Source organism: Cryptomeria japonica, chromosome 5 (assembly GCF_030272615.1).
Source record: "Cryptomeria japonica chromosome 5, Sugi_1.0, whole genome shotgun sequence".
Lineage (NCBI taxonomy): Eukaryota > Viridiplantae > Streptophyta > Pinopsida > Cupressales > Cupressaceae > Cryptomeria > Cryptomeria japonica.
Genome location: NC_081409.1, coordinates 232,553,283 through 232,625,371, shown reverse-complemented (window position 1 = coordinate 232,625,371; position 72,089 = coordinate 232,553,283). Strand labels below are relative to the sequence as shown.

The following is a 72,089-nucleotide window of genomic DNA, read 5'->3' as shown; positions in this document are numbered from 1 at the left end:
TGGAAAATAATTTAGATCGAAGAAAATCAATTAATTTATTTATAGATAAACAGAAGAGGAATTTACCTTTCCATTAATATGTTTTGATTTTGTTCAGGGTAAAGAATTTGTCAAAGATGAGTGAGAAAATGAGCAATAATGTGCTTAAAGGGGTGATAACAGCAAGTGGAGCTGTTACAGGCCCTGTAATCACGTCCAAGGCAGGCCGAAAGTTCTTTGCCATGCTGCCAGGAGAAGTTCTGCTTGCTTCATTGGATGCTATCAGTATGTTTTCTTCATTTCCTATCGCTGTACAGTGTAAGGTGTAACAGCTAGTAAACATATCCTTGTCCTGATAAGGACTAATATCATTTTGTGAATGGCAGACAAACTTATGGAAGCTCTTGAAGTAGCAGGGAAGGATGCTTTGTCAGCCACTTCTGAGGTGACCTCTGAAATTATTGCACACAGGTGAGAACAGAAAAAAATAATAATTTAAGAATAATAATATCAATCATTTTTTTTCTAGAATTCTTCATTCAAATAATGGATAATGTGATTTGAAATATTGATGCCAAAAAATTGTCTATAATCTAATTAAAAAACAAAAACAGCATTGAACAAAACTATAGATTATAGAAATCTAATATCATTAATTAAAAAATGAATGCTTCTGAATATGTTAAGGCAGTCCAAACTGTTGTGATGAAAATGTTTTTGGTAACATAACATTTCTTGGGCCTAAACTGAGGCAACTAGAGCCACAAATGGATGATGATAAAAAAAAAATTGTAACAACATTTCTTGGGCCTTAACTGAGGCAACTAGAGCCACAAATGGATGATGATAAAAAAAAAATTGTAACAACATTTCTTGGGCCTTAACTGAGGCAACAAGAGCCACAAATGGACGTAAGTGATAAAAAAACTGGGGCAATGCCCATTACAATGGGAAAGGTCTATCATGGAAGAAAAAACGTCTCTGTTACTTTTGAATCTTACTTTGTTGTTAGAAAATGTAATGCAGGTTTGGAGAAGATGCAGGGGAGGTGACACAAGAAGCCTTTGAAGTTGCAGGGCATGCCCTTGGGACTGCAATGAACGTAATCAAGATTAGAAAGGCCATCAATCCTGCAACAAATGGCAATGTATCAGCCTCTGTTATAAGGAATTCATTCAAAGAACTCAACAGGGCAATCAAATGAAAAATATTGAAATGGGTCTGAGAATTCAAATCTGCAAAGAACAATGGAAGATGATTTGTAGTTCTAAACACTGAGTTGTTTCATAATTATCTCATATTCAATCACATTTTAGAAGCATTTTGCCATTTAATATAAAACTCGATCTAGTGTTAGATTCTTTTATTTTTTTTATTTTTATTTTTTTGTTTTGCTTACTGTGAATATATGAAGATAGATTCAAGAATAGGTATAGAATTTTACATGGTATTTTTCTTTAAATATTATTATATTATTTGTATTTATCTATTATTGATGTGTTGGAGTCTTGCACTCAATCAGACTGATTTCTGATAGACTCATTAAGAATCTTTCAGCTTCATGGACAGACCAAAAGCTTTCTCATTTTGAAATCATTTACTTTTTATTTATTTTTCGCTTTCTAAACTCTATAAAATGCTGTCATCTTAACAACTATTTTTTCTATATTTATCATCTTCTTAAAAACTGTCTCCGAAATACTGCAACTATCGGCTGGTAAGGTCACAGCTAAATCTTAGTCTTTGCAGATGTTCGTAAGGTCACAATTTCGTTCTTGTCTTGTTAAAAATTTGAATATAAGACCTATAGTTTCATTTAATTATGTTGAAAGATAGAATAAGCATTTGGTTTTGTGGAAAAAGATTTAATCTTTTTCTTTAAGATACTTTTTAGAATTGATCTATATTTTATGGGGTAAAAAGATTAAATTTGATTCATAGATTTTAATTCAGCAGTGAATATGTTTAATGGAGTCTTTGTTTCCGTAATTTTTTTAATTTTTTTTTTCATCTATCTCTTATTTTTTGGGATGATAAATCTTTGGCTACTATTGACAATGCTTATAAGTGTTGTCTCATTGACAAGGCTGACCCAAAAGACAACTTTTCATGTGCTCAAACCTAAGTAGATTTGGAAAAAGGTATTCCTAACATCTTGAGTTAAATCTAGATGGTTGATTATATATGCTAGAACTTGACTATAATCATTTCCCTTTCAAATATAACAAATGTCATGAATATGATCACTTTTCTAAAGATTGCAAAAATGAGTAAAATTTAATTCATGCATCCCAAAACTCTTAACACACTTTCATTACAGTCAAAGCAAACAAACATGTTCAACAAAAATAATGATCAACAAAATCAAGCTACCAATTTAGGTAAAGTTTTTTTTTCAAATAGGTGTAAAATATGGGAGAAAATTCTTAAATTCCTTTGGAAGAGGATTTGCACAATCATTTTGAAGTTGATTGAGAAAGATGTGTAGGAAGAAAGAATAACAAATCCCTTGAAAGGGGAACCTAGAGTTATTTTGAGAGCAAAGAACAACGAGATAGAACAACAAATAATAAATTATGAAAGGAGGGTGTGTTTAATCATATGAGTTCTACTACTATAAGCAATAAATATAGTTTTCAACCACTCCTCCTCTCAATTTGGTGTTATTTGGCTAACTCTTTTCTAAAAATTTATAGACTAAGGATGTAGATAGTGCCTTTAGGATTCCTCTTATAAGAATCAGTTTCTTAAGAATACTAAGGTTGGTGAAAGGAAAATCACTTGTTCTTTAAAAATACTCTAATTCTTTGACTTTTGTTTGGCTCTTGTCTTGCGTTATTGGCTTGTTTCATTTTGTATGGTCTCCTTGGTTTAACCAACCCATTAGCTTTGAGGTGTGACCCTTTCTGCATACCCATTTTTGTGATTGGTATATAATATTTATTTGAAGTAAAATATATATTTTTATTAGAATAAATTAAGCTAAAATATATCGAAAGAGTTAAATAATTATAACTTAATAATGATTAAAGACATCAAATACCTATAGTCCACAATAATGGGTATGAGTGTTTCTAAATCACATAGTGTGATCCAAAATTTTAATGATAAAAATTATTCTACGATTGAAGCTAGAAGCACTATACCTATTAGTAAAGATTATAAATTATTATAATTAAGAAATCTGTATATCTATGTTATTTCTCATTTAGTTTTATCTTTCTCTTGAGAGAAAATCAAATGGCATAATCTTGTGCAAAGTTTGGCTCATCCTCCTATGCTTTATTTATCCCTATACACACACATTCCCACATAACCCCTACCTTGTCTTTGTACACACATGATACATTCACCTAAGCCTTATGTTCATTACACTTATATGTACACGTATTACCTATCTAAACCTAATCCTTTTCCCATTTTGGATTTTTTTTCTCTCACATGGTCAATATCATAGTTATAGACTCAATCCTTACCCTTTTAAAATTAAAATTCAATTTTTGACTAACAAGCCCCCTTTGTTTTCCCACAATGAGTTGACTAACTAAATATTTTGTGAAATTTAACTATATATGATAGTATTTAAAATTATTTAATGTATTTCTTTTTTATCATCATATCTCCTCCAAGCATTCCAAGATATATCATTAACATTGAGAGAGTGAAACATTTCAATTGGTACAATAAAAGGAATGACCATTTGCATGATCATCCTAGGAGCATATGCATGATTGAAGAATATTATCTTCAATATTTTACACACATTTAAATGTGGGTTGAACTAAGAGAATGTGTCTACTAGTGACACAACATCAATCATTCCAAGGAATTTTAAGTATACTGTCAATCTTCAAATATAAAAAGAAAATAACTAGAGACAAACTAGAAAAATAGGAAGCAAAGATGTGCAAATTACTAAATCATTTTTGGAGGTGTGAGACATTTATGTTACCATAAAATCAACTTGGATATATAAACTCAACCCTCCATAATGCAAACAAAATATTATTATAGGTCTAAGGCAAGTTACATGTTGTCATGATCTATCCTTGACTGTGAGTCATCACAAATTTTATCTTCACATAGATTATTTATCTTTAATGATAGGAATTTAATCATCATTAATTATTCCATTTTCTTTTCATATTTAACATGTATTATTTCATAATGCACTAGTTTTACTTGCACTAACTTTTAAGCATTCATTTGTTTAGCCTAAATTAAGCTTCGGGAAAGTTTAGTTTCTTACACATTTTTGGTTAACTTAACCTATCTTATACAAGCTAGTTTTCTTCTAAGGTTTCTTATTATATTAGAATTTTTCAAATCCATTTTTTATTTTACATATTTCGTTTATATTTAGTCTTCATTTTGCATCTTCCTTTTATGGTTTGTTGCGTTGTACATCTCTTACCTTCAACCAATCCTACCCACTACTGCATTTGCTTTAGGGTTTATATGTATTTAAGATTTAATTTAGGAGTAATCTTCTCATCTATAATAAGTTGTATCTCATTCTATTTCATTTACTTATTCTTGTTAGGATTTTACACCTTTATTATGTATAGTCTTATGAACCCTACATCCTTGGATGGACCCTTGTTTTTACATCATGAATTTTGATGGTACTATATGCTTGTTAATGAGGATTGTTGAACATCTACTTTAATATAAATAATAATAATCTAGGATAGTGTCCACGACTATTTTTAATAGAAAAAGGTAATTTGATTAATAGATAAATTTCTACTGAAAAATAACAAAAATTAAATTACTTCTTAAAAAATATACATTATTGATATCAAATCAAAACCAAATATAGAATTAATATTAAATAACTCCAATTTAAAACTTATGAAACAAATGACTAAAAAAATAAAATAATCATAAAAATATTAGAAAACAAATATAAATAATGCAATTATCACATAATTAATTGCAATAGATATTAACTACTCATAAATCAACAATTTGAAAGTGAAATTATTTCAAAATTAATAATTATTAAACTAAATCCAATTGAAATATTTCCTCCCCAAGTTGAATGGGCCCTTACTCTTCCCTAGGGGTGGGACAAAGAACTACAAAAGTGTTCGTATATACTATCTTCCCCCTATTGCTTTCTGAAAATTCCTAACTAACCTCCTTCCAATTAATTAATACCCAAGGAGCAAGAATGTGTGCCTATTCCCATGGTCTAAGAGTGATGAAATTTGTTTTGCTTATATTCATAATAAAATAACACATGATACTAGTTCCTCATGCCTATTCTTAAGGTGGTGACTTTCATTTCATTCTTATGGTTCCAACAAAACAACTTTTCCCAACCATCCAAGAGACAAGTGTGGAAGAGTGTTAAATTGACAAGTTTGATTATGTTAAATATTTGTTTTTATATGTCTTGATTATGTTTTTATTTGTTTTTATATGCCAACTCACATTCTCTTTCTTTTTCTTATAATTTTATTATTTTCCATTGTTTTGTACTAAAGAGTTATGAAAGTTCTATCATGTTACATAAGTAGCCAAAATCAAGACTTTCTATCCTTGTTTTTAACTTTTGAAAATTTTAAACTTTTTGAGCTCCTTAAATTAATGTGTCATTGAGTTGTTTTCCTAAAAATTGTGTGAATATTCCAAGTTATATGTGAGTATTATTTTTCTTCATTGGGTTGATCAAGTTGAAAATATTAATATCCATATCAATTAGTTCTTAAGTTTTTAAATTACCTAATCATTAATCATTGGTTAGAGGCGCGAGTGATATAGAGTCAAGTTCAATCACGTAAATGCATCACAAGAATGTCTAAATTAAGATGTAACTCCTTGTCAACTTGTACCTAATTTGTGCAAAGGGGATTAATTTTTTTTATCAAATCGTCAATGAAAAAATACAAGTTTCACATGCACTTTCATAGGTTCATAATTTCAAGTTTTCTCTTCCATAGTTGCAAGATGCCCCAAAAAATTAATCAACAAATATTCAAAGTTTTGATCTATGGTCACAAATTCTCAAATAATGCATGCTCTTCTAAGAAATCTTGACAATCATAACTCACAAATTTGCATTTAGAGATTTCTCAGTTAGCAAAGATATGGATTTGTAATATAAATTTACATTTTCTATGAATCTTGAGTAGTTTAGATCAGCATCATTAGAAAAGAATCAAGTTCTAAATGCATTAATGGAATTAAAAACAGAATGGAACGTCAATAGGCAGATTTATGAGCTTGATTTACACATTCATTTACAAGTTATAAATGTGTTTAATTATTTCATAAACTTGCCAAAATTGAAAGAAGAGATGCAAGGTATGTTCATAGGTTTGAAATTTTTTATTTGTAATTTAAAAGGATTTTGGGTTTGATTTAGAAGTTTTATTAATTTTGTTATTCTTAATGTATAAATGATCATTATAAGAATTTTTATTTGAAATTATTTACAAATACATCTATAGGTTCTATTTATAAATATTAAAGATATGTAGTGGTAGAATTACAAAGTCTAAAATAGAAATAAATTGGTGACAAAAAAATTGGATTTAATTGGTGTTGTATACGAGGGGAAAATCAACATGTCAATTAGACTAAATAAGGCAACCACAAAACCTTAAATCTAATAGCAAAGCCCAATCACAATGCAATGAAGGAATACAAAAGAAAATCAACAAAACACAATAACAATGAAACAAACAAACTTAATGTTGACTCTCATGCACTTGGCCTCCATTGTTCTCCTTTTCCTTGTGTGGGTGATGGCTCTCAAAGTCACACTTTACAAAAACATGTAAGATAGATGCACAAGAATTACAAAGATAGTGGTTGTTAATAATGGAGATTGATCCTAAATTTATAGATTTTTTTAAATTCGATTCGATAGTTGAGATTGATTTGAGAACAAGATTGATCAATGATTGAGATTTCATGAGGCAAGGTGATTGCAGATAATCACTCAATGTAACTATATTTGATTGAGGAAATGACTCATTTGATTGACCGGTTAAGAGATTTGATCAAGAGTGGAACTGAATAGATTGACTAGTTAGAAAAAGGTGATTTTGAAAAGAGGGAAAGTGACTAACTAGTTAGAAAAAGTGATTGTTGACTCACTAGTTAGAACTTGAGTGTCAGTGTTAGTTAGGAATTTCCACATGTGGTGTGGGAAATTTGAAATGAAATGTCATTTGAAGGGAATTTGGGTTTTTGAAAACATGAAATTGAATTTAGAATGAGAGGGAAATGAAATTGATTTGAATTTGGAGGGAAATGAAATTTATTCAAAATGAAGGTTAAATTACATTAAATAAATTTAGAAAATTTATTTAATTAAGAGGACATTAGTAGTTAATTAAATAATTTAAAGAAATTATTTAATTATGAGAATACATAAATTGAATTTAATTAAACAATAAAGATCATTTAATTAAAGTGAATAATCAAAATTAATTAAATAATAAGATTATTTAATTAATATTAGAAGTAAATAATTAATTGATTAATTGATTATGAATTAGAGAAAATTTAAACCATAGGCTATGAAATTGAAGAATAATGATAATGTAGAATAGTAAAGATAAAATAATTTAAAAAATTAAAATTATTTAATTATCAAGGATAATAATTAGTAAAATTGACGTATGTAGGCGCAAGACAATTTTAGGTCTCTACATTTTTCCTCTCTTTGAGACAATATGTTTTCAGACATTGTTTTAAAAAAAATGATAAAAGTTTCCCTAGTACGTCAAGGAATGGAGATAAGATGCCCCCTCGAGAGATTGTTTGTGCATTAAAGGCATGAATGATCTCTAAAAAGAAGAATTGTTAGTTGATAGCATGTATGGGTTTGATTGGATAGAAGAGATGGTTGGAGTGATTCCAAGATTGATTGATTAATAATCAAATTGATTCAAGATTAATGGATTGATTGATAAAGATCAAGTTTGGTTTCAAGAAGGACACATCATGTGTAAGAAAAAAGATAGATGATCATTTGGTTTTAGGAAAGACACATCTTGTATAAGACCAAAGATATATCAAAATGTCTAGTTTCAAGAAGGATGCATCCCATATAAGACAAATTATAGATGAAAGTTGGATGAATGATGAAATATTATGAAAGTGAAGAATGATTAGTAAGAAAAGTATGCAGAAAAATGTGAATGCAAAACTAAAGAGATTGAAAGATAACACTAATAATCAAACATACATATTTCAACCATACTCAAGATTAGGACACTAAGAAGGAAGAAAACTAGATAAACAAAATAAAAAACTATTAAAGTACAAACTCTAGATTTATCCTTTGATTTGATAGTCCCCTAATTTGATGTGTGTTTGTTATATGATTGATGCTCGATTTCGCTCCATGATAATGAATGTAAGATGAGAATAAGCTCAAAATGAGATGCAAGATGGATGTGAGATGCTTAATGGATGTGCAAAATTGTGAGTAAATAATTCTGCATTATGAGGGTATGAAAATAAAAGTGGATGATTTGGGAAGGAAAATGGGGGGATTAAATAGGCTTGAATGAGAAATTGAGAGGCGTGAGAATGAGACATATGTCCTTGAGAAGGGCAAGTGTCATGGATGAGAATGACATGTGTCCTTGAGAAAGACATGTGTCATTAGAAGGAATGGCATGTGTCCCTGACGACACATGCCTATTTGGGAATGAGACACCCAAATAGGAAGGTTCTATTCCAAAAATGGGGACATTTCCATGTTTATGGACATTTGGGATATTTTCCCAAATTTTAGGAAATTTAGGATATTTTGGAAATGTGCACACATATGGTGAGGGTTAAGATATAAGGTTGACCAAACCCCTTAATTAACTAGGTGGGTTAGGTTAGAGGGAAGATTAGATGTGGGCTTAATGTTAGGAGACATGTGGAGAAAAATAGAATTGATTAATTAAATTAGTTAATTATATGAGAGGATTTAGGAGGAAAAAGTTAACATGAATTAAATAATCAAATTGCATATTTGATGTATTTAATAAAAGAAATGGTTAATCCAATTAATTAAATAATTTATAATTATTAATTAATTCATTCATAATTATTAAGTAATTAATTCATAATTATTAAGTAATTAATTCATAATTATTAAGTAATTAAGGGGGAATATAGCATAATCAATCAAATTAATCAGCTAGATGGAAGAAATAAATTGTTCGATCCATAATATATATTTTATATAAAAATATTAAGTAAAAATTATGTATACATACTAAAACGGTTCATGAAAATCCATAGGGGATGAACCCCACAAGTGTGACCACAGAAGTATACCTACTAGACGAATACATAAAAAGAATCTTAAACATCCTGACTTTTCATATCTACTATTCTAAACTACCATGTTCCAGTGAAACTAAACAAAAATGGAACAGGAAAGCTACAAACTCCTACATGACATCCATGCTCCTACGAAAAGCCTTGCCTCAAGCACCTCCATCACCAGCCACCTGCTTGCCCCAGTCTTGTTTCTTCTTTGTCGATCATGCCATATCTCTCGCCTCCTCAATTGAGAAAATGTAGACCAGAAGGTCCTTCCAAGGCTCTCGCACCTCCTCTTTTATTGCCACCCAATCTACACCATCTCGCCACAGCATGAAAGGTCAATACTCCATAGTTAGCCAGTCTAGAATCACTCCTTCACCAAAACAATTCCTCAGCCCTTGCCCAAGGACAACTCTACCCAAGAGAGAGACCAATCCACACAAAGAATGGAGGGGAACATATGTTTTTGCAACCTACTCAACTTCAGCCTTCATGCCAAAAGAAAGACCCCAAGTCACCAACATAGACACAATGTCCATGTTTGTCCTATAACAGAACTCAAAGACCAAATATTCATGCCCCAATAATCTATTGATTATGTCCAGAAACTCTTCTTCGTCAAACAAAAAATTCCCACCCAAGAGTTTATCCAAAATTCTTCCCAAAAACATCAGTTGTTGTTTAGTGGAGTGTAAAGTAAAGTTTGCCTCCATCACAAACCACCTAAAAATGTAGAATTTTTTACCTTCTTTTCCCTCATCCCTTCTCATTCCCTACACTTCACACTTCACCAGGGAAACAAAGAAAGAAAGTTTCTCATCAACAAAAAATAATGCCTCCAATTCCATAAATTTTGATTACAAAACAATGCCAACTTGTACACACATCGAAAAGTGTGCCACCATCCTCTGTCCAATCCCAAATGCAATGTAATAATGAAACAAACAAGATGGTGGCTCAAATTAAATGAAAAATGAGTAAAATCAGCACATAGAGAATAATGTGGGAGCAAGGGAATTCAAATCATGCATCCCTAAGGAAAAAACATCATTGCCATGTACTTGCCCAAGCAACCCATGCCACCTCCGTCCTTGAGTTGTCCCACCACCGAGTACGTTGTAGGTCCAACTCACAACCCAAATTGGAAAGAACATCTGCCTCAATACCATCCCTCCTAATATGTGAAATTTTAAAATCTTGAAATGAATTTAATTTTGTTCTGATTATTGAAATGAATTTATTTATTCTCTAACATTGTGATGATCCACCAGCAATTGCATCTGTTACAATCTTAGAGGCCCCTTCAAGGTGCAATTTTGAGGTTTTGAGAATGCCTACCAGCTCAACTGCTAGCAAGGCATCTTGGACTTCCGCCTTATTATTAGTTCCATTTGGTAACCTTTGAGCTCCCTTGGCAAAAAATTTCCCCACATAATCCCTTGTGATGCAGCCCACACTTGAGATACCTGGGTTACCCCTTGAAGCGTCATCAAAGTTAATTATTACCAATGCTTGATCCAGCTTACTCCAAGTCGATTCAGAATTACACCCCTTATTGGGATTAACCCTAGCCAACCCATTAACAGGCCTTAGATGGAAGGAATATTAATTAATTGAGTAATGTGTAAGTATTTAATTAAAGGCTCTCAAGGTAACTAAATTCAATTAATTATATTAATCAAAATTAGGCACCTATAAGAAGTGAAGAATGTTAGGGAATAAAATTAATTTGATGGATAGAACAATTGAGATAAGATGATGAAACAATATCAAATTCTTGTGTATCTATGGTGGTATGATAATTTCATCATTGAGCCTTGTTATATGGAAACTGAAGGTTTTTGCACTAAGGTATGAAAAGCCAAGGTGTAGATGCTTTCCCATTGCATTAACAAACATATTGGAGACAAGGAGTGCCTTCATCAATTCCAGGGTTGTTGTACTAAGGGTCAAGATATATGAGACAACCACAAGTATTGTGATCCCTAATTTCATTTTTGCATAGGATACTTGTCGAATGAACATGCCAAGACAAACACCTAAAAAACATGTGCCTCAAAACTTCATCAAAACACACCACAATAGCAAACAAAGAAAAAAGATCATGAACCATCTTGACTCCTCTAGTCAATTGTGGACATCCTTGAGTAGCATAAGAACATGACTCGAGACAAATCAATAAAAAATAAGACTAACTTGACCAATTGAGTCAACATCCATACTGATATTTGTCAATGTTGATTGTTTGTGTGATGATGATAATGATAACATCTCAGAGATACCTCGTATAAGACTGATTGGTCTGGTTTTTAGTGTACCCTTCCTTGTATAAGAAAAGTCGATGATTGGTATATAAATATTAATAGATTGATTGATTAGACATGTGATCAATTTGATTTCAAACTTGATTGATTGTTTGTCTATTGTTGCTTGAAATGATTGACGTTTTTGACTTGTTGTGTATTTGCTTAAACATTTGTTGCTGCAAGGGATAGTTTTTTGCTTTGGATTTTCTTGATTATTTGATGTTTAGGTCTTTTTTCAAGACATTTTAGGCTTTTTAGGATTTTTTTCAAGACATTATTTGATTTTTTTGGATTTTGAAAGATTGTTTGATTTTTTTAAACTTTTGAGTTTTGTTTTTTTGCATATTTGGAAGATGTCTAGATCACATATTAAGGTAAAAGACATATGTCAAGATTTATTCTCAAGAAACATGTATTTATTTTCCCCAATGTCTATCAAGGCATAGAACATTATGAATGGATGAAGGAATTCACAAGATGGAAGTGGATAGGTGAAATATGGAGGTAGATTATTATGGAATCAAAGTTGACTTTGTTTTCAAGGACTATCTCACTATGCGAAAACATGTTTATACAAGATAAGGTATTGGATATAGTGATGTAAGGTGATGGCTTGGCACAATGAATGGTATGTGGTGCATCGGAATCGACATGTCAAGAGGTTTCTAAAAACATGTTTTGCATTTTATTTCCTTAGTTTCGATCAAGATCAAGAGATAGATTTGGACAGATAGGATATAAATAGGATAAGAAAGATCAAAGTTGATAATGGATGATAGAAGGAAGAAGTGAATAAGATAAGGGATACAAAGTGCAAGGTATGCATAAGCTAAAGCTGATATGATGTGTGATGCCTATGGAGATCCTTAGCCTTGTCAAGATCAGAAGTGAAAAAGGGGATATGGATGTAGATAGGTGATGGATGGGGTATGAGGGGTAAGGGTAGATGAGGTAGGTAGGATATCATGGATGAAAATTGTCCCCAAATGTAGAGTGCAAGAAGATGATGGACAACACATGATGCCTATTTGTTAGGTTTTCATCATGGTACTTGTCCAAGATGCCACAAAAATTGGTTTTCATCAGTGGACAAATTATTTCTTTACTTTTTCTTGTGTCACACGAGACACCTATTTGCCAAGTTTTCATTAAAGTGATGATATTTTTTTTTTACTTTTTGGAAGATAATGGATGCATGATAGGAGATCGAGGAAGGACCCAAGCATCTTGTTCTTTGTATGGTACCCTTGAAATATGTTCTACAACAAACTTTGGTTTTTAAAGGTATGCTCAAAGACATTGGTAGAGCGATGATAAAGGGAAATGAAATGGATGATAGGATGGAATGAGGAAAAGACTACATGCAAAGGATTGGATGTGAGGGATGGAATGATAGAAATTAGGCATTGGATAATGGATATGATGTTGGAATATTTGTGCATGGTTGGATGAAAATGTTGGAAAGATCAGTGTTGGCACACACCTTGAGGGGTGGTGGAGTGATGGAGGACAAGTGGATTCTTTATTTTGGGATTTTGATAGAGGGGTGGAGGTGGATTTTAGGACATATGGACCCAAAATGGATGAAGGAGGTGATAGAGGATTTAAGATAGTGTATTTTGGTACATATAGACCCAAAATAGGTTTGAAAGGTCAGAGATGTTTAGATGGGGGAACAAAGGAAGCATTTGGAATAGCAAGTTTGGATTCCAATTTTGATTTTCCTTTAGGACACAGTGTTTCTATGACCAAGTTGGGAATTCACACAATTTTTTACTTTTCTTTCTTTCGTGGCTCTTTGGAATGAATTTCTTCTATGAATGACTTGGGAATCCACATAGTGTTGGATTTTTCCTTTTGCTTGATGGGCCTTTATGGCCTTTTGGATAATTTTTTTTTCTTTTGGATCAATTTTTTCTTTATGTTTACATGTCTTTTAAATAGGACATGTTGCCCTTTGGATGTATATGGATTTTTGGACTTATAGATGTTATGCTTGCCATACGAATTGCTTCCAAAGGGAATGGGATTCATGGATGAATAAGAATGATATGGAGGTATTTTGGATGCGTTGGTGTAGCTAGATAGTTGGAATGTGCTCAAAGATGTGTGGCTTTTCTTATTTTGATTTATGATAGGGTAATTGGATTGTGAGCTAGGGGTCACATAGATAGAGAATGGAGGGATGTAGAGTCCTAAGATGGATGGGAGGGAGGAAGGCTTTGATTTTCGAATACAAAATGTAGACATTGAAATTTGACTAATTAATTCAATCAGATCAAATCTCCTAAGTCACTTGTATTAGTTAAACAATTCTATTTATTCAATTAAAATCAAGCATCCCTTTGGTCAAATTAATTTAATTAGTAAGGCCATCCCCAATCCTTGAATTAGTTAATTCCCCCTTTCCAATTCTTGAATTAATTAATCCAATTAATTAGTTCCCCCTTTTCATCCCTTTATTTGAATTTTATCAATTCAAATATTCCTTTAAAGTCACATGTCTCCTAACTTTAACTACCCTTCTAACCTAACCTCTAATCTAACCCATGGGTTATAACTAACCCTATCCTCCCAACCAACCTTATCATATCCTATCCTAACCTCCCCTCACATGTGTGTGCACACTCATCATTCCCTTATTTCCTTAATATTAGGAAATTTGTAAAATTCCACATGGAACCCTTAGGATTTCCTGTAATGGCTGCCAAAATACCTTAGAGAAAATAAAGCAACTAACATACAAATGGAGATTAAAACAATTCTAGTAACACCTAATGCAACATATAACATCAACTATGAAATATAAATTAACATCAATTAACTCATAATCATTATGAACTTGATCATGTCACATAAACTAATTATGCAAGCAGAATTAAACATAACATAATATTCACTCTCATCTCCCTAAGGTATCTCAACGTCATTACTTAATCTACTAACATAGGCAATAACAATCTAACCATTTCCATTACGACTCTTAACATCAGGAAAATCTCCTCATTCATAAGAAGGCCATATCTGCAGTAGTAGCTCATATTCAAACACCAATATCTCAAAAATAAACAGAATCATCTCCTAATACCGTTATTCCTCCCCAAGGAGGCATAGTATATGAACAAATACAAAAGGTAGAAGTAGGATCCGACACAAAATCAGCAAAGACTATCAAACTGGTATCCATCATCAAAGATCTATTTTCACCATACAACATACATGTTAGTCATGCATATATGCAATACACTCAATATTTCTTATTCATTAACTATGCACATACAACTCAATTAATTCTATCCTTTATGGTATGCAACCTACTTAAACTCATTTATCTAATATGATATGCCACTATTTTCAATGCAAGACCAATCCATTTTTCCTTATGTTCATTTTATGCACCAAATCCAAATGTGCCTAAAACCCTTAATCATTCTCTATTAACACAATCTCTACTCTCCTACAATGATAATGCATAGACATGATTTCCCTTTCTTATCCAATACTCCCATATTTACTCATTAGTTCATAACTCTAGCATGATCATTTTCCTTTACCTGATTCCTAAGTGCATAATGCATTAATCATAAAGTCCTTCTTTAACCAAACATCTTAAATGCTATACATGGTCCCTTGTTTCTTTCTAACACATCCATAAATATAAATTCCATTACCACATTCACAATATCATTTATCAACTACAAGTCCTACACTACAGCAATCCTAATTACATAGGTTATTTTCCACTTTTAATCTACAAGCTCATCTCACAATCATAACATACATGTAATGATAAATGCATACCATAGATACAATTACATTATTTCCATTAACTAAGCAATATCCATGACTTTGAGATGTACTCATGTCTTATTTTGCTACTTGAGTCGTAACCTCATTCCACATTAACTAAAACAATCTAAATCATTTCCTTAAGGTTAACTATTCATCTTACCAACTACCCCTTCATTCTTACAATCTAGAAGTATCCATTTATCAACAACATCGACCTTTCAATAAGAACATTCATTCAATATTTGCATTTACATCCATACTCAAAGATCGTCCTATTACAAAATTATTATTACAATCCATTACAGCATATACAGACTTCATCTTACTACGAGCCCCAATACTTATCTCCACTAAATGCAAGCTACATAGCTACATTTACCTTATCATCTTAATTACCATATCTGATTTCCTATCCTTTTCTATCTTAACAAGAACATAAATTCCTATTACGTGACCTTGATATCAAAACTCATGAATCCCTTTACGAACTATTACAAGATAATCTATAACATTTCTATTAAAATGAATTGCATTCCATTTCAAAGATAATTACATCTCAATATCCATCTTACAAATTATAGGCCCATTTCCTAATCATCATCTACTATATAATTATATGATCATTTCAACATGAGCTTAGCTCTCCTAATTACATAGTCTCATCCACAACTTCTATAATATGATCACATTACATAATTCATGATATTAATTTTGTTCATCCACTACAATAATCAACCATAAGATGCAATGAAGAAGAATCCATGTCCACGCATATGAATCCAATGAGAACATCCAAATGGTAGAAAGGAGCCAACCACTCGATCGTGTGGAACCAAAGGAACCACCCCCGTACTAGGAGATGACACAAGGTCCCAACACACACTCTAGACCTAGGCTGACACCTAATACCATGGATGTTCACAACTCAAGGACCACAACAACACATACACAACAACCAATCACGTGGAAACCACAAATAGAAACTCCCAAAGGCGTAACAAGAGTCAATTCATTAGTACAACAAGCAAAGAAACATGTAGGAGTGGATTTTTATCACATGCTATCCTCCAAATATAGACACACAAACCTTCAAGGCATAACCTCGATAGACATGTGGAGCCATATCTGTTGGCATTTGATGAACCGGTATGTTGGCATATGATGATATGATAATAATGTATGTTTTCATTGATGTTAATAAGTATAGGTCAACCGGTATGAAGATTGGAAGAAGTTGTTATTGGTGATCAAGTTGGAGAACCGGTATGAAGAGATGTAGTGAACCGGTGTCAGGGTTTCACTAAGTGTGAGTACCGGTTGGTAGTCTCAGCTCTAGGGTTTCCGATTTGGCAATCTAGCTTGTGCGATGCAACCGATGATATTTTGTGATGAGTTAGCTAAGAAATGAGGATGAGATCGAGATGCCACATCAATTTTGTGCACGTGAAGGATTTCCTTGAGGATCTTGCATGTGAAGATCGACTCCATTAAATGTCTACCTTGAGAATGAACATTCTTTTTAGCAGTATGAGAAGAAAGTGCGATGGGTTACTGATTTTTTAGTGCTGTAAAAATGGACGATGTAGAATGACTTGTGATCTATTTAAGATTATTTCATTCTATGCTAAGTATTTTGTACGGTCAGGATTGGACCACCTGTAATTGTAAACCTAAATGTTTAGGGTTTATGGTTTATGGTTTATGCTACCAACCTAATTGTTGTTTATAAGGTCGATGATGTTTATTATTGTAAGTTGATGGCAAAAGTTGTGTATGTATTCGAGTGATGAGATACTTGCCAGACTAGTGAGAGAAAAATGCAAAGTGTGATTGCAGAGTAGAGGAACTGAAAAGGATCTGACTTAGCATATACTAATGTTATCATATAAGAGTTTTACATGTTGTCTTCTAACTATTTCAACAGAAGGAAAATCCCTTTGCCAAGTAGCTTTAACAGGCTTACTGTAAATCCTCTAACCAGGTGACTCAAGTTCATTGAGTTCTTTAAATCCTCTAGCAAGGTAACCTTTAACAGGGTGTCAACCTTTAACAGGTTATATAGCCATCCCTTAACCGGGTGATCTTTAACAGGATCAGTTCCTAGCAGAACCTTATTATAAAAGTCTTTAATCAGACTAGGCTCCTAACAAAGCGAGCTTCAAAAGAGTTCAAAACAATCTTGTGGGTATTCATCCCCACTGTGGTTTTTCCCATTTTTCATGTGATGATTAAGTATTCTTTGTTTAGGTAATTATGCATGCAGAGCTAATAGTTATGGTATTACTGATACAACACATGCATATGTTTATTGGTGAAGTAGTTATCAAGTGTTGAATGGTATTTGTAGTATTAAGTTTACTAGTTTAGATGTCTAAAGTATTACTGTGTTTAACCAGTATTGCGATGGTTAAGTCCAGTAATCAAGACAACCGGTTATCATTGTTTTAACTTGATAAGTTGTTGAGAAGTTTTTGTATGTACTGATTCACCCCCCCCCCCCCCCACTCTCAGTACTAGTTAGGGTATTTGTTTCTCATCATTATTCATCAATTGGTATCAAAGCAACTCCGGGTCCTCAGTAATATAAGCTTCACCACTTGAGGTAAAATATATTGCCTTAATGATGAAGAGGGAAGGTCCTAAGTTCAATGGAGATAACTTCAAAATATGGAAGGACTGAATGAAAATCTATATCAAGAGTTTGGGTTCTCAACACTGGAGCTATGTTGAGAATGTCTATGTAATGCCCACTGGCACTTTATCCGTTGATCAGAAAAGAGAGATTCAAGAAAATGGGCAAGTCATGGAAGCCCTTATTAGCAATTTATCCGATATTGAGTTCATTGATGTACAAGATAAGGACACTCCTAAGGATGTATGGGACACATTGGAAACTATTTATGGTGGTGATGAGCATGTCAAGCAAGCTAAGGAAGAGACCCTTAGAGGAAAATTTCAAGACATGAGGATGGTTGAAGGTGAAACCATTCAACAATATCGCATAAGGATTAAGATTGTTGTTGGAGATATCAAGAGCACTGGTGGAACAATTGAACATGCCACTGTTGTCAGTATAGTTTTGAGATCATTGTTACCAATCTATGCAATCAGAGTTGTTGCTATTCAGGAACTAAGGTTTATTAACAAAACCAAGGTATCCTTAGACTCTATCATTGCAAAGTTATGAGTTGAATAGCTATGATGGCAGTGTTTAGAAGACTTAGTCAACTTTTAGAGCATCTATTGCACCAACCAGAAAAGGAAAAGAAGTAAGTACCAGTTATGAATCCATGCAAAGAAGAGGTGTGGATGATGAAAAGATTTTGATGGATTTTGAAGCTCTTCTTGCCAAGAGACTTCCAAAAGGCACTGGAAAATACAGAGGTAAGCTTCCTGTAAAATGGTTTTCCTACAATATAGGACACATAGTTGTTAACTTTCCTAAGAATCACAATAAGGATAAACCAGAGAGGTTTAGAAAGTATAAAGGAGGAAATGGAAGAAATTGTCTTGTTGCAGTGGATGAAGGTGTTACTGATGAAGAATATGAGGATGAAGAGAATGAGGACATGGTGTTTGTAGTTATAAAGGAAGAAGTGTCTGACAAGAAAGCACTTGTCTCTCGCATTAACAACTCTAATGAGTGGATTATTGATAGTGGTTGTTTTCACCACATGACTAGTGATCGGAGAAAGTTTTTGTCTCTAGAAGAATATGATGGAGGCATTGTCAGATTTGGCAATGATGCACCTTGCTTGGTAAAAGGAAAAGGATCCATTTCACTAAATGGAAAGAGCAGTGTGGATGATGTCTACTGGGTAGAAGGTCTTAAGCATAACTTGTTGAGTGTTTCTCAGCTAAATGATAAAGGACTCGTTCTTGATAGTTCTGATACCTAATGTTAAGTATAGATGCCAAGCTAATAAGATGAGAGGGGGGGGGTGAATCATACAAACTTAATCTTCCATAAAAACATCAGATTCAACCTCGGTAACATATACTTCAGTAATAAAACCAAAACTGCTAAACATGCAAACTCAAAAGCATATAAACATTATAATCCTTATAACACCAGAATTAACGTGGAAACCCAAATAGGGAAAAACCACTGTGGGATTTCGGACCCACTAAGAAATATACTCTTCTAGAGTATGCTCGGTTAAAAGCAAATCATGTTAAAGATTACAAACACATTGCTAGATGTGACCCGGTTAAGGGATTTCCCTCAGATCTGTTAGGATCTTCACCTTGTTAGAAGTGACCTTGTTAAAGGATTTCAAACATTCAATCAGAATGTCACCTTGCTAGAGGGTTTTACAAATAAGACTGTTAAGTCCACTCGGTTAAGAGATTTTATGTCACTTTACAAAATAACAGTAATAAAAATCTATCTGCAACTTCACATCTAAAATGCTAAAGCAGATTCTTATTTGCTCAATACAATATAGACATAGAACTAATCTTGTCCTTCTGTTGGGCTCTATACTCTATTATTCAAACAGGTCTTCAAGCTTTTGTGCTCGATAATCACTATGTAGCATCCCTGTGCATACACTTGCCCACATACATTGTTTATCAACAGTTCCTTATTTATAAACAATTCGCCAACCGCTTAAACTCCTTGATCACATTTCCCATGATCAATCATAGCCATTAGATCTTCAAACTTTGACCAGGTTCAATGTATCCTTCGATCTAAAAAATTTTTACCCTGCCTTGGAACTTGCATACATTTCTTGGAACTTGTGCTAGGGTATTGCGGTTCAATCTGAGTTGTAGATCTACCTGCTGATTTTCCTTTGCCATAGATTCTTTAACAAACTTCATTCACGGCATACCAATCATTTAATCATAGCCAGCTCATCAGCTTCCTTCATTAAATAATGCTTCTATTCATTCAATGCATTCTGTTATTACTCGGTTGCAACTCGGTAAATACTAAACTTCACTTGGTAGACATACCACCTTCATTAACCGATAGCGATAACCTTAGGGTTTACCGACTAGGTTCTTTGCTCGGTAACATAGTGTAGTATTAACCTTACAATCAATAACATATGTATGATATCAAAACAATCTAAACATCATGATCTCATCATTGTCTAACTTAGTAATAATTGCCCATTGAATAACTTATTCCTCCCCTTATTCATCATATTCTTTCTGTGTCTTTTACCGACATCGTTATACTCATCAAATCATACTTCTCAAGATATGGCAACATCATACTGAATTAGAAAATCAATTTCTTGACATCAATGACAAAATAATAATATTAAGACAGTAAACATCCTTAATCAGTTATATCCATAATCATCAACAACCTTCTTAATATCCTTATTGAAATGCCAACAATCTCTCCTTGTTTGTTATAATGCCAACAGTTCTGGAGTTCAAAGGTGGAGTCTGCAGTATAATTGGAAAGAGTGGTAAACTTATTGCCACCGGTAAGCAGACCAGAGGTAACTTGTTTCAGTTGAATGTCAAGATAAGTCGGTGTCTAATGGTGAAGTTTGATGACAGTTGGATATGGCAAAGGAGACTCTGTCATATGAACTTTGATAATATTGTAAAGGCTAGTAAGATCAAGGCAGTAAGATGATTTCCTTTGCTGAACAAACTGGAGAATGCTTTATGCAGAGAATGTCAACTTGGGAAGATGTCTTCCTCAACTTTCAAAGGTAAGTCTTTTTCAGCAGAAAACTTTCTTGATCTTGTGCATACTGATTTGTGTGGTACTATGAAAACTAGAAGTATTCAAGGAGATAGGTATTTCATGATTCTTACTGATGACTGCTCAAGAAATGATGTGGGTCACATTCTTGAAAGACAAGTCTGAGGCGTTTGGAAAATTAAAAGCCTTCAGAGCATTAGTAGAGAAGGAAAGTGGTCAAAAGATAAAATGCCTAAGAACATATCAAGGAGGTGAATTCACTTCTAGTGAATTCAACAAGTACTATGAAGATAGTGGTATCAAGAGGCAGTTGTCTGCCCCAAGGACACCACAACATAATGGCATAGCAGAAAGGAATAGCAGGACTGTAGGTGAAGTGACCAGAACAATGTTGATCCAAGGAAAGGTTGCTCACACTTTTTTGAGAGAAGCAGTAAGCACTACAGTCTATACTATGAGCCAGGTACTCATCAAGAAAGGTAGAGTTAAAACCCCTTATGAGTATTGGACCAAGAAGACTCCCACTATGAGTTATTTTAAAGTATTTGGTAGTAAGTGTTACATCAAGAGAGGTGAGCATCTGAGCAAGTTTGATGCTAAATTTGTTGAAGGAATATTTATGGGATATTCCACTAAGAGTAAAGCTCTCAAGTGATACAACAATACAACATAGAAATTTGTTGAGAGTATCAATGTCAGGGTTGACGAATCCCCTATGGAACTTGAGGAAACCTACATTGAGGAAACGGAAGATGAACTGGGCATAGCCTTCTAGGAACTAGTTAAGAAAGAAACAAGTAAAGATCTCAATCTTCCTATACTGGTAGAAGTTGCAGTAGGTGAAGAAAAAGAAGAGGAAAAGCTAGCAAAACCAGCTAGAGTCATTCCTAGATATGTGAAAGTACATCATGATCCGAAGCAGATCATAGCAGATAAAGATGCAGGGATACTCACAAGAAAAAAGGTGAAAGAAAAATCTTGCATGATTTCTGAATTGGAGCCCAAAACTTCTAGAGAAGCACTTACAGATGAAGACTAGGTTAAGGTAAAGGAAGAGGAGCTAGACCAGATAGAAAAGAATGCAACATGGTCCTTGGTACCTAGACCAGAACACAAGAATGTCATAGGTACCAAATGGTTTTTTCAGGAATAAGCTAAATGAAGAAGGCACAGTTGTGAGGAACAAGGCAAGACTTGTATGCAAGGGATATGCTGAGGAAGAAGGAGAAGACTATGGAGAAACCTTTTCTCCTATGGCTAGACTAGAAGGTTTCTGAATGCTACTTGCATTTGTAGAATTCAAGGGATTTAAGGTTTACCAGATGGATGTGAAGTCTGTGTTCTTAAATAGAATCTTAGAAGAGGAAGTGTATATTGAGCAACCATATGGGTTTGCCTTATCAGAAGATAGTAACATGGTGTGTAGATTACACAAGGCCCTGTATGGATTGAAACAAGCACCAAGGGCATGGTATGAATGTCTACACTCTCATCTTGTGAAAATAGGATTTCAGAAAACAAGTGAGGATAGCAACATCTACCTGAAATTTGAAGGTGATCAGATTCTGATCTATGAAGTATTTGTAGATGAGATAATCTTTGGAGGAGATGATGAAATGAGTCATGCATTTGTAGATGAAATTAAGAAAGAGTTTGAGATGTCTCTGATTAGAGAGATAAAGTTCTTCATTGGTTTACAGATTCAGCAAATGAAAGAGGGTATCTTTATTACCCAGCCCAAGTATGTCAAAGAGGTATTGAAGACCTTTTGGCATGGAGGAGAGCAAACCGGTTGGTACACCGATGGTGACCGGCTATAAACTGACTAAGGAAGATGATTTAGCATTGGTGAATGAGAAGGAGTATCGATCAATGATCCGTAAGCTGCACTATGTGGTGCACAATAGACCAGATATTGCTCATGCAGTAGGCATAGTAGCTCGTTTTCAGAAAAGTCCAAGAGAATCCCACTTGGTAGCAGTCAAGAGGATTCTTAGATACCTGAAAGGGATTGTTGACTATGGATTGTGGTATCCATACAATGGTGATTTTAATCTCAAAGTGTTTACCGATGCAAATTGGGGAGGTAATGTGGACAACCGAAAAAGAACAACCGGTGGAGAATTCTTTCTGGGTGGAAGACTAGTCTCATGGATGAGTAAGAAGCAAAGTTGTACTTCTCAGTCTACAGCTAAAGCAGAATATGTGGCAGCATTTATGAACTGCACTCAAGAAATCTGGATGAAACATGTATTGGATGGTTTCAAAGTACCTATATATGAACCGATGAGTATATTTTGCGACAATAATAGTGCAATCAATGTTTCCAAGAATCTGGTATTGCATGCTAAAACTAAGCACATTGAGCTCAAGTATCATTTCTTAAGAGAGAAGGTTCAAAACAGAGAGGTTGTATTACAACTTGTTTTCAGTAAGGAGCAGCTAGTAGACATATTCACTAAGCCCTTACCGAAGACTACATTTACCTATTTGAGAGGTGAATTAGGGGTTTTGCTCCTTCATGAAGTAAACTAAAGATGTGTGCTCCACATCAATCAGGTATTGCAGTGGAAAATATTTTAGGATTGATGTGTTGAAGGATGCTACTCCATAGGGGAGCAGCATAGTGGAGTATGGGAGCTTGTGCCTCCGCTTTGGCATTGTTGTCAAAGGGGGAGAAGATATATGATATGGGAGAAGATATGAGATAGGGGAGAAGATATCTGATGTATGATATCTGATGAAGATATTTAAGTTGCACTGGTCTATGATGTTTCTTGTTGCAATGCTATGCTAAGGAAGTATTTCCATCAATGCCAAAGGGGGATATTGTTGGCATATGATGAACTGATATGTTGGTATATGATGATATGATAATAATGTATGTTGTCATTGATGTCAATAAGTATAGGTCAACTAGTATGAAGATTGGAAGAATTTGTTATTGGTGATCAAGTTGGAGAACCGGTATGAAGAGATGTGGGCAAGTGCAAGGTAATGAGTCACAAATTCATGGAAGTCCGTGCATTGGAAAACGCGCTCTTATAAACGGGGGCCTGTTTTCAAAAAACGGGGGCCCGTTTGTGCTTTGGGCTCCCGAGCCGAAAGGTAACAGGGGTTCGAAGCAAAAAAAAATGGGCCCCCGTTTTGTTCTAAAATGGGGGCCCGCTTTTAAACAAAACAGGGGCCCATTTTTTAGAAATGGGGGCCCGTTTTTTAAAACGGGGGCCCGTTTTTTAAAATGGGGGCCCGTTTCTAGAAATGGGCCCCCGTTTTGTTTAAAAGTGGGCCCTCGTTTCTAAATGGCATTTTTCCTTTTTTTTCCACAAGCTGCCCTTGTTTGAAAACGGGGGCCCGTTTTGTGGAAGTTGATTCCACAACCCGCCACTTGGCTCGGGATTAGGCCCGGGATAGGCCTGGGATGGCCACACCTGAGACATGGACCTGCATATTCAAATCTCCATGAATGAAAGCACAAATATGAACTTCAGAAATAGTTTACACACCTCTAATCAGAGAATTTTTATACGAAATTAAAACCCATTTCAGATTATACTATCTAGATTCTAAATATGTAAATTTATTTAAAAATTGATTATTTTAACTATTTTTCATTTAATTTATACTAAATCAAGTCCATAAATTTGAAATATTAACTAATTTTGTTAATTTAATAACTTTTATATTTTAAAGAATTTTGGAAAAAAAATTATATGTCATCAATCTACACAAAATTATTTTGTATTTAAAAAAAAAAAAATCAAAAAATGTTAAGTTTACATTAAATTATGTGGGTCGTACATGTCAAATTTTTAAAAAGATAATTACGGCCATTAAAAAATTAATTAAAAACAAAATATTAGGAAAAAAAATAAAGAAAAATATGCTCATCAATCTTCAGTGTGTTACAAACCATTTCCCAAAACGGTTTGAGAAAATAATTTTAATTGTGTCAAAAAGTGTGGGTCGTACACATGCATGGTATGGTCCTGAAACAGGCATTTTTAAAACATGGTTTTCAGAACTCCATTTAAAAAGTTATTTTTTATTATGTGGGTATTAAAATAAATTATATATTTGGAAAGTACACTCAGAGGGCTATCTTTTATAGTACTGACTTTTTCCGAGATTCAATCTCTAAGTGTTTCAAAATTTAAGCTCAAATGAGACAAAATCTGAAAATCAGGGAAAACACTTCCACTTTTTGGCCAAAAAGTGGACTCATCTTCTTGCACTAACCCATGTAGTGAACTGGTGTTAGGGTTTCACTAAGTGTGACTACCGGTTGGTAGTTTCAGCTCTAGGGTTTCCGGTTTGGCAATCTAGCTTGTGTGATGCAACCAATGATATTTTGTGATGAGTTAGCTAAGAAATGAGGATGAGATTGAGATGTCATGTCATTTTTGTGCACGTGAAGGATTTCCTTGAGGATCTTGCATGTGAAGATCAACTACATTAAAAGTCTACCTCGGGAATGAACATTCTTCTTAGCGGTCTGAGAAGAAAGCATGATGTGTTACTGATTTCTATGTGCGATGAAAAATGGATGATGTAGAATGACTTGTGATCTATTTAAGATTGTTTCATTCTATGCTAAGTATTTTATATTGTCGGGATTGGACCGCCTGTAATTGTAAACCTAAATGTTTAGGGTTTAGGGTTTATGCTACCGACCTAATTGTTGTCTATAAGGTCAATGATGTTTGTTATTGAAAGTTGTTGGCAAAAGTTGTGTATGTATCTTAGTGATGAGATACTTGTCAGACCAGTGAGAGAAAACTGCAGAGTATGATTGCAGAGTAGAGGAACTGAAAAGGATCTGCCTTAGCATATAGTGTTGTTATCATATCAGAGTTTTACCTGTTGTCTTCTAACCATTTCAACATAAGGAAAATACCTTTGCCAGGTAGCCTTAACAGGCTTACTATAAATCCTCTAACCAGGTGACTCAAGTTCATTGAGTTCTTTAAATCCTCTAGCAAGGTAACCTTTAACAGGGTATATAGCCATCCCTTAACCGGGTGATCTTTAACAGGATTGGTTCCTAGCAGAACCTTATTGTAAAAGTCTTTAACTGGACTAGGCTCCTAATAGAGCGAGCTTCAAAAGAGTTCAAAACAAGCTTGTGGGTATTCATCCCCACCGTTTTTTTCCCCATTTGGGTTTCCACGTGAAAAATTTGTGTGTAATGCGTTGTGCATTTTTCATGTGATGATTAAGTATTCTTTGTTTAGGTGATTATGCATGCAAAGCTAATAGTTATGGTATTACTGATACAACACATGTATATGTTTATTGGTGAAGTAGTTATCAAGTATTGAATGATATTTGTAGTATTCAGTTTATTAGTTTAGATGTTTGAAGTCTTACTGTGTTTAACCGGTATTGCGATGGTTAAGTCCAGTAATACAGACAACCAGTTATCATTGTTTTAACTTGATAAGTTGCTGAGAAGTTTGTGCATGTATTGATTCACCCCCCTCTCTCAGTACCAGTTAGGGTATTTGTTGTTCATCATTATTCATCAATATCAACCTATGAAAGAATCAAGCGAGATTGACTTACCACTGCGGTGACCTTCCCAAGCTTATCCTAGGATAAAGTCTTGGGGCTCAACTATTAATTATCTTGATTAGGTGAGTCCTAATTACCTAATCCATCTAATTCATTATTAATGTTATCACTTGTTTATAATAAGGAAAACTTACAATTGGCCCTGGCGATCTAGACTTCATGCATCCTTACAAGGAACCTCATGCAATCCTATCTCTCATGACCCTGGTCATCACAAGGAAGCCCACTCCCCCTAACATGTTAGAAAACAACAATAATAACAAGGAGGCTCTAATACAACATTCAAGAATGATCCATAAACAACATCACATAATCATGAAGCATCCATAGCAATCCAATGCCAATAACATCAATAAACCAACAATGAGCCTCATATCAAAGTAGTGCATCAAAATCCATATCAAAGTCAATCTAAATCTATCATAATCATGAAATGAACATCAACAGTAAGGCATATTAACTTACTAACCAAGAGAAACAAATCAATTCTCACAACATGGCTTGTCAACATGATGGAGATGCACAAAACCTCTTTAGTATGGCTTATCAACATACCAGAGCTTAAAAATCATTAATTAACATCAAAACAGATAAATCAAAAAGTTGGAAAACATCGACAAACATCAATAAAAGTCTCTGGTACAAGGACAAATTGGAAAATTACCTCACAGGTTGACTAGACTGGAAAAATATTAAAACAACACAGATTAGCGCATTTGATCAATAGAGTAGCGCATCTGACTCACCCTGCAGCACATTTGATCCATTTTGAAATGCATTTAACTTATTTTGAGGTGCATTTGATCTATCCTGAAGCGTATATGATCAATCCTCTAGCGCATTTACTCTTTAACAATTGGCAGCTTGATGTATGTCATGGTGTGTAGAAGGCCAAATATTGCACTTGAAATGGGAGTTGTGAAATAGTATATAAATAATCCTAGAAAAGAGCATTAAAATGAAATCAAGTGGATTCTTCATTATTTGAGAGGTACTAGGACTTAGTCATTATGTTTTGGAGGTTCTAATTCCACTTTATAGGGATATGTTGACTTATATCTAGTAGGAGATATTGATAGTAAGTGGAGCACAATAGGGCATGTCTTTGCTATAGGTGGAACAACAATTAGTTTGATTTCATGGTTGCAAAAGGTTGTTTCACTCTCCACCAAAAAAGTATAGTATGTTGTCACTATCAAGGCTAGTAATGATATGATTTGGTTGCAAAGGTTTATGGAGGAAATGGGCAAGCATTAGAACAATAGCAAGTTTTATAGTGATAGTCAAAGTGTCATTCATCATACAAATTGTAGTGTCTTAAATAGTAATTGGTACAATTCACACCTCATGTTTGTGCTCCTACGTAGTCGTGTCTTATCTCCATTCCCCTAGGTCTATTTTGGTCCTCTTTATTCAAACCTTGATTCCACCTATTCACACTACTGAGTGGGCCCCATCTTGGGGTTGCATTCCCCCAGTTTTTGAGTTGTTGATCCTGTTTTTGGAGGATTGGAGCATGGAGAACCTTGGTCTTGGACTATGGAGACCCAAACTACCTTGGTCCCCTTAAGAAAGACCCAATTTGAATTTGGGTAGGCTATCTCCCTCTCCGGTGGATTCCAGTCCCTGTGGCTACACTTGACCATTGGAGGTCGGCCTAGTTGATAATTTACCTAGGGAGCCCTATATAAAGACATCCTATCAATTAATTTTCACCTATAATCAAATAATTAGACAATACCTATCCATATTATTCATGCATCCATCAAGCATTCATCATCCAACATTCTCAAGCATTCAAGGCAGCATTTTATCCTTCAAGCATTATGGAGCAAATTTACAACAATCTTCATTCAAGCATGTGTGCTTGATTAGGTCTTTCATGTTCATGTGTTTTTCATTCCATTACATCCAACATTTGTGATCATATTTAAATAGCATTGAATCATTAATTTGTCTGTCAACCATCATAGATCTGAGGTATATTTCCTAATATTTACTTCAATATTTACTTTATTCAATTCAAGGTTACTTCCTAAACTAGGGTTTGACCCAATGAAAACCCCTATACACAACCTTTTTCCTCTCTTTTTGTGTGCAAGGAAATGACCCAAAAGTTGTACTCAGAGATTCTGATAGAGTTGACAACGACAAACAGGTTCATATTTTGATGAAGCAAAAATCAAAGGATTGGGACAAATCTCTACTACCCAATCTTAGAAAATCAACCTAAACTTTTATGAGTAGGTTTTGGTTCTCTTCTTCTTCTTGGATCTCTATTTGTGGCTATGTTGTATATCTATAAAAATTTGTTTTTACTATTCTTCCTTAATTATCCATTGCTTTACCCTAATATCACAATTCACATCCAAACTTTCAACTAAAAGAGGGTGGCAAACAAAACCACTAAATCTAATCAAAATTTCAGCCCTTTTCCTATTTGGATTGTGGCTAGTTTGATTGGATTCACCCCTCTTTCAATATTGGCCTCATAGGAAAGATTGGTGGTTTTATTATCTTAATTGGTGAAACCCTAATTTTTCTAGACCAACACATTTTGGTGAACCTAACTTCTTTCATGCTTAATTTTGATTTGTGGTCTCATATCTTATTTGTATGAACTTAAACATTAAAATTTTGCACTCATATATGCAATTAACTTACATAAATTTAGAGGTTAAATTTGTAAAAAACCTAATTTATTGTACAATTGACTTGTGGGTTGCATAATTTTTCACTTGTGTTTTTATATTTGATTTGGGATATTTCATAATGGAATTTAATAAATCTTATTGGTTTTCTATTTTACATATGATTACATTTTTTTTGTTACATTTATCAAAATCATGTGTTTGATAATGGTTTCTTTCACTTTAGATTACTTATTTTCATCCATAGTACTTTTTCATATTGCATCTTAAGAATTTCAAAGATATTTCCTACTTGTGAATCATCTCTCATTTCTTTTATCCATATGGTGTGTTTTTTTAAGATAATATTTTTAAGAAAATGCATCACATGTGTAAGATCATATAAAAGATTTTGTAGACAATGATAATCCTAGAAATGAGAATGAAAAAGCTAACACTTGTACTTATCCTAGGGTATCTCATGCGAATGAGGAAAGTCAATTCTCGTATCAATGATCTCTGTAATGGAGAGAAAGCATTGAAGAGAAACATGACACCATCTTCTTATCATGTGTATACTCTAGTGCAAGGGGGGCAAGATCAAAATGTTGGTATATCAAACTCTCTAGGATCCTCTTATTATCTTAGAGTTTATCTCTATCATCAACCTCTGTGTAGGGAAGACGATGTTATGCATTTTATTCATGATCTTTCTCCTCACATAATATTAAGAAAAGATACAAATCTAAATGATAAGGACCCTCCTTCCCAACCTATCAAAGAGGTCATGAATGATAATATAAAAGAGATTTTCCCCATAAGGGATATCTCTTCCTCATCTACTTATCCCTTTGAATCCTCTAAGTGTCCCTACACTAAAATTTTTAACAAAATTCATGATAATAGTCCTTCTTCATCACAATTGAATCTTATAGGATTGGTTATGATATAATCTCAAAATAAGGTTATAGTGGACAAGGACTTGGAAAACATGAACAAGGAATGAAATTCCCTATAAATCGTCCTTCACAAGCTAGTAAAACAGGTCTAGGAAATCATCATCACTCACCTATGGATGATCTTTGTAAAGTTCCAATGCTTAAGGAATATTTTGCAAGAAATAGAAACTATGACCCATCCAAACATGCTTCTACATCAAATAATCCTCCTCCTTTACCATTTCTTTCACCTCAAGAAAAAAATCCTTCTCCTTCTACTAGCACGACTTGTCCTCCATATCAAGAGATCAATTGAAGTATGATAAGAATGTTGTTTTTCCTTTCATAAGATATACCAATAATAATAAAGAAGGTGATGAGTATAGTAGGTTTCATCATTGTTATTCTCATTCTCTTGGAAAATTTAAATCTTTTAAATAATTTGTTCAAGACCAATATTATTGGGTTCACATAACTCTTACAAATTATCTTGTAGTTTTTATTAGTGAAGAGGTAGTACCTTAGCACTCCATTCACCTTATCATGTTTCTCCTTACCCTATGGCATTAGTAGTTTGACTATTTTGGTGGCTCTATTTCATGTGTGGTGATGCATCTTCATTTTCAATCATACTTGGACAGCAACCTAATTCATCCTTGTCTCCTCACTTGGGGGGCAAGGATAGTATATTCAATCCTCTCTCCTTTCGAAGATTACCTCTTCTTTTGAGTTGTATTTTTCTCGCATTGAATCTTCCTTCATGTGAGTAAATGTGTGTTGCTTCATTAAGACATTTTATTTTCTTTAAGTGCTACATCGTTTATGTATAATCTCTCTTTGGATGTTGTGTAATCCTTCTCTTTGTCCTTGTGCTTGGGGGTCATTGCTTTCTCCTATCCTTTCTAAGGATCCACTTTTCCTTTGTTGTACAATGTTTTCTTATCATATGATATTATTCCTTATGTGAAGTTGTATGTTTTATCGAGGATTATCTCCTATACAATAGGTGTGTATCCTTGTGTACAACCTCTTCTTCACTTGGCAATGTATGTCTATTATAAACAAACCCCTCACTTTGGGTGAAAAATGTGTTATCCTTCATCAAGAATTGCTTTACCTAGCGATTGGGAGAAGGTATGAATTCTTGTTTTCATTCCCTTCTTTTGTTCAATGATGTTATTTTTGTTCAAAATCTCCTCTTGGAGGTAGATGTCTTTTGAGAAAATATCTCTTCCTCCTTCTCCTCCAAAGGATTCCTTTTGCACTTGTTGCAAGATATCTCTTTTACAACTATCTTTTCCTTGCTTATAAGAGGCATACCTCTTTAGCTTGTATTTATGTACATTATTTCCTAAAGGATATTAACTTGGTGATGAAGGTGTGTGTCCTTATTTCTATTTTCCTTAAGACATCAACATACTTCTATGTTGACATCTTAAGGGGGGGGCATACATATTTCCCTCTTTGCACTATTTTTTTATTTTGAATATCTTATATAGGGTGTACATTCTCGAAACCAAACCTAACTCTTAGATGAGATGCTTCATTCCTGAAACTAGACACAACCCTTTATATGTCTTATACGAGGTATACATTCTTGAAACCATACCTAATTCTTATACGAGATATTCTTGAAAGCAAATGTTTTTTTAATCACATGTCTTATATAGGTTGTTGCATGCTTGAAACTAGACCTAACTTTTAGACAATATGTTAACTCCTAAAAATAGACAACGACATATGCAACAAATTGAATTGACTATCATAACACTGTAGTGCCATAAAATTGTGACCCTAGAAATTTTAACCATATTCGAGGTCCTCACCTTGGCGACAACATCTTCCTTCCCAATTGGGAATTCTCTCTGCATTTTCACCTTGAACCTCTCATGGTTAAGCCCTGAGATGGCCTCAGGACCCTGTCTGGACCCCAATATAGGGAAAGGTAGGGGTGTGGTGCCCTTTTCCCCCCCTCTTAGGGTGGCCCCAAGATAGGTCCTTCCGGCCCTATCTGCATTTGGGGATTCCAAATCTCCTGGATGTCGGCTTTTGGTGAGATGAATTAATTCTCTGAGGTATGTATAAAATGGAGTTGGTCTTCTCATTTTCATAGAGGAGGAAATACACGGTAGGTGAATTGTAAGCATTTGAGTCTTCAAGCATCCATCAAGTCTTCTTCTTCATGTGTCTTCTTCATTCATCCATTGGAGCAACATTTACAACATTCATTTGCAAGCATATGTGTGTTTTAGGGTTTTGTCATGTTACATGCCATTTCATGTAACATTTGTGATTACATTCAAGAAGCAAAGCAACAATCATCAACAAATTACAAATCTGCAAGGTATACATTTCCATGGTTTACATTCAAGCATTTGCAATTATTTTCTTTCAGGGTTGATTCCTCATCTAGAGTTTCACTAAGGCAAACCCCTATCCAAAACCCTTCTTCCCCTCTTTTTTGTGTGTAGGTTGCAGGTGCATGGATGTATTTTCAAATCTAGACTCCATTTACAGAGGTGGAAGAACCCTTTTTGTTAAGTGGATTTTTTGGAGGACCGTGGACAGTTTCAGCACGGTCCCAACAACTTTTCCTCAAATTCGCAGGGCAAATCCGCATCAGTCTAAATATCTTTGATCCGAAGTAACAACGCAATCTGAAACCGATAGCTCCTCATTTCACTCATTTTATCTCTCTTTTCTACATAGTCAACAAGTCAACTTTCTCATTTACAAAAGAGGGTAAATCACACTTTAACCTTTGCAATCCACTTGGAATTCACATCCTTGTTTCCCTTGGATTTGGATGTAGTGGATTCAAGCCCCTCTTTTGAATGTAAAGTCTTTCCAAACGAAAATCATCCTAGTGGCTTCCTTTCTCTCTCCTAGGTGGGGAGTCACTAGGATCCAATTTTCCACTTTACAAACACAAATTGCTAGAACTTTCAACTCTTCATTTTTCAAGATGAGTGGAACTAGCATAACATAGCTTGCTAGACTATTCTAACTCTCCTTCTCCACATGAATCACACAACATAACACAGCTTGTTGTCTTGCGATTATTCATGTTCCTGTGGGTTACCTAGCATAACATATCTTGCTAGCTTGTCGATTCCACAGTCTCTCTTTCTCTTCTTCTCATGGATCACCTAGAATAATGCAACTTACTAGCCTATGGCATCCATGTTCTCTCCTTTCTCCTCCCCATGAGCTCATATCTTTGTTATTTGTGGATCATGGTTCATCACTTCATGCATGCTCTTTCTCTTTTCATGTGATCACTTGTGTTCTTGTGATAGAATTCTAAGAATGATATTAGTGGTTAAGGCAATTTGATTATCAAGGTCTCTTCAACTAGTTGACTTGGAGCCTTTTTTGTTTTTAGTATTAACCCCTTGTGGCCTATCTTTTGTCTTTGTTTGTCTTTGTTTGGCGTTTTGTCTTTTTTTTTGTGTCCTTGCATGTGATTGTGTGAGTTAAGATCCTAATATTGGGGGCTTAGTTCCTTAAAATTAGTGATGTTGTATCTCCTTGTGATCTGGCTCCTAATTTCTTCTCTCTCTATGTCATCTTTCTACTTTATCATGAGTATTTTCATAGCCTCATACTCCCATTAAAGTGGGGGCTAAATGTAGCATCGTAAATTGTAACTAGTACAATGGACACTTCATGTGTGTGCTCCTACTTTAGTGTGTCCTATCTCCATTCCCCCTAGGTCTATTTTGGCCCTCTTTACTCCAACCTTGACATTACCTATTGACATCATTGAGTGGGCCCCATCTTAGAGTTGTCATCCCCTAGTTTTTGAGTTGTTGGTCCTATTTTTGGAGGACCATGGCATTGAGTACCTTGGTCCTAGAACAGGGTGCCCCAAACCACCCTAGTCCCCCTTAAACAAGACCAAATTTGAAGTTGGACAGGCTTTATCCCTCCCCAATTGATTTTGGTCCCTTTGGCTACACTTGATTGTTGGAGGTTGCCCTAATCGGTAATTTACCTAAGGAACAAAGATATTCTATCAATTCATTTTCACCTAGAAGTAATTAATCAAATAATACCTATCCATAATATTCATTCATACATCAACAATTCATCATCCAACATTCTAAAGCATCAAGGAAACATTTTATCCTTCAAGCATTATGAAGCAAAGTTACATCAATCTTCATGCAAGCATGTGTGTTTGATTAGGTCTTTCATGTTCATGTTTTTGTCATGTCATTACATTCAACATTTATGATCATATCTAAAGAGAATTGCATCATCAATCATTTTATCAACCATTGTAGATCTAAGGTATATCTCTAAGCCTTTACTTCAGAATTTACATTATTCAATTCAAGGTTAATTCCTAAATCAGAGTTTGACCCAAGGCAAACCCTTATCCATAAAAATTTTCCTCTCTTTTTGTGTGTAGGGAATTGACTCGAGAGTTGTACTAAGAGATTTTGACAAAGTTGATGATGACAAACAAGTTCAAATTTTGATGCAATGAAAATAAAAGGGCCACGGAAAATCTCTACTACCGAGTCCTGAACAATCAGCCCAAACTTTTGAGAGCAATTTTTTCTTCTCTTCTTCTGCCCAGATTTGTTTCTGTGGCTCTATTGGATATCTGTAGCAATTTGTTTTTACTATTCCTCCTCAACTATCCATTTATTTAACCTAATTTCATAATTCACATCCAAACTTTCAACTAAAAGAGGGTGGCAAATAAAACCAATGAATCTAATCAAAATCTTTAACCCTTTTCCTATTTGGATTGTGGCTAGATCTATTGGATTCACCCTTTAATGTTTTGATCTCGTAGGCAAGATCGGTGGTTTTATTATCTTAATTGGTGAAACCCTAATTTTTCCACACCAATTCACAAACAACACTCTCCTTCACTCTAAGATGAAACATATACAACTCGGGTACAATTTCACATGCTCAATTTTAGAGGATGGATAGTTAAAGTTGGAGAAAATGTGTGCACTAGCAAGAATCCTACAAATATGTTAACTAAGGAAGTAACTTGAGAGAAACTAACTTCTTGCTTAGTTTTTGTTGGCCTTAAAGCATGATAATAGAGGCAACGATAAACAAGCCAAGTTTAGGTGTGTTAATCTAGTGGGAGCTACAAGTGCAACTATTTTCATCCAGGATCAATCTCGAAGTGGGAAATTATTTGGTGTGGAACCCTAATTAGTCTCCAAGTGGGAAATTATTTGGTGTGGAGCATAGAATTAGTCTCCAAGTGGGAGATTGTTGGTATGTGGCAGCTGATCATTTTGTTTGGCTTAAATTTTGGTGATTTTTTTCATTCATGTTTTCTCCCCAAACCAATTAACAGGGGGATGTAGGGGAGGAAAGCCCCTCATGTGGGGCCTGGGGAGCTCGTCCCCTTGTCAAGCGATCGATATTGGAGTCCACAATAGGAATCTGCAGGCAACTACCCCAGCATGGGCTACTAGGGTTAGCACCCCCAACCAAGGGTTTCAAGGGTAGGACCTTGAATAAATAAAGGTTTGGCATGTAAAATTACCTTTATAAACCACTAAAATTCCTGATAAATAAGTGGTTGTGTAATGTAAAATCATCATATTGTAAGGTGTTCTTTGTTGGATAATAGAAAAGAAGTTGGTCTGGTTGTTTCTTTGGTGGATGTAGCCCACATTGGGTGAAGCACGTTAAATCTATGTGTTATTATGATTTGTTATTTTTGTCTCTTTTATTCTACATTATATTTTTAATTGTTTATCTCCCAAGTCTGCTTTAAACCCTAACATTTGGGTGGATGAATCATTATGTCATCGTTAATCATTCAATCTATACTTCTTGATTTCTCTTGATATTATAACATGTCCATCTTATGAAGAAGATATATATGATCAAGGTTCTTTAAAGTGATTACTTGATAATTTTCTTTTATGATATGGCTGTCTTAGTGATAGTCTCACACTCAAAAATTGGTGGGGGTAAGTAAATTATATCTTGATTGATATGACGTATATGTTATTTTCATGCAATAATAGATATGAGGGAAAGACATGTATATATATCATGCTATAATTATTTTCAATAGAATTGTGAGTTAATATAATGTGAAATTGGTATCTTATCTTGTCTTACTAGATAGTGAAGACTAAGGGGATTCCAAATGATTGGAAAAAGGTTATTGTTGGTATATAAATGATTGGGTATAATTTTGGCATTGCATATTTAAAATTCATATGGTCCTCATAATTTTTGAAATGAATGGATGGTGTATCTATAGTTCTTTCCTTGTGTGACCTTATTTTATCGAGAATTATATTCTTCTCTACACCTAGTATTAATGAATGATTTTTTGGGGAGGTTTGATCGAAAGGTGATATGAATAATATAATCCTCATGCTCAATACTATGATTATATAAAGCTACTTTAAATATAGAATTATAAGTAAATAAAGAGGATGATCTATGAAATTATCTGTAGCTTATAAGTTTGTAGCATCGTATGCATATGTGAATGGTTGAAGATCAATTCAAATGGGCTTATTGTGTTACTTGCATGTTTGTAAACTAACGTTCAAAGCCTATAGGACCATGTACATTGTATATAATAGTGTAACAAGATCAACAAGTCTAAGGTGTGAACTCATAGGATAGCATGTGTTATATTTGTTGCCATGTACTATTTGAATATCAAAATGCCAGAATTGAGACAAATACATGGGCTAACTTCTATAAAATCACAACTAGATTTGAGAGAGGGACACTACGAGGACATAGGTAGAGGAAAATTATTCTCTTAAAATGTGGCTCATGATATTGATCCCTAGGTTATTACCAAAATTATTAAACCTATGACTTACAAATAAGTTAATTGTTGATATGGTGTGACAAATTTCAAGAAGCATGCTTTGTAAAAAAAAATTAAAAAAATTGTCACATGTTTAGCTAGCTTTCACCAGGAGCATACAAATGGTAGATACTAGGAGCTACCCACACTAGGGTGGATTGACTTTTTCAATAACATGCAATTAATTGAAGTCATGATTTACATGTTTCAAGATTTTAGTACATGCATTGGTATGTCCAAAAAATTAATGTGTTACCAGCGTGGTCTCATGCTTGATGTATCATTGTTAATATTCAAAGTTGTTAAACCTATATAAGTGAATCATAGTATAGTCATGTTAAACCTAGATGAAGTAAAACCATAAGACATTTTGATTATGTTTATCTAGCTATAATATAACTCCACATGTTGAGGCCAAGTGCAATACATGTGTAATCTAGTTAACTTTTCTTGGTAGCATCTAGGTGATATATGTTAAAAGTTAACTTTCATATCCTAGGTTTAGTTAAAATTAACCAATAGCTTAGAGGTGATAGATGTTAGAAGCTTCCACATACTAGTTTGGATTGGATTTTATCAATAATATGCTTGAGCAATGAATATCATGGTCCATTGAGTTTGAGGTTTAGTAGGTTCTGGAACTCTTATTAATACTAGCATGCATGGTGTGCTATTACGCTTATGTCCTTGCAAGTTATGACAAGTAGCATGAAATACTTATCTAATCTTCCTAATTTATTGTGAGCTCAAAAAAATGATGGATCCACATTATAGTTTGAGATACACTAGTTTTCCTTTCTGTGTTGTCAAACTTATTATAAAGACCTTATGTGATATTGAAACAAGTAATAGGAAGATACATGTAGTAGGGTTGCATCCACTACGCATTGCTAGCTAGTCACTATGTGTATATGTTATGCATATATGAGTCAATCACTTTGTGTATAAATAATGATTTCATACATTAAGTAAGTATGAGTTGGTTACTATGTGATTTTGTGCTCATGCATTGTTGTTGAAATCATACTAACATTTGTCTAGGATATACTTACTATCATACTATTGTACATTGATTGCATTGTAAGTATAACTTCAGTTAGTGGCTAGATTCAAAAAGAGGTTGGAGATCTCATCTCAATTTTCATGTTGAACTTTTTACATTATTGTGCTATGCACTATTGATCTTAAATTATTCCCTTAAGTGGATGCATCGATAGGGCCAAAGCATTAGTTGATCAAGGAATAGGTATGGCTCTAGGGATATGTCATGATATAGAAAACTTACTCTTTATAGTGCAAGGATGTAATTTTGTAGTATTGAGTTACTACCAATGCCATGTTTTGGTAATGTATAATAAAAACAATGATAAAAAAGAACAAGAATAATAACAATAACCAAGATTGATTATTACATCTCCTTCTTATAAAAATATATTTCATGTGCATATCAGCTTATTAGAAAAGAAAACAACGTCCTCTTTTTACATATACAAGTTCCCCTTAATATATTTAGATTGATTGTATATATTATGGTTATTAAATTTGATAGTAATAACCACAGATGATTGTGTATGTATCCTTTTAGATGGTTTGTGGGTTCTTGGAAAAAATGGGCTCTTTATTAAGAGGTTGACTTTGGGCTTCAATCTCAAAAAGGAATGCATTATTAAAGTCCTAGTTTGGGCACTGAAGCTTTCATATTTGCCTTTAGAAAATTGGGAGTTTGAGATCTTGAAGGATATTTTTCACTAGCTCATCATTGTTAACCTAGTGACCACTTCCAAAAAAATATTTGTTTGCTAGATTTTGTGTATTTACAGGTATGGGTAAAGGTTATACCTTCTTCCTTTACATCATTATCCAAATTGGGTGATTCAGTTCAGCATATTATGTATGAGGGTGTCATAGTCTTATGTCAAACATATCATATAGTTGGGCATCCTACCTTTGAGTGCTAGACCAAAAGGAGGTCACAGAATTCTTAGAAGAAAAAACATAACAAGGTGCCTATTTGTCCTTACAATGACGTCGATACATTACTAGATGTTGGAGCCTCGTGTGATCCTTTTGTGTCTTCCCCTTTGGTTGGGCCCATGGGCATAGTCATGTAGGGTTCAAAGATGGCTATTAGGAATTAGATTGTGAAGGACCAAATGGTTAGCCTTAGGAAGAACAAGTTACTATCCCCATCAATGAGCTTTGGCTATTAACCTTCATGACTTCATATAAAAGAATACTAGAATATGATGAAAGTCTTCATAGATCCCATAAGGATTCTCTTGGTTTTGGGTTAGCCTCCAAAAGAGGATGACCTAGTAGGAAGGATAAATGCATCATTATTTCTTGATAGGGACAATTCGTAGGTCCAAATTTCTTTGAAATAATTCACTTTCAAATTGTCTTGAGTTGGTTGATTTTTTGTTGCTCTTGCCCTTCTTGGGTTGTAATGTGAATGTTGTGGGTTATTGTTGCATGTTGTATTTTTGTTATATGGTTGTCTTTATTGATATTTTGTATTTTGTATAGAGTTTTTAGGTCCTTTCAAAACCCACCTTTTATCCTCTAGAAAAAACGTTGATGATAAACTGTGTTAATTCTTTAAAGGATTTTTGTGCTGCCCAACCATAAGCTCCAAGAGTTATTTGTTATTTCATTATTAGTTTTTGTCATTTGGTTTCTTGTTGGCTTTCAATCTTGTTTTCTCTTTTGATCTATTAATCGGTTATATTATGTTGATGCATACAAACTTCTAACAACTATATTTTGATCACTATAAGAAAAATTGAACTCTTTCAAAAATTCATTTTATAATATAATAATTTAAGAAAAAGAAAAATAGATAATGATAGAATATATAATTTCTACCATGATTGAATTTTCTTATAAAAAAAATAATCTTCAATTATACTATAAACATGTCTTGTATAAAATCTATTTTTTAAGTAAATCTGATAGAATAATCTTGACTTGGACAGCACCCTATTCTTATCCTACAAACTCATTACTGCATTAAAAGTCTAAAGTTATGAGCCGTTCATGGGTAAAGCTGAAAAGATAGATTCTTCGAATTTAGTGGTATTGTACCGTCTAAAGTGCTGAAAAGAATATGCTGATCATTTCATGGAAGACAGCTCGCTGTAAATCATGCAACTGTTTCACCAAATCACTAGGCTTATATGCTATTATATCTATATAGACCAGAGAAAGGAGAAGGTTTATACATTATTCCTGTCTAAACCAGAGAAAGGAGAAGATTTATATACTATATCTTTAGGCTTAGTTGTTAAGAAATCTATTGGAGTATTAGATTTATATACTATATCTTTAGGCTTATATGCACCTATTACAATCCTGGACATTTACAATCAAATAATTGCAATTGTAAGAGCTAGAATTCTCTTGAGAGAGGCAGAAAAGAAAAAATGCAGTGGGTAGTGAGAAATCCCTTTAGTTTGAGCAAAGAGAAGCCTAAAAATCTCCAAGAAAATAATGAACAGCAAAAATGTTCAGAGCCTCAGCTTCAAGAGGATCCTGTGGAACTTCTTGGCAGTCATGAAGTGCTTGTTAGAATTCCAAGGGCATCAGCCCATTTGGTGGAGGAAGAAGAAAGTATTGAATTGGGTAGAGGTGAATTTACTCTAATCAGGCTTCTCCATGGAAATACAGGATTAGCCATCTTAGCCAAAGTTGGAGATGAACTAAGTTGGCCAATAACTAAGGACCAGCCTACTGTTAAAGTGGACTCCTGTCACTACTTGTTCTCAGTACCTGTGCCAACTGTGGAGGAGACAGAGCCTGCTAAATTTGGCAGGAACTGTGGTGGCTCTGAGATCTTGAACTATGGAGTCAGTTTTGAAGAGAAAGAAGGGCTTGAGTTGCTTGACAAGTGCCTTGAACAGCATGCTTGTTTTTCCTGCCCTAAAGATGGTGGAAAGCCAGCTGGTGATAGAGAAGATTCAGAGGCAACTTACTCTGGCTGATTTGGCTCCTAGAGTAGAGGATTATAATTCTATTTTGGCTAAGGCTATAGCTTCTGGGTCAGGGCAGATTATCAGGGGGTTATTTCAGTGTAGTAATGCTTATTCTTCTCAGGTGCAGAAAGGTGGTGAGTTTGTGAGAAGTATGACAAAGGCCAAGGGAAAGCCTTGTGAAGTTAGGGCTAAAAGGAATTCAGAGATTAGTCCTCGCACCAAGAGAAACATCAAAAGGTAGGAAGGCTTCTATTTATTTTTTTATTTGTTGTTTATTCTCAAATTTTTAGATCTTATCCAGTTATTTGTAAGATTTATAAAAAATTATATAATTATTATTTTTGACTGCCGACATAGTTTTTTTTTTAATTTAATTATTTTAAAGGATATGATATTTTTTAATTGGAGAAAGAATTTTTAGTTTAGTATTATTTTCAACTGAATGATTGAAGTTGTCAGAGATTCTGTAATTACAAAACAGTTAGGAGATTTAAAATGTTTATTTTTAATTTTATTTTAGAAAAAATTTGATAATTCTAAAAAAATTTAAAAATTTAAGATCTATATATCTATAAATTTTAGAAAATCATATTTAAAAAATAAAAGAATAAAATCTTCTTAATAATAAATAGTGATCCCATATTAAATTGGATATAATATATTTTTATATAAATAATTATTTATATCAAAATATAACTAAAATCAAATAGTTTGAGAATAATTAATTAGGAATTATATTAGACAGAGATCTATAATGAAACTTTGGAATGATGGATTTATTATTTGTGTATTGGGATGTTTGAATGATCTTTTTAAATTTTTGTTAAAAACATTTTCTTTTGTGATTTTCATTTATTGCAATTAATATAATCATCAAAACATTTTTTTTATTTTCTTTTATGGAGGTTCAGATTTGTCAGCATTACAGTCAAGCAAGGGCATGAAGCCGGAGCGAGGACCTTCACGAAGTATTTTTATCATCAAAACAATTTTAAAAGAGGGACATAATAACAAATATAATTGATTTAATATTTTATAATGGAAAAAGATTGTTCAAAATTTTAATCTCGATCTCATTTTTTATGATTTTGGAGTCTTGTAGTCAGCAAGACTTGCTTTCTGGTGTGCTCATTAAGAACTTTTCAACTTCTCCAGCAGATCAAAGACTGTTGACAAAAGATATCATTTTAAAAAATGAAAAAATGGAAAATAATTTAGATCGAAGAAAATCAATTAATTTATTTATAGATAAACAGAAGAGGAATTTACCTTTTCATTAATATGTTTTGATTTTGTTCAGGGTAAAGAATTTGTCAAAGATGAGTGAGAAAATGAGCAATAATGTGCTTAAAGGGGTGATAACAGCAAGTGGAGCTGTTACAGGCCCTGTAATCACGTCCAAGGCAGGCCGAAAGTTCTTTGCCATGCTGCCAGGAGAAGTTCTGCTTGCTTCATTGGATGCTATCAGTATGTTTTCTTCATTTCCTATCGCTGTACAGTGTAAGGTGTAACAGCTAGTAAACATATCCTTGTTCTGATAAGGACTAATATCATTTTGTGAATGGCAGACAAACTTATGGAAGCTCTTGAAGTAGCAGGGAAGGATGCTTTGTCAGCCACTTCTGAGGTGACCTCTGAAATGATTGCACACAGGTGAGAACAGAAAAAAAATAATAATTTAAGAATAATAATATCAATCATTTTTTTTATAGAATTCTTCATTCTAATAATGGATAATGTGATTTGAAAAATTTATGCAAAAAAATTATCATATAATTTAATTAAAAAACAAAAACAGCATTGAACAAAACTATATATGTTAAGGCAGTCCAAACTGTTGTGATGATAAAAAATTTTGTAACAACATTTCTTGGACCTAAACTGAGGCAACTAGAGCCACAAATGGATGATGATAAAGTTAACATTTCTTGGGCCTTAACTGAGGCAACTAGAGCCACAAATGGACGTAAGTGATAAAAAAACTGGGGCAATGCCCATTAGAATGGGAAAGGTCTATTATGGAAGAAAAAACGTGTCTGTTACTTTTGAATCTTACTTTGTTGTTATAAAATGCAATGCAGGTTTGGAGAAGATGCAGGGGAGGTGACACAAGAAGCCTTTGAAGTTGCAGGGCATGCCCTTGGGACTGCAATGAACGTAATCAAGATTAGAAAGGCCATCAATCCTGCAACAAATGGCAATGTATCAGCCTCTGTTATAAAGAATTCATTCAAAGAAATCAACAAGGCAATCAAATGAAAAAGATTGAAATGGGTCTGAGAATTCAAATCTGCGAAGAACAATGGAAGATGATTTGTAGTTCTAAACAATGAATTGTTTCATAATTATTTCATATTCAATCACATTTGAGAAGCATTTTGCCATTTAACATAAAACTTTGATTAGTGTTAGATTCTTTTATTTGTATATTTGGTTTTTGTTTTGCTTACTGTGATACTGTGAATATATGAAGATAGATTCAAGAATAGGTATAGAATTTTACATGGTATTTTTCTTTAAATATTATTATATTATTTGTATTCATCTATTATTGATGTGTTGGAGTCTTGCACTCAATCAGACTGATTTCTGATAGACTCGTTAAGAATCTTTCAACTTCATGAACAGACCAAAAACTTTCTCATTTTGAAATCATTTACTTTTTATTTATTTTTCGCCTTCTAAACTTTATAGAATGCTGTCATCTTAACAACTATTTTTTCTATACTTATCATCTTCTTAAAAACTGTCTCCTAAAAACTGCAACTATCGGCTGGTAAGGTCACAGCTAAATCTTAGTCTTTGCAGCTGTTCGTAAGGTCACAATTTCATTCAAGTCTTAAAAATTTGAATATAAGACCTATAGTTTCATTTAATTATGTTGAAAGATAGAATAAGCATTTGGTTTTGTGGAAAAAGATTTTTCTTTAAGTTACTTTTTAAAATTGATCTATATTTTATGGGGTAAAAAGATTAAATTTGATTCATAGATTTTAATTCAGTAGAGAATATGTTTAATGGAGTCTTTGTTTCTGTAAATTTTTTTTTTTTTTTTTTTTGGCATCTATCACTTATTTTTTGGGATGATAAATCTTTGGCTACTATTGACAATGCTTAAAGTGTTGTCTCATTGACAAGGCTGACCCAAAAGACAACTTTTCATGTGCTCAAACCTAAGTAGATTTGGAAAAAGGTATTCCTAACATCATTGAGTTAAATCTAGACGGTTGATTATATATGCTAGAACTTGACTATAATCATTTCCCTTTCAAATATAACAAATGTCATGAATATGATCACTTTTCTAAAGATTGCGAAAATGAGTAAAATGTAATTCATGCATCCCAAAACTCTTAGCACACTTTCATTAAAGTCAAAGCAAACAAACATGTTCAACAAAAAGAATGATCAACAAAATCAAGCTACCAATTTAGGTAAAGTTCTTTTTTCAAATAGGTGTAAAATATTGGGAGAAAATTCTTAAATTCCTTTGGAAGAGGATTTGCACAATCATTTTGAAGTTGATTGAGAGAGATGTGTAGGAAGAAAGAATAACAAATCCCTTGAAAGGGGAACCTAGAGTTATTTTGAGAGCAAAGAACAACGAGATAGAACAACAAATAATAAACTATGAAAATAATATTTTAGATGGAGGGTGTGTTTAATCATATGAGTTCTACTACTATAAGCAATAAATATAGTTTTCAACCACTCCTCTTCTCTCAATTTGGTGTTATTTGGGTGACTCTTTTCTAAAAATTTATAGACTAAGGATGTAGATAGTGCCTTTAGGATTCCTCTTATAAGAATCAGTTTCTTAAGAATACTAAGGTTGGTGAAAGGAAAATCACTTGTTCTTTAAAAATACTCTAATTCTTTGACTTTTGTTTGGCTCTTGTCATTGCGTTATTGGCTTGTTTCATTTTGTATGGTCTCCTTGGTTTAACCAACCCATTAGCTTTGAGGTGTGACCCTTTCTGCATACCCATTTTTGTGATTGGTATATAATATTTATTTGAAGTAAAATATATATTTTTATTAGAAAAAATTAAGCTAAAATCTATTGAAAGAGTTAAATAATTATAACTTAATAATGATTAAAGACATCAAATACCTATAGTCCACAATAATGGGTATGAGTGTTTCTAAATCACATAGTGTGATCCAAAATTTTAATGATAAAAATTATTCTACGATTGAAGCTAGAAGCACTATACCTATTAGTAAAGATTATAAATTATTATAATCAAGAAATTTGTATATCTATGTTATTTCTCATTTAGTTTTATCTTTCTCTTGAGAGAAAATCAAATGACATAATCTTGTGCAAAGTTTGGCTCATCCCCCTATGCTTTATTTATCCCTATACACACACATTCCCACATAACCCCTACCTTGTCTTTATACACACATGATACATTCACCTAAGCCTTATGTTCATTAAACTTATATGTACACATATTACCTATCTAAACCTAATCCTTTTCCCATTTTGGATTTTTTTTGCTCTCACATGGTCAATATCATAGGTATAGACTCAATCCTTACCCTTTTTAAATTAAAATTCAATTTTTGACTAACAAGTCCCCTTTGTTTTCCCACAATGAGTTGACTAACTAAATATTTTGTGAAATTTAACTATATATGATAGTATTTAAAATCATTTAATGTATTTCTTTTTTATCATCGTATCTCCTCCAAGCATTCCAAGATATATCATTAACATTGAGAGAGTGAAACATTTCAATTGGTACAATAAAAGGAATGACCATTTGCATGATCATCCTAGGAGCATATGCATGATTGAAGAATATTATCTTCAATATTTTACACGCATTTAAATGTGGGTTGAACTAAGAGAATGTGTCTACTAGTGACACAACATCAATCATTCCAAGGAATTTTAAGTATACTGTCAATCTTCAAATATAAAAAGAAAATAACTAGAGACAAACTAGAAAAATAGGAAGCAAAGATGTGCAAATTACTAAATCATTTTTGGAGGTGTGAGACATTTATGTTACCATAAAATCAACTTGGATATATAAACTCAACCCTCCATAATGCAAACAAAATATTATTATAGGTCTAAGGCAAGTTAAACGTTGTCATGATCTATCCTTGACTGTGAGTCATCACAAATTTTATCTTCATATAGATTATTTATCTTTAGTGATAGGAATTTAATCATCATTAATTATTACATTTTCTTTTCATATTTAACATGTATTATTTCATAATGCACTAGTTTTACTTGCACTAACTTTTAAGCATTCATTTGTTTAGCCTAAATTAAGCTTCGGGAAAGTTTAGTTTCTTCTAAGGTTTCTTATTATATTAGGATTTTTCAAATCTATTTTTTATTTTACATATTACGTTTATATTTAGTCTTCATTTTGCATCTTCCTTTTATGGTTTGTTGCATTGTACATCTCTTACCTTCAGCCAATCCTGCCCACTACTGCATTTGCTTTAGGGTTTATATGTATTTAAGATTTAATTTAGGAGTAATCTTCTCATCTATAATAAGTTGTATCTCATTCTATTTCATTTACTTATTCTTGTTAGGATTTTACACCTTTATTATGTATAGTCTTATGAACCCTACATCCTTGGATGGACCCTTGTTTTTACATCATGAATTTTGATGGTACTATATGCTTGTTAATGAGGATTGTTGAACATCTACTTTAATATAAATAATAATAATCTAGGACGGTGTCCACGACTATTTTTAATAGAAAAAATTAATTTGATTAATAGATAAATTTCTATTGAAAAATAACAAAAACTAAATTACTTCTAAAAAATTGTGCATTATTGATATCAAATCAAAACCAAATATAGAATTAATATTAAATTACTCCAATTTAAAACTTATGAAACACATGACTAAAAAAATAAATTAATCATAAAAATATTAGAAAACAAATATAAATAATGCAATTATCACACAATTAATTACAATAAATTATGCATTAACTACTCATAAATCGACAATTTGAAAGTGAAATTATTTCAAAATTAATAATTATTAAACTAAATCCAATTTAAATATTTCCTCCCCAAGTTGAATGGGCCCTTACTCTTCCCTAGGGGTGGGACAAAGAACTACAAAAGTGTTCGTATATACTATCTTCCCCCTATTGCTTTTTGAAAATTCCTAACTAGCCTTCTTCCAATTAATTAATACCCAAGGAGCAAGAATGTGTGCCTATTCCCATGCTCTAAGAGTGATGAAATTTGTTTTACTTATATTCATAATAAAATAACACATGATACTAGTTCCTCATGCCTATTCTTAAGGTGGTGACTTTCATTTCATTCTTATGGTTCCAACAAAACAACTTTTCCCAACCATCCAAGAGACAAGTGTGGAAGAGTGTTAAATTGACAAGTTTGATTATGTTAAATATTTGTTTTTATATGTCTTGATTATATTTTTATTTGTTTTTATATGACAACTCACATTCTCTTTCTTTTTAAAATAATTTTATTATTTTCTATTGTTTTGTACTAAAGAGTTATGAAAGTTCTATCATGTTACATAAGTAGCCAAAATCAAGACTTTCTATCCTTGTTTTTTACTTTTGAAAATTTTAAACTTTTTGAGCTCCTTAAATTAATGTGTCATTGAGTTGTTTTCCTAAAAATTGTGTGAATATTCCAAGTTATATGTGAGTATTATTTTTTTTCATTGGGTTGATCAAGTTGAAAATATTAATATCCATATCAATTAGTTCTTAAGTTTTTAAATTACCTAATCATTAATCATTGGTTAGAGGCGCGAGTGATATAGAGTTAAGTTCAATCACGTAAATGCATCACAAGAATGTCTAAATTAAGATGTAACTCCTTGTCAACTTGTACCTAATTTGTGCAAAGGGAATTAATTTTTTTTATCAAATCGTCAATGAAAAAATACAAGTTTCACATGCACTTTCATAGGTTCATAATTTCAAGTTTTCTCTTCCATAGTTGCAAGATGCCTCAAAAAATTAATCAACAATTATTCAAAGTTTTGAGATATGGTCACAAATTCTCAAATAATGCATGCTCTTCTAAGAAATTTTGACAATCATAACTCATAAATTTGCATTTAGAGATTTCTCAGTTAGCAAAGATATGGATTTGAAATATAAATTTACATTTTCTATGAATCTTGAGTAGTTTAGATCAGCATCATTAGAAAAGAATCAAGTTCTAAATGCATTAATGGAATTAAAAACATAATGGAACGTCAATAGGCAGATTTATGAGCTTGATTTACACATTCATTTACAAGTTATAAATGTGTTTAATTATTTCATAAACTTGCCAAAATTGAAAGAAGAGATGCAAGGTATGTTCATAGTTTTGAAATTTTTTATTTGTAATTTAAAAGGATTTTGGGTTTGATTTAGAATTTTTATTAATTTTGTTATTCTTAATGTATAAATGATCATTATAAGAATTTTTATTTGAAATTATTTACAAATACATCTATAGATTCTATTTATAAATATTAAAGATATGTAGTGGTAGAATTACAAAGTCTAAAATAGAAATAAATTGGTGACAAAAAAATTGGATTTAATTGGTGTTGTATACGAGGGGAAAATCAACATGTCAATTAGACTTAATAAGGCAACCACAAAACCTTAAATCTAATAACAAAGCCCAATCACAACGCAATGAAGGAATACAAAACAAAATCAACAAAGCACAATAACAATGAAACAAACAAACTTAATGTTGACTCCCATGCACTTGGCCTCCATTGTTCTCCGTTTCCTTGTGTGGGTGATGGCTCTCAAAGTCACACTTTACAAAAACATGTAAGATAGATGCACAAGAATTACAAAGATAGTGGTTGTTAATAATGGAGATTGATCCTAAATTTATAGATTTTTTTTAAATTTGATTCGACAGTTGAGATTGATTTGAGAACAAGATTGATCAACGATTGAGATTTCATGAGGCAATGTGATTGGAGATAATCACTCAATGTAACTATATCTGATTGAGGAAATGACTCATTTGATTGACCGGTTAAGAGATTTGATCGAGAGTGGAACTGAATAGATTGACTAGTTAGAAAAAGGTGATTTTGAAAAGAGGGAAAGTGACTAACTAGTTAGAAAAAGTGATTGTTGACTCACTAGTTAGAACTTGAGTGCCAGTGTTAGGTAGGAATTTCCACATGTGATGTGGGAAATTTGAAATGAAATGTCATTTGAAGGGAAATTGGGTTTTTGAAAACATGAAATTGAATTTAGAATGAGAGGGAAATGAAATTGATTTGAATTTGGAGGGAAATAAAATTTATTCAAAATGAAGGTTAAATGACATTAAATAAATTTAGAAAAATTATTTAATTAAGAGGACATTAGTAGTTAATTAAATAATTTAAAGAAATTATTTAATTATGAGAATACATAAATTGAATTTAATTAAACAATAAAGATCATTTAATTAAAGTGAATAATCAAAATTAATTAAATAATAAGATTATTTAATTAATATTAGAAGTAAATAATTAATTGATTAATTGATTATGAATTAGAGGAAATTTAAACCATAGGTTATGAAATTGAAGAATAATGATAATGTAGAATAGTAAAGATAAAATAATTAAAAAATTAAAATTATTTAATTATCAAGGATAATAATTAGTAAAATTGACGTATGTAGGCGCAAGACAATTTTAGGTGTCTACATTTTTCCTCTCTTTGAGACAATATGTTTTCAGACATTGTTTTAGAAAAAATGATAAAAGTTTCCCCAGTACGTCAAGGAATGGAGATAAGATGCCCCCTCGAGAGATTGTTTGTGCATTAAAGGCATGAATGATCTCTCAAAAGAAGAATCGTTAGTTGATAGCATGTATGGGTTTGATTGGATAGAAGAGATGGTTGGAGTGATTCCAAGATTGATTGATTAATAATCAAATTGATTCAAGATTAATGGATTGATTGATAAAGATCAAGTTTGGTTTCAAGAAGGACACATCATGTGTAAGAAAAAAGATAGATGATTGTTTGGTTTTAGGAAAGACGCGTCTTGTATAAGACCAAAGATATATCAAAATGTCTAGTTTCAAGAAGGACACATCCCATATAAGACAAATTATAGATGAAAGTTGGATGAATGATGAAATATTATGAAAGTGAAGAATGATTAGTAAGAAAAGTATGCAGAAATTGGTGAATGCAAAACTAAAGAGATTGAAAGATAACACTAACAATCAAACATACACATATTTCAACCATACTCAAGATTAGGACACTAAGAAGGAAGAAAACTATATAAACAAAATAAAAAATATTAAAGTGCAAACTCTAGATTTATCCTTTGATTTGATAGTCCCCTAATTTGATGTGTGTTTTCTATATGATTGATGCTCGATTTTGCTTCGTGATAATGAATGCACGATGAGAATAAGCTCAAAATGAGATGCAAGATGGATGTGAGATGCTTAATGGATGTGCAAAATTGTGAGTAAATAATTCTGCATTATGAGGGTATGAAAATGAAAGTGGATGATTTGGGAAGGAAAATGGGGGGACTAAATAGGCTTGAATGAGAAATTGAGAGGCATGAGAATGAGACACATATCCTTGAGAAGGGAAAGTGTCATGGATGAGAATGGCATGTATCCTTGAGAAAGACATGTGTCATTAGAAGGAATGACATGTGTCCCTGAGAACACATGCCTATTTGGGAATGAGACACCCAAATAGGAAAGTTCTATTCCAAAAATGGGGACATTTCCATGTTTATGGACATTTGGGATATTTTCCCAAGTTTTAGGAAATTTAGGATATTTTGGAAACGTGCACACATATGGTGTGGGTTAAGATATAAGGTTGACCAAACCTCTTGATTAACTAGGTGGGTTAGGTTAGAGGGAAGATTAGATGTGGGCTTAATGTTAGGAGACATGTAGAGAAAAATAGAATTGATTAATTAAATTCGTTAATTATATGAGAGGATTTAGGAGGAAAAATTGAACATGAATTAAATAATCAAATTGCGTATTTGATATGTATTTAATAAAAGAAATGGTTAGTCTGATTAATTAAATAATTTATAATTATTAATTAATTAATTCATAATTATTAAGTAATTAAGGGGGGAATATAGCATAATCAATAAAATTAATCAACTAGATGGAAGAAATAAATTTTTTGATCCATAATATATATTTTATATAAAAATATTAAGTAAGATTTTTGTATACATACTAAAACGGTTCATGAAAATCCATAAGGGATGAACCCCACAAGTGTGACCACGGAAATATACCTACTAGATGAATACATACAAAGAATCTTAAACATCCTGACTTTCCATATCTACTATTCTAAACTACCATGTTCCAATGAAACTAAACAAAAATGGAATAGGAAACCTACAAACTCTTACATGACATCCATGCTCCTGCCAAAAGCCTCGCCTCAAGCACCTCCATCACTAGCCACCTACTTGCCCTAGTCTTGTTTCTTCTTTGTCGATCATTGCATATCTCTTGCCTCCTCAATTGAGCAAATGTAGACTAGAAGGTCCTTCCAAAGCTCCCGCACCTCCTCTTTTATTTCCACCCAATCTACACCATCTCGCCACAGCATGAAAGGTCAATACTCCACGGTTAGCCAGTCTAGCATCACTCCTTCACCAAAAAATTTCCTCAATCCCTGCCCAAGGACAACTCTACCCAAGAGAAAGACCAAACCACACAAAGAATGGAGGGGAACATATGTTTTTGCAACCCACTCAACTTCAGCCTTCGTGCCAAAAGAAAGACCCCAAGCCACCAACATGGACACAAAGTCCATGTTTGTCCTATAACAAAACTCAAAGACCAAATATTCATGCCCCAATAATCTATTGATTATGTCCAAAAACTCTTCTTCGTCGCACAAAAAATTCACACCCAAGATTTTATCCAAAATTCTTCCCAAAAACATCAGTTGTTGTTTAGTGGAGTGTAAAGTAAAGTTTGCCTCCATCACAAACTGCCTAAAAATGTAGAGTTTTTTACCTTCTTTGCCCTCATCCCTACACTCCACACTTCACCAGGGAAACAAAGAAACAAAGTTTCTCATCAACAAAAAACAATGCTCTAATTCCATAAATTTTGATTACAAAACAATGCCAACTTGTACACACTTTGAAAAGTGTGCCACCATCCTCCGTCCAATCCCAAATGCAATGTAATAATGAAACAAACAAGGTGGTGGCTCGAATTAAATGAAAAATGAGTAAAATCAGCACATAGAGAATAATGTGGGAGTAAGGTAATTCAAATCGTGCATCCCAAAGGAAAAAACATCATTGCCACGTACTTGCCCAAGAAACCCATGCCACCTCAGTCCTTGAGTTGTCCCACCACCGAGTACTTTGTAGGTCCAACTCACAACCCAAATTGGAAAGAACGTTTGCCTCATTACCATCCCTCCTAATATGTGAAATTTTAAAATATTGAAATGAATTTAATATTGTTCTGATTATTGAAATGAATTTATTTATTCCCTAACATTGTGATGATCCACCCGCAATTGCATCTGTTACAATCATAGAGGCCCCTTCAAGGTGCAATTTTGAGATTTTGAGAATGCCTACTAGCTCAACTGCTAGCAAGGCATCTTGGACTTTCGCCTTATTATTAGTTCCATTTGGTAACCTTTGAGCTCCCTTGGCAAAAATTTTCCCCACATAATCCCTTTTGATGCAACCCATACTTGAGATACCCGGGTTACCCCTTGAAGCGTCATCAAAGTTAATTTTTACCAATGCTTGATCTAGCTTACTCCAAGTCAATTCAGAATTACACACCTTATTGGGATTAACCCTAGCCAACCCATTAATAGGCCTTAGACGGAAGGAATATTAGTTAATTGAGTAACGTGTAATTATTTAATTAAAGGCTCTCAAGGTAACTAAATTCAATTAATTATATTAATCAAAATTAGGCGCGTATAAGAAGTGAAGAATGTTAGGGAATAGAATTAATTTGATGGATAGAACAATTGAGATAAGATGATGAAACAATATCAAATTCTTGTGTATCTTTGGTGGTATGATAATTTCATCATTGAGCCTTGTTATATGGAAACTGAAGGTTTTTGCACTAAGGTATGAAAAGCCAAGGTGTAGATGCTTTCCCATTGCATTAACAAACATATCAGAGACAAGGAGTGCCTTCATCAATTCCAGGGTTGTTGTACTAAGGGTCGAGGTATGTGAGACAATCACAAGTATTGTGATCCCTAATTTCATTTTTGCATAGGATACTTGTCGAATGAACATGCCAACACAAACACCTGAAAAACATGTGCCCCAAAAGTTCATCAAAACACACCACAATAGCAAACAAAGAAAAAAGATCATGAACCATCCTAACTCCTCTAGTCACTTGTGGGCATCCTTGAGTAGCATAAGAACATGACTCGAGACAAATCAATAAAAAATAAGACTAACTTGACCAATTGAGTCAACATCCATACTGATATTTGTCAATGTTGATTGTTTGTGTGATGATGATAATGATAACGTCTCAGATACCTCGTATAAGACTGATTGGTATGGTTTTTAGTGTACCCTTCCTTGTATAAAACAAGTTGATGAATGGTAGATAAATATTAATAGATTGATTGATTACACATGTGATCAATTTGATTACAAACTTGATTGATTGTTTGTCTATTGTTACTTGATTTGATTGACATTTTTGACTTGATGCGTATTTGCTTAAACATTTGTTGCTGCAAGGGATAGTTTTTTGCTTTGGATTTTCTTGATTATTTGATGTTTAGGTCTTTTTTCAAGACATTTTATGCTTTTTAGGATTTTTTTCAAGACATTATTTGATTTTTTTGGATTTTGAAAGATCGTTTGATTTTTTCAAACTTTTGAATTTTGTTTTTTTGCATATTTGGAAGATGTCTAGATCGCATATTAAGGTAAAAGATGTATGTCAAGATTTATTCTCAAGAAACATGCATTTATTTGCCCCAATGTCTATCAAGGCATAGAACATTATGAATGGATGAAGGAATTCACAAGATGGAAGTGGATAGGTGAAATATGGAGGTAGATTATTATGGAATCAAAGTTGATTTTGTTTTCAAGGACTATCTCACTATGCGAAAACATGTTTATGAAAGATAAGGTATTGGATATAGTGATGTAAGGTGATGTCTTGGCACAATGAATGGTATGTGGTGCATAGGAATGGACATGTCAAGAGGCTTATGAAAACATGTTTTGCATTTTATTCCCTTAGTTTCGATCAAGATCAAGAGATAGATTTGGACAGATAGGATATAAATAGGATAAGAAAGATCAAAAGTGATAATGGATGATAGAAGTAAGAAGTGAATAATATAAGGGATACAAAGTGCAAGGTATGGATAAGCTAAAGCTGATATGATGTGTGATGCCTATGGAGATCCTTAGCCTTGTCAAGATCAAAAGTGAAAAAGGGGATATGGATGTAGATAGGTGATGGATGGGTTATGAGGGGTAAGGGTAGACGTGGTAGGTAGGATATCATGGATGAAAATTGTCCCCAAATGTAGAGTGCAAGAAGATGATCTGGACAATACATGATACCTATTTGTCAGGTTTTCACCATGGTACTTGTCCAAGATGCCACAAAAAGTGGCTTTCATCAGTGGACAAATTATTTCTTTACTTTTCTTGTGTCACACGAGACACCTATTTGCCAAGTTTTCATTAAGGTGATGATATTTTTTTTTCTTTTTGGAAGATAATGGATGCATGATAGGAGATGGAGGAAGGACCCAAGCATCTTGTTATTTGTATGGTACCCTTGAAATATGTTCTACCACAAACTTTGGTTTTTAAAGGTATGCTCAAAGACGTTGGTAGAGTGATGATAAAGGGAAATGAAATGGATGATAGGATGGAATGAGGAAAGGACTACATGCAAAGGATTAGATGTGAGGGAGATGGAATGATATAAATTAGGCATTGGATCATGGATATGATGTTGGAATATTTGTGCATGGTTGGATGAAAATGTTGGAAAGATCAGTGTTGGCACACACCTTGAGGGGTGGTGGAGTGATGGAGGACAAGTGAATTCTTTATTTTGGGATTTTGATAGAGGGGTGGAGGTGGATTTTAGGACATAAGGACCCAAAATGGATGAAGGAGGTGATAGAGGATTTAAGATAGTGGATTTTGGTACATATAGACCCAAAATAGGTTTGAAAGGTCAGAGATGTTTAGATGGGGGAACAAAGGAAGTATTTGGAATAACAAGTTTGGATTCCAATTTTGGTTTTCCTTTAGGATGCAATGTTTCTATGACCAAGTTGGGAATTCACACAATTTTTTACTTTTCTTTCTTTCGTGGCTCTTTGAAATGAATTGCTTCTATGAATGACTTAGGAATCCACATAGTGTTGGATTTTTCTTTTTGCTTGATGGGCCTTTATGGCCTTTTGGATAATTTTTTTTTGCTTTTGGATCATTTTTTTCTTTATGTTTACATGTCTTTTAAATAGGACATGTTGACCTTTGGATGTATATGGATTTTTGGACTTATAGATGTTATGTTTGCCATACGAATTGCTTCCAAAGGGAATGGGATTCATGGATGAATAAGAAGATATGGAGGTATTTTGGATGCGTTGATGTAGTTAGATAGTTGGAATGTGCTCAAAGATGTGTGGATTTTCTTATTTTGATTTATGATAGGGTAATTAGAATGTGAGCTAGGGGTCACATGGATAGAGGATGGAGGGATGTAGAGTCCTAAGATGGATGGGAGGGAGGAAGGCTTTGATTTTTGAATACAAAGTGTAGACATTGAAATTTAACTAATTAATTCAATCAGATCAAATCTCCTAAGTCACTTGTATTAGTTAAACAATTCCATTTATTCAATTAAAATCAAGCATCCCTTTGGTCAAATTAATTTAATTAATAAGGCCATCCCCAATCCTTGAATTAATTAATTCCCCATTTCCAATCCTTGAATTAATTAATCCAATTAATTAATTTCCCCTTTCCAATCCTTGAATTAATTAATCAAATTAATTAATTCCCCCTTTTCATTCCTTTATTTGAATTTTATTAATTCAAATATTCCTTTTTAGTCACATGTCTCCTAACTTTAACTACCCTTCTAATCTAACCTCTAATCTAACCCATGGGTTCTAACTAACCCTATCCTCCCAACCAACCTTATCCTATCCTATCCTAACCTCCCCTCACATGTGTGCACACACTCATCATTCCCTTATTTCCTTAATATTAGGAAATTTGAACCTATTTTTGGTGGCTTCCTCCCAAAATGAATATGTGTCCTTGAGGACACATGTCAAGCCCCTTCTTGACATTTATCCCTCCAAGGGACACGTTTCCTTCCTTGTTGAGCACTTTAAGGACAAATGTGGAATTTTATTCCACATGGTGTTAGTGTAGGTTTTTTATTTTCCTTATCTTAGGGGGTATTTATTTTTCCTACACATATATTATTTAAGCTTGCTTAGGTTAATAGGAGTGGTTTATATGAGGACAGGTGGCGAAATACTTCAGCTACATGTGTAACTCTCCACCTCACATGGGTAGTTGAGTTACACACCCTCTTTTGGCTTGTTGTGCCACCTCTCATAACCACTATTTTGTCATTTCCTAAGTGGGTTATGGGGTATTGGGTTTCACACCCTCTTTTGGCCTTATGTGCCAACTTTCTCAACTCCTTTTTTATCTTCATGTAAGGAGGTTATGCCACATGTTTTGGCATTTACCAAGAAGGTGAAACCTCCGACTTTTTATGGGTAATAGGAGTTAATGCACCCCTTGGATGTATATGCTTATATTTTTCTATATAATAAGCACTATACTCTCACCTTCACTAGTCAAGTAAGTGGAGTGATAGCTCGGTGAGAGTCTTCTCCAAATTCTCCTCTTTGTCTCTATTTCTCTCTCGTATTGAAATTATCTTCATTCAGCTATTTTGATCTTCGATCATCCATTGTGTGAGGAGTTGCATGTGATCTACGACCGACGTTAGATCTTGGCTCGATTCTCACTTCTCGCAGAATCTCACATGGTATCAGAGCTTATTGTCTGGTATGGCTCATTGCTTTTTCTTTTTTTTATTTGATGGATTTGAGACTTTTATATAGTAATATTTTCCTTAAAAACTAAGTATGCTCTTCTCCTGCATTCTCGTGTGATCTGGAGAATCAGAACAGTTTAAAGGAAAATAGCTTCTAGTTAAATCTGGTTTACATGTATGTGTTCTTGTAAGATATGGGTAATTGCAGCTTTGTGGTAATATTGGAAGCTTAATAAGAATTTTCAGAGTGTCCATAAGGCTTGACAAAGTCAAAAGTGACTTTTACTTCACCAAAATCAGAGTTTGGAGGACACAGTAAAAATTAGAGTAAATTTTTTTTTTACTGGAGCTATTTTCATTTCGGGTTTAGTGTTCCAACTTCTGTTCACTTTCACAAAAAATGATTTCTGAGTTTTCTTCCTAGCATCGAAAAACTTATGGGTTTCGGATGGTATTTCCAAAAAATTAATAAATTTTGCAGAAATTGAGCTTGAATAGGGCCTAAGCCGTTTTTCTATCAGGGATATTCAGCAACCTTTCTTAAAAGTTGCACAACTTTTGCCTCGGGTGTCAAATTTTTGCAAACAAATACTTGATGGAAAGATGGAAATGAGCACTCTCCATTATTGTAGGTATAATTGAAATTTTTTGCCTTTTTCTATCAGATATTAAAGGTTGTATCAGCTGCTTCATTTTCTCTTCAACTGGTCATATCTTTCTCCTCACAACTCTGTTTTTCAAAAACTAATAGTTGTTGGAAAGGTATTGAGATAAATTAAGCAGTTATAAGGCTAATTTGTTTCAGATCTTGTCTCAAATTATTTGTATTTAAAATCTCTATTGGTTTCTTAAAAGAATTGTAATCTGATAAAAAGTCTTGTAAATGCACTAATTATAAAGTGCCAACCTTGTAATATTTGGGGGGGGGTGATTTCTGAGACTAGTGAAAAGGGGGGGTGTCTCTTGTGCCTTCTTTCTTGCACTTTTCTTGATTCTTTGCAATCTTCTTTTCTACTATCATGGATGCATCTATAGTTCCACTTTTAACACCATATAATTATTTTGAATGGAAATCTAAGATGATAATATATCTGAAAAGACATGGATATCATTGTGTTACTATGGGACTTGAAATTGAACCTCAAGATGCTACAGAAAAGATTAAATGGTTTAATAAATGTGATGAAGCTTTTGGTACTCTATGTATGTCAGTCTCTCTAGACCTTCTTTTTCACATTGAATCTGCCACTACACCAAATGCAGTGTGGACCACTTTGGAAAACCTCTTTGGTAAGCAGGATGAGCTAAGAGGTCATCAGTTAGAGAATGAACTCATAGGGTTGAATCCAACCAATTTTGATACTATACAAGACTTCTTCACTAAACTTAAGTCTGTAAGATTGCAGTTGGAACGGTGTGGAACTAAGAAAGATGATAAGCAACTGATCTTGAGTATTCTTTCTAAGCTTGGTCCTAACTATTCAGTGTTTGTTTCTACATTCTATGCTACAAAATGTGCCCTAGGTACCACATTCAAAATGCCTTCTCTGGATGAATTTGCTACAGAACTCACTAGGGAGCAAGACAAATTGGTTCAAATGGGTACAATAAAACCCTCTAAGTCACATGCCTTAGTTGTAAATCAAGGCACAAAAGAACAAAAAGGGTCTAGTAAGCAAGATAAGAAACAAAAGAACCAAGGAGAGAAGAAAAAAGATCAGAAATCTGCTACTTCAAAAGTAGATAATCAGACCTCTTCATCAAGAGGTGAACAACCTAAGAAGGAGAAGGTCAAGTGTTCTTATTGTAAGAGGCCTAGTCATGATGAACATAAGTGTTTAAAGAAACAAATTGATCACCTTTCAAATCTTCTTGAAAAGAATAATATCAAGGTGCCTGATTCAGTCAAATAGAGTTCATCAGAAGGATCTTCTAAGGATACAGATAAGAGTAAAGGGAAAGGAAAGGGTAAGGCCCTAGTTGTTGTTGCTTCACAACCCAATTCTTGGATAATAGACTTACGTGCTTCGCACCACATGGCTTCTTCAAAAGATGATTTCACCTCTTTAGAGCCATGTTCTATGCCTTCCATACTAATGGGTGATGACACTCCTGTTGAAGTGCATGGGAGAGGCTCTATTGATGTGGGTGAAGGAACATTTAAGGATGTCCTTTGTGTACCATCTTTATCAACTAATCTCCTATCTGTTTATCAGATCACTCACACTAGTTCTAGCAAGCAAGTTGAGTTCACACCAGATACAGTGGTAATCAATGAAATGCATAATGGGTCTACTATTGTTGTGGGAAAAGAAGATCATCAATCCAGATTATATCAGTTTTCTCACTTTGTTCCTGACTCTCCTCCAATAGTTTTACTCACTCATGCAGATGAGATTAGTTGTTTGTGGCATCAACGATTTGGCCACTTGAACTATCGTTACTTGCAACAACTCAGTAAATAGGACATGGTTTCAGGGTTGCCTTCTATTCAATTTTCTGATGGAGTTTGCCAAGGATGTATTCTTGGTAAGCATCCTAAGGAGAAGTATGATAAAGGCAAAGCATGGAGAGCTCCACAGCTATTGGAGTTGGTACATGCTGACTTGGCAGGACCATTTCCACAACCATCTTTCAGCAGGGTTAGATATGTCTTAACATTTATTGATGACTTTTCCAGATTTACATGGGTTTACTTTCTCAAACAAAAGTCTGAGGTATTTGAGAATTTTCTAGATTTCAAAGTTTTTGCAGAGAAACAATCTGGGAAGTTCATCAAGATTCTGCATACAGATAATGGGGGTGAATATGTTAATAATCAGTTTGAACAATTTTGTGCTTCAGAAGGTATCAACATGCAGCACACAGTTCCATACAGTCCTCAATAGAATGGTGTTGCAGAACGGAAGAATAGGTCCTTGAAGGAGATGGCAAATTGTATGATTCACTCCAAGTCTTTGGCACCTCAGTATTGGGCAAAGGCCATCAATTTTGCATGTTACATCCAGAACCGAGTTCCTCATAAAGCTGTGAAGGGGGTAACTCATTTTCAAGCTTGGATCGGTCAGAAACCTATAGTTAAGCATTTTAGAGTGTTGGGTTCTCTTGCATGGGCCCACATTCTAGCAGAGAAACGCAAGGCTATGGATCCACAGAGAAAGCCTTGCATATTTGTTGGGTATCCAGATGATGTCAAAGGGTATAGACTTCCCCATCCCTCTACACATGAGTTGTTCATTGAGAGGAGTGTTCATTTTGAGGAGAGTTCTTCTATTTCTTCTCATACCACTTCTCCATCCATTATCACATTGGAGACATTGCATGATGATGACAATTCTTCTGAGGATCTTAATCCTCCTAATCCTATTGAGGAGTCTTCTTCCTCCACTTCAGATGGTGACAGTGATGGTGAGGATTCACATTCTTCTCATAGTCATCCTTTAGAGGTTGATGATTCTCCCTCAGACTCTCCATCTTCAGTGCCTCTTTGGGCTTGACAAACTTTTGAGTCAGCAGGAGATTGGCTTGGTGATCCATCAGATTCTAGAAGAACTAGGTCACAATTTCAGCAAGCTCCACATCTCTTTATTGCTTCAGCTTTTGATCCACAGTCTTTTTGAGAAGCTACAGGTGTTCCCAAATGGGATGTTGCAATGCAAGAAGAGTTTAATTCCTTGGAAAGGAATCACACATGGGATTTACTTCCTCTTCCTAAGGGAAGGAAACTTGTTCGATACAAGTGGATCTATCAAACAAAATTTGCAGCAGATGGGTCGGTTGATAAGTATAAGGCACGCTTGGTAGCAAAAGGCTTTTCCCAAGTTCCAGGGGTTGATTACTCTGAGACTTTTGCTCTAGTTGCTAAGATGAATTCCATCCAGCTTGTCCTTGCTATTGTTGCAACCCATCGTTGGGAAGTTCATCAGATGGATGTCGAGAGTGCATTTCTTCATGGAAATCTACATGGAGCAGCCACAAAGGTTTGTTCAAGATCCTTCACTTGTGTGTCGACTTTGAAAGTCTCTCTATGGCCTCAAACAAGCTCCTCGAGCTTGGTATGCCAAGATGGACTCCTTCCTTCTGACAGTTGGTTTTACTCGATGCCATTCTGATCCGAACATCTACATTCTGCATTAGGATGATACTCTCACATTTCTAGTTCTCTATGTTGATGACTTGTTGATCACAAGGAGTCACTTATCCACCATCAAGGTAGTGAAAACTGCTCTACATGATAGATTTCTGATGTCAGACTTGGGTCTTCTACATTACTTCTTGGGAATTGAGATTACTCAATCTTCTTCAGGCATCTTCCTTAGACAACCCAAGTATGCACTTGATATTCTCTCTAGATTTCGCATGGCTAACTGTAAGCCTGCACCTACTCCTTTTTTGTCTAGGGTCAAACTTGAGCCTAAGTTCTCTTCACCCTTGGTTGATAGCACTTTATATCGACAAATTGTTGGGAGCCTCATCTACTTGACTCATACGAGACCTGACATTTCATATGCAGTGGGCATGGTCTCTAGATTCATGCAGGAGCCACATGAGTTGCATTGGAAAGAAGCTAAGCGGATTCTCCACTACATTTAGGGTACTCACAATTATGGAATTCAGTATGCAGCAAGCATGGATATTGACTTGGTGGGATATACAGATTCAGATTGGGCGGGTGATTCTCAGGATCGTAAATCCACTTCAGGGTATTGCTTCTCACTTGGTTCTGGTCCAGTTTGTTGGTCGAGTAAGAAGCAGTCTGCAATTGCTCTTTCATCAACAAAGGTTGAGTATCGAGGGGCAGTTAATGCCACCACTGAGGCTATTTGGCTTTAGAATATTCTCACTGAGTTTGGTATTCCAGTTAGGAAGCCTACTATCATCTTTTGTGATAATCAAAGTGCTATACAGATCTCAAGAAATCCAGTTCATCACCAGAGGACGAAACACATTGAGATACATATGCACTATATTCGGGAGCTCATTCAGGAAGGCATCATTGATCTTAAGTATTGTTCTACAATGGAGCAAACTGCGGACATCTTCACCAAACCCTTCACCGAAAGCAAGTTCCTTCATTTGCGATCACTGCTTGGGATACAACAGGTGTCTACTTCAAGAGGGACTTCTTAGTCCTTCTTTCTTTCTTTCTTTCTCTCCTTATTTAGGGGGGGGATATTCCTCTTATGGGGGGCTTCTTCTTTTGGGGGGGCTATCTATGTACATGGGTACCTAATATGGTTACATTTGTCGAGACCCATATTTTCACCCACCTAAGCTATGCTTAAGGGGGGGTGTTAGTGTAGGTTTTTTATTTTCCTTATGTTAGGGGGTATTTATTTTTCCTACACATATATTATTTAAGCTTGCTTAGGTTAATAGGAGTGGTTTATATGAGGACACGTGGCAAAATACTTCAGCTGCATGTGTAACTCTCCACCTCACATGGGTAGTTGAGTTACACACCCTCTTTTGGCTTGTTGTGCCACCTCTCATAACCACTATTTTGTCATTTCCCAAGTGGGTTATGGGGTGGTTGGGTTTCACACCCTCTTTTGGCCTTATGTGCCAACTTTCTCAACTCCTTTTTTGTCTTCATGTAAGGAGGTTATGCCACATATTTTGGCATTTACCAAGAAGGTAAAACCTCCCACTTTTTATGGGGAATAGGAGTTAATGCACCCCTTGGATGTATATGCTTATTTTTTTCTATATAATAAGCACTATACTCTCACCTTCACTAGTCAAGTGTAAGTGGAGTGATAGCTCGGTGAGAGTCTTCTCCAAATTCTCCTCTTTGTCTCTATTTCTCTCTCATATTGAAATTATCTTCATTCAACTATTTTGATCTTCGATCATCCATTGTGTGAGGAGTTGCATGTGATCTACGACCAACATCAGATCTTGGCTCGATTCTCACTTCTCGCAGAATCTCACACATGGAACCCTTAGGATTGCCTGTAATGCCTGCCAAAATACCTTAGAGAAAATAAAGCAACTAACATACAAATGGAGATAAAAAAAATTCTAGTAACATCTAATGCAACTTATAACATCACCTATGAAATATAAATTAAGATCAATTAACTCATAATCATTATGAACTTGAACATGTCACATAAACTAATTATGCAAGCAGAATTAAATATAACATAATATTCACTATCATCTCCCTAAGGTATCTCAACATCATTACTTCCTCTACTAACATAGGCAATAACAATCTAACCATTTCCATTACAACTCTTAACATCCTTAATTATTATTCATGCACATATGCAATACACTCAATATTTCTTATTCATTAACTATGCACATACAACTCAATTACTTCTATCCTTCATGGTATGCAACCTACTTAAACTCATTTATCTAATATGATATGCCACTATTTTCAATGCAAGACCAATCCCTTTTTCCTTATGTTCATTTTATGCACCAAATCCAAATGTGCCTAAAACCCTTAATCGTTCTCTATTAACACGATCCCTACTCTCCTACAATGATAATGCATAGACATTATTTCCCTTTCTTATCCAATACTCCCATATTTACTCATTATTGCATAACTCTAGCATGATCATTTTCCTTTACATGATTCCTAAGTGCATAATGATATAATCATAAAGTCCTTCTTTAACCAAACATCTTAAATGTTATACATGGTCCCTTATTTCTTTCTAACACATCCATAAATATAAACGCCATTACCACATTCACAATATCATTTATCAGCTACAAGTCCTACACTACAGCAATCCTACTTACATAGGTTATTTTCCACTTTTAATCTACAATCTCATCTAACAATCATAACATACACGTAATGATAAATGCATACCATAGATATAATTACATTATTTCCATTAACTAAGCAATATCCATTACTTTGAGATGCACTCATGTCTTATTCTACTACTAGAGTTGTAACCTCATTCCAATCTAGAAGTATCAATTTATCAAGAACATCGACCTTTCAATAAGAACATTCATTCAATATTTGCATTTACATCCATACTCAAAGATCATCCTATTACAAAATTATTATTACAATCCATTACAGCATATATAGACTTCATCTTACTACGAGCCCCAATACTTATCTCCACTAAATGCAAGCTACATAACTACATTTACCTTATCATCTTAATTACCATATCTGATTTCCTATCCTTTTCTATCTTAACAAGAATATAAATTCCTATTACATGACCTTGATATCAAAACTCATGAATCCCTTTACGAACTATTACAAGATAATCTATAACATTTCTATTAAAATGAATTGCATTCCATTTCAAAGATAATTACATCTCAATATCCATCTTACAAATTATAGGCCCATTTACTAAGCATCATCTACTATATAATTATATGATCATTTCAACATGAGCTTAGCTCTCCTAATTACATAGTCTCGTCCACAACTTCTATAATATGATCACATTACATAATTCATGATATTAATTTTGTTCATCCACTACAATAATCAACCATAAGCTGCAATGAAGAAGAATCCACGTCCACGCATATGAATCCAATGAGATCATCCAAATGGTAGAAAGGCACCAACCACTTGACCGTGTGGAACCAAAGGAACCACCCCCCGTACTAGGAGATGACACAAGGTCCCAACACACACTCTAGACCTAAGCTGACACCTACTACCAAGGATGTTCACAACTCAAGGACCACAACAACACATACACAACAACCAATCACGTAGCAACCACAAATAGAAACTCCCAAAGGTGTAACAAGAGTCAATTCATTAGCACAACAACCAAGGAAACATGTAGGAGTGGATTGTCATCACATGCTATCCTCCAAATATAGACACACAAACCTTCAAGTCATAACCTCAATAGACATGTGGAGCCATATTTGTTGGTATTTGATGAACCGGTATGTTGGCATATGATGATATGATAATAATGTATGTGTTCATTGATGTCAACAAGTATAGGTCAACCAGTATGAAGATAGAAAGAAGTTGTTATTGGTGATCAAGTTAGAGAACCGGTATGAAGAGATGTAGTGAACCGGTGTCAGGGTTTCACTAAGTGTGACTACCGGTTGGTAGTCTCAGCTCTAGGGTTTCCGATTTGGCAATCTAGCTTGTGTGATACAACCGATGATATTCTATGATGAATTAGCTAAGAAATGAGGATGAGATCGATATGCCACATCAATTTTGTGCACGTGAAGAATTTCCTTGAGGATCTTGCATGTGAAGATCGACTGCATTAAATGTCTACCTCAGGAATGAACATTCTTTTTAGCGGTCTGAGAAGAAAGCGTGATGGGTTACTGATTTTTATGTGCGGTGAAAAATGGACGATGCAGAATGACTTGTGATCTGTTTAAGATTGTTAAATTCTATGCTAAGTATTTTGTACAGTCATGATTGGACCGCCTGTAATTGTAAACCTAAATGTTTAGGGTTTATGGTTTATGTTATCGACCTAATTGTTGTCTATAAGGTCGATGATGTTTATTATTGTAAGTTGTTGGCGAAAGTTGTGTATGTATCCAAGTGATAAGATACTTGCTAGACCAGTGAGAGAAAAATGCAGAGTGTGATTGCAGAGTAGAGGAACTGAAAAGGATCTGCCTTAGCATATGGTGTTGTTATCATATCAAAGTTTTACCTGTTGTCTTCTAACTATTTCAACAGAAGGAAAATCCCTTTGCCGAGTAGCTTTAACAGGCTTACTGTAAATCCTCTAACCAGGTGACTCAAATTCATTGAGTTCTTTAAATCCTCTAGCAAGGCAACCTTTAACAGGGTGTCAACCTTTAACAAGGTATATAGCCATCCCTTAACCTGGTGATCTTTAACAGGATCGGTTCCTAGCAGAACCTTATTGTAAAAGTCTTTAACCGGACTAGGCTCCTAACAAAGTGAGCTTCAAAAGAGTTCAAAACAAGCTTATGGGTATTCATCCCCACCGTGGTTTTTCCCATTTGGGTTTCCAAGTGAAAAATTTGTGTGTCATGAGTTGTACATTTTTCATGTGATGATTAAGTATTCTTTGTTTAGGTGATTATGCATGCAAAGCTAATAGTTATGGTATTACTGATACAACACATGCATATGTTTATTGGTGAAGTAGTTATCAAGTGTTGAATGGTATTTGTAGTATTCAGATTACTAGTTTAAATGTCTAAAGTCTTACTGTGTTTAACCGGTATTGCCATGGTTAAGTCCAGTAATGAAGACAACCGGTTATCATTGTTTTAACTTGATAAGTTGTTGAGAAGTTTTTGTATGTACTAATTCACCCCCCCCCCCCCTCTCAGTACCAATTAGGGTATTTGTTGTTCATCATTATTCATCAATTGGTATCAGAGCAACTCTAGGTCCTCGTGATATAAGCTTAACCGCTTGAGGTAAAAGATCCTGCCTTAATGATGAAGAGGGAAGATCCTAAGTTCAAAAGAGATAACTTCAAAATGTGGAAGGACAAAATGAAGATCTATATCAAGAATTTGGGTGATCAACATTGGATCTATGTTGAGAATGTCTATGTAATCCCCACTGGCACTTTATCCGATGATTAGAAAAGAGAGATTCAAGAAAATGGGCAAGTCATGGAAGCCCTTATTAGCAGTTTGTTTGATATTGAGTTCATTGATGTACAAGATAAGGACACTCCTAAGGATGTATGGGACACATTGGAAACTATTTTTGGTAGTGATGAGCATGTAAAGCAAGATAAGGAAGAGATCCTTAGAGGAAAATTTGAAGACATGAGGATGGTTAAAGGTGAAAACATTCAGCAATATCGCATAAGGATCAAGATTGTTGTTGGACATATCAAGAGCACTAGTAGAACAATTGAAGATGCCATTGTTGTTAGTAAAGTTTTGAGATCATTGTTACTAGTCTATGCAATCAGAGTTGTTGTTATTTAGGAACTAAGGTCTATTAACAAAACCAAGGTATTCTTAGACTCTATCATTGCAAAGTTATGAGTTGAATAGCTATGATGGCAGTGTTCAGAAGACTTAGGCAGCTTTTAGAGCATCTGTTGCACCAACCAGAAAAGGAAAAGAAGTAAGTACCAGTTATGAATCCATGCAAAGCAAAGGTATGGATGATGAAGAGATTCTGATGGAGTTTGAAGCTCTTCTTACCAAGAGACTTCCAAAAGGCACTGGAAAATACAAAGGCAAGCTTCCTTTAAAATGGTTTTCCTGCAATATAGGACATATAGTTCTTAACTGTCCTAAGAATGACAATAAGGATAAACCAGAGAGGTTTAGAAAGTATAAAGGAGGAAATAGAAGAAATTGTCTTGTTGTAGTGGATGAAGGTGTTACTGATGAAGAATTTGTGGATGAAGAGAATGAGGACATAGTGTTTGTAGTTATAAAGGAAGAAGTGTCTGACAAGAAAGCACTTGTCTCTCGGATTGACAACTCTAATGAGTGGATTATTGATAGTGGTTGTTCTCACCACATGACTGTTGATCGGAGAAAGTTTCTGTCTCTAGAAGGATATGATGGAGGTGTTGTCAGATTTGGCAATGATGCACCTTGCTTGGTAAAAGGAAAAGGATCCATTTCACTGAATGGAAAGAGCAGTGTGGATGATGTCTACTGGGTAGAAGGTCTTAAGCATAACTTGTTGAGTGTTTCTTAGCTAAATGATAAAGGACTCATTTTGGAGTTCAAAGGTGGAGTCTACAGTATAATTGGAAAGAGTGGTAAATGCATTGCCACCGGTAAGCAGACCAAAGGTAACTTGTTTCAGTTGAATGCCAAGATAAGTCAGTGTCTGGTGGCGAAGTTTGATGACTGTTGGATATGGCATAGGAGACTCTGTCATATAAACTTTGATAATATTGTAAAGGCTAGTAAGATCAAGACAATAAGAGGATTGCCTTTTTTGAACAAACCGAAGAATGCTTTATGCAGAGAATGTCATCTTGGGAAGATGTCTTCCTCAACTTTCAAAGGTAAGTCTTTTTCAGCAGAATACTAACTTGATCTTGTGCATACTGATTTGTGTGGTCCTATGAAAACTAGAAGTATTCAGGGAGATAGGTATTTCATGATTCTTACTGATGACTGCTCAAGAAATGATGTGGGTCACATTCTTGAAAGACAAGTCTGAGGCGTTTGGAAAATTCAAAGCCTTCAGAGCATTAGTAGAGAAGGAAAGTGGTCAAAAGATAAAATGCCTAAGAACTGATCAAGGGGGTGAATTCACTTCTGATGAATTCAAAAAGTACTATGAAGATAGCAATATCAAGAGGAAGTGGTATGCCCCAAGGACACCACAACATAATGGCATAGCAGAAAGGAATAACAGGACTATAATTGAAGCGGCCAGAACATTGTTGATCCAAGGAAAGGTTGCTCACACTTTTTGGAGAGAAGCAGTGAGCACTACAGTCTATACTATGAACCGAGTACTCATCAAGAAAGGTAGAGTTAAAACCCCTTATGAGTATTGGACCGGGAAGACTCCCAATGTGAGTTATTTTAAAGTATTTGGTAGTAAGTGTTACATCAAGAGAGGTGAGCATCTGAGAAAGTTTGATGCTAAATGTGCTGAAGGAATATTTATGGGATATTCCACTAAGAGTAAATCTCGCAAGTGATACAACAATACAACACAAAAAATTATTGAGAGTATCAATGTCAGGGTTGATGAATCCCTTGCGGAACCTAAGGAAACCTGCAGTGAGGAAATGGAAGATGAATCGGGCATAGCCTTCTGGGAACCAGTTAAGAAAGAAACAAGTAAAGATCTTAGTCTTCCTATACCGGTAGAAGCTGCAGTAAGTGAAGAAGAAGAAGTAAGTGAAGAAGAAGAGGAAAAGCTAGCAGAACCAGCTAGAGTCATTCCTAGATATGTGAAACTACATCATGATCCGAAGCATATCATAGGAGATAAAGATACAGGGATACTCACAAGAAGAAAGGTGAAAGAAAACTCTTGCATGATTTCTGAATTGGAGCCCAAAACTTCCAGAGAAGCACTTACAGATGAAGACTGGGTTAAGGTAATGGAAGAGGAGCTAGACCAAATAGAAAAGAATGCAACATGGTCCTTGGTACCCGGACCAGAACACAAGAATGTCATAGGTACCAAATGTGTTTTTTGGGAATAAGCTAAATGAAGAAGGCACAGTTGTGAGGAACAAGGCAAGACTTGTATGCAAGGGATATGCTGAGGAAGAAGGAGAAGACTATAGAGAAACTTTTGCTCTCGTGGCTAGACTGGAAGGTGTCCGAATGCTACTTACATTTGTAGCATTTAAGGGATTTAGGTTTACCAGATGGATGTGAAGTCTATGTTCTTAAATGGAATCCTAGAAGAGGAAGTGTTTATTGAACAACCGGATGGGTTTTCCTTATCAGAAGATAGTAACATGGTGTGTAGATTACACAAGGCCCTGTATGGATTGAAACAAGCATCAAGGGTGTGGTATGAATGTTTACACTCTCATCTTGTGAAAATAGGATTTCAGAGAACAAGTGAGGATAGCAACATCTACCTAAAATTTGAAGGTGATCAGATTCTGATATGTGAAGTATTTGTAGATGAGATAATCTTTGGAGGAGACGATGAAATGAGTCATGCATTTGCAAATGAAATGAAGAAAGAGTTTGAGATGTCTCTGATTGGAGAGATAAAGTTCTTTATTGGTTTACAGATTCAGCAAATGAAAGAGGGTATATTTATTACCCAGTCCAAGTATGTCAAAGAGGTATTGAAGACCTTTTGGCATGGAGGAGAGAAAACCAATTGGTACACCGATGGTGACTAGTTGTAAACTAACTAAGGAAGATGATTCAGCATTGGTGAATGAGAAGGATTATCGGTCAATGATTGGTAAGCTGCACTATGTGGTGCACAACAGACTAGATATTGCTCATGCAATAGGCATAGTAGCTCATTTTCAGAAAAGTCCAAGAGAATCCCACTTGGTAGCAGTCAAGAGGATTCTTAGATACCTGAAAGGGACTATTGACTATGGATTGTGGTATCCATACAATGGTGATTTTAATCTCAAAGTGTTTACCGATGCAGATTGGGGAGGTAATGTGGACAATCGAAAAAGAACAACTGGTGGAGAATTCTTTCTTAGTGGAAGAGTAGTCTCATGGATGAGTAAGAAGAAGAGTTGTACTTCTCAGTCTATAGCTGAAGCAGAATATGTGGCAGCATTTATGAACTATACTCAGGCAATCTATATGAAACATTTATTGGATGGTTACCTATATCAGAACCGATGAGTATATTTTGTGACAATACTAGTGCAATCAATGTTTCCAAGAATCTGGTATTGCGTGCTATAACTAAGCACATTGAGCTCAAGTATCATTTCTTGAGAGAGAAGGTTCAAAATAAAGAGGTTGTATTACAACATGTTTCCAATAAGGAGCAGCTAGCAGACATATTCACTAAGCCCTTACCGAAGACTACATTTACCTATTTGAGAGGTGAATTAGGGGTTTTGCTCCTTCATGAAGTAAACTAAAGATGTGTGCTCCACATCAATCGGGTATTACAGTGACAAATCTTTCAGGATTGATGTGTCGAAGGATGCTACTCTATAGGGGAAGCAGCATAGTGGAGTATGGGAGCTTGTGCCTCCGCTTTGGCATTGTTGTCAAAGGGGGAGAAGATATATGATATGGGAGAAGATATGAGATAGGGGAGAAGATATCTGATGTATGATATCTGATGAATATTTTTAGTTGCACTGGTCTATGATGTTTCTTATTGCAATGCTACGCTAAGTAAGTATTTCCATCAATGCCAAAGGGGGAGATTGTTGGCATATGATGAACCAATATGTTGGTATATGATGATATGATAAAAATGTATGTTGTCATTGATGTCAATAAGTATAGGTCAACTGGTATGAAGATTGGAATAAGTTGTTATTGGTGATCAAGTTGGAGAACTAGCATGAAGAGATGTAGTGAACCAGTGTCAGGGTTTCTCTAAGTGTGACTACCGGTTGGTAGTCTCAGCTCTAGGGTTTTTGGTTTGGCAATCTAGCTTGTGTGATGCAACCAATGATATTCTATAATGAGTTAGCTAATAAATGAGGATGAGATCAAGATGCCACGTATGTTTTGTGCACATGAAGGATTTCCTTGAGGATCTTGCATGTGAAGATCGACTGCATGAACATTCTTCTTAGCGTTCTGAGAAGAAAGCGTGATGTGTTACTGATTTCTAGGTGCGATAAAAAATGGACGAAGCAAAATGACTTGTGATCTATTTAAGATTGTTTCATTCTATGCTAAGTATTTTGTACTGTCAAGATTGGACCGCCTATAATTGTAAACCTAAATTTTTAGGGTTTAGGGTTTATGCTACTAACCTAATTATTGTCTATAAGGTTGATGATGTTTGTTATTGTAAGTTGTTGGCAAAAGTTGTGTATGTATCTGAGTGATGAGATACTTGCCAGACTAGTGAGAGAAAATTGCAGAGTGTGATTGTAGAGTAGAGGAATTGAAAATGATTTGCCTTAGCATATAGTGTCGTTATCAGATCGGAGTTTTACCTGTTGTCTTCTAACCATTTCAACAAAAGGAAAACCCCTTTGTCGGGTAGCCTTAACAGACTTACTATAAATCCTCTAACTAGGTGACTCAAGTTCATTGAGTTCTTTAAATCCTCTAGCAAGGTAACCTTTAATAGGGTATATAGTCATCCCTTAATCGGGTGATCTTTAATAGGATTGGTTCCAAGGAGAACCTTATTGTAAAAGTCTTTAACTGGACTAGGCTCCTAACAGAGCAAGCTTCAAAAGAGTTCAAAAAAAGCTTGTGGGTATTCATCCCCACCGTGTTTTTTCCCATTTGGGTTTTCACGTGAAAAATTTGTGTGTAATGAGTTGTGCATTTTTCATGTGATGATTAAGTATTCTTTGTTTAGGTGATTATGCATGCATAGCTAATAGTTATGATACTAATGATACAACACATGCATATGTTTATTGGTGAAGTAGTTATCAAGTGTTGAATGATATTTGTTGTATTCAATTTACTAGTTTAGAT

The 72,089-nt window shown here is 34.2% G+C and overlaps 1 protein-coding gene and 1 pseudogene across 1 annotated transcript in view; both read left to right on the top strand.

The window, feature by feature from the left end:
* LOC131029086 (senescence/dehydration-associated protein At3g51250) overlaps window positions 1–1,335 on the top strand; it is a 3,242-nt gene extending 1,907 nt beyond the window's left edge. Inside the window, exons 2-4 of the mRNA XM_057959488.2 lie at window positions 98–264; window positions 366–450; window positions 1,006–1,335. Of these exons, the coding sequence (XP_057815471.2) occupies window positions 98–264; window positions 366–450; window positions 1,006–1,183 (430 nt within the window). The 3' untranslated portion in view covers window positions 1,184–1,335. The remainder of the gene's footprint in view (window positions 1–97; window positions 265–365; window positions 451–1,005) is intronic.
* Window positions 1,336–40,173: 38,838 nt separating this feature from the next.
* On the top strand, window positions 40,174–43,407 carry LOC131029087 (senescence/dehydration-associated protein At4g35985, chloroplastic-like; annotated as a pseudogene).
* Window positions 43,408–72,089: the final 28,682 nt, after the last annotated feature.